General features: G+C 34.9%; 2 protein-coding genes across 7 annotated transcripts; one reads left to right on the top strand and one right to left on the bottom strand.

The window, feature by feature from the left end:
- Positions 1-5526: 5526 nt before the first annotated feature.
- RWDD1 (RWD domain containing 1) lies at positions 5527-28772 on the top strand. Of its 6 annotated transcripts, XM_079146299.1 has the most exons (10): positions 5527-5766; positions 6575-6783; positions 6996-7121; positions 8139-8253; positions 13166-13231; positions 17771-17901; positions 21663-21806; positions 22463-22595; positions 23437-23499; positions 25863-28772. In XM_079146299.1, the coding sequence occupies exons 7-10, from the start codon at positions 21681-21683 to the stop codon at positions 25982-25984; spliced, it is 444 nt and encodes a 147-aa protein (XP_079002425.1). In that variant the 5' UTR covers positions 5527-5766; positions 6575-6783; positions 6996-7121; positions 8139-8253; positions 13166-13231; positions 17771-17901; positions 21663-21680; the 3' UTR covers positions 25985-28772. The 6 variants fall into 6 exon arrangements, with proteins under 6 accessions (XP_079002425.1, XP_079002424.1, XP_079002427.1 ...); XM_079146298.1 differs by lacking the exon at positions 6575-6783; XM_079146301.1 differs by lacking the exon at positions 6996-7121.
- Positions 28773-35666: 6894 nt separating this feature from the next.
- Positions 35667-50983, bottom strand: LOC306666585 (amine sulfotransferase-like). The gene is made up of 7 exons (XM_079148752.1): positions 50836-50983; positions 48813-48964; positions 47112-47320; positions 45375-45501; positions 44482-44576; positions 37807-37993; positions 35667-36228 (listed from the first exon to the last, which is right to left on the bottom strand). Exons 2-7 carry the CDS (start codon positions 48952-48954, stop codon positions 36107-36109), a joined length of 882 nt encoding a protein of 293 aa, XP_079004878.1. The 5' UTR covers positions 48955-48964; positions 50836-50983; the 3' UTR covers positions 35667-36106.
- Between the last annotated feature and the right edge of the window lie 11643 nt (positions 50984-62626).

Genomic DNA, 62626 nt, shown 5'->3' with positions numbered 1-62626 from the left:
CTAGATCTTCCATACCTTAAGGGCAACCCCTGACTCACCGCTTCACTTTTATTACAGGAAGCCAAAGAATTAATTACTTGAATTTTAATTTTTCATTTTAACTCTTAAGTTCATTTTCCTTCTATACATTTTGAGACATTTGCTTTGCATTTTCAGTAGCCCTACCTTCTTCAGTACCTCTTTTGCTCCTTTGATTTTTCCTCCATCCCCACCTAGTCCCTTTTACATCCAAAGTATAAAGAGGGGTGTATGTATAGTAATAATAATACAATGATGGATGATGACAGCAAAGATAAAAATTACCAAAGGGTTCTAGGTGGAATAAAAAGAAAATGTACAAATTTTATTTCTTGTCTGCTCACCTGTTCTTATGTGCAAGGTCACATTGAAAATGTAGTTCACACAAAACTATTGTGGTCCTTGCTTTATTTTTGCCCAGAATTGAGGTCCCCCTCTGTTATATGGTTCAAGAACATTATCACGAGGCTACAAGAAGATTATCAACTCCACCCATAAAATACTACTCCTTTTGGCTGTGAGGCCTTGGGTCAAAGAAATTAACTGCTGACTTTGAAAGTTGGTTCCATACAACTAGCTCCAAAATGAGCAAGATCTTGAGGAATTATAGGTTCTTACCTCTAGATACTTGGTAATCATGTTACACAAAGCCTTCATCTTATAGTTGGGGAAGGTGAGACCCAGTGATGTGGTACCTTACCCAAATTCATCTGTTAGAGTAATTGCAAAGATCCATAACTGGGTTTTATAATCCCTGGTCCAGTGCTTTATACCCTACCATTACCACTCCACTGGGCTTATTCATTCAGAGAGCAAATACTTTTCTGAGTGACTACTCTGCTTTAGGTACTGGTATATGTGCTAAAATATATCAGTAAATAAAGATTTCTGCCTTTGAGGAAAGACTAGAAGTGAGGAGATGACTCGTGTAGTTATAGAAGGAACATTAGTCCAGACAGTGGGAACAGTGAGTACAAATACCTTTGGAGGAGAGACAATCTTGCATGTCTGAGCAACAGCAAAAAGGCTAGTATGGCTGAACAGAAGAGTCTGTAATAGGAGGTTACGGTCAGAGAGGAAAGAAGTGCAGGAGAGGATCAGGGAGCCAAATTCTATAGGATCTACACTGTAAAGACATAGGCCTTTAACCTGAGATGGGGGTGAGGTGCAGTTCTGAACAAAGGAGTGATATGACCTCAGACACTGTAATAGGATCATTCTGGCTGCTGGATTGAGTCAGAGTAGACTGTAAGATAAGGGTGAAAGTGGGAAAATCGGTTGGACTGGAAGTTATTACTGACACTCCCACCTCCAAGGGAGATACGTGCAATCACAATTTTACATGGCTGTTTGTATTTATGACGGCTGAACAGCTTTTGAGACACCTGAGTAAATGAAACATGGGCCACATGAATGGTATGAGAATTAAAAAAGGAATTCTCAATTCTGAACTTCTGAGAGTGGTATGAGATTGAAAACTCATAGGCACAGGAAACCAAAAATAACCACCAAAATAATTTTAAAAGACATAATATTAAGAGATAGTAACCAAGTTTGCTTTACCCACACAAGAAACTAAGATGAATCCAAATGACTAAGGTTAATCTCTTAGGGACATTTTTCTTTAGAAATAATAAAGAACAGAGAACAGAAATGCTTCGAGGGATATTATATTTTTCAAATCACTAATAAATAAGTTGTATTTTCTAGTTTATAATATGCTGCCACACACACTTCACGCTATCCAAATGATCCTACAAAGCTTATAAATGTCTAAGGATGGGCTTCTCACTTATGGCTTCACATACCATGATGGTCATTCTCACTACACCATTTGCTTACCTGCACAGCTTGAAACACACTTGTTCCATATAATCTTTAATTATAAATTAAAAACGAACACTAAAAGGTCAATTTGCCTTCTGAGAATTTGCCATACTTTCAGATAAGGGTTTCCTGTGCTCTGCGAAGTGTCTCTCTCATTGACAAATGAAACGAAGAGATCAACTAAAAAATGTTTAATGATGTCCACAGGTAGGTATGACAAAATATTTGGGGGCATGTTCTTAAGGTTTAGATATGAGGTAACTCCCAAAAGATCATGTGTCAGATAATGCAAGGAAGTTTAGAGGTGAAAGATTGGGTTATGAGAGCCTTAATCCACCTAATCAGTAAATTGATACAGCTGAATGGATTAACTGGTTGGTAATTATAGATAGGTAGGATATGGCTGGAAGGGGTAGTTCACTGGGGGGTGTGTCTTTGAGGTGAGCTCTCTCTCCTTTCTGATTATCATGTTCTGAGCTGTTTTCCTTCTCTATACACTTCTGTCATGTTTTGCCTCAACTCAAGCCCAGAGCAATGGAGTGAGCTGGCCAGCTGTGGACTGTCGCTGGCTCTTTGCGGTTCCAAAATCCATGGATATTTGTCACCGCCTGCAGCAACAACTTGCACGGCTCTTATGGGTGGTGGAGTGGAAACTGAGGCACTTCTATCTTTCTCTTTGGTGCACTGTTTTCTTGCTTGTTTATAGAGGATAGAGGAAATGAGATTTACTTGCTTTGAGAGGAGAGAGAGAGAGACTTTGTTTCTTGCTTGTTACTTGCTTTGAGAGGAGAGACCCCGCTTATCAGAGAGAAAGAAACTTTGCTTAAGAGAGAAACTTTGAAAGAAAGACAGGCTTTTCTTAGAGCTTAGAAGGAGAGAGGCCTGCCACGCCTTAAAGTCCTGCATCCTGTGAACTAAGGGTGTGTCTACCTAAGGTGCCCTAGTGATGCGTCTCAGTTCTCCGTTCCGCAATCTGCCTTCCGCAGCTGCCCCTACTCGCTGCTGTGTTCTTTCTTCTGGCTTTTTTACTAATGGCTGCTGTGGCATGTCTTCTCTGGCTACTGCCGTGCCGCGTGTCCGCTACTGCTTTTCTTCTGCTAATGGCTGCTGTCCGTGTTTTTCCCTCTGGCTGCTTCTAATGGCTGCTGTGTCTCTGTCTCGTTCTGCCTACGCTTATATCACCTCCAGGACGTGGAGAGCAGGGCCACGCCTCTTACGCAAAGATTAGGCAAGACGCCCCCAGCAGGCAATTAGTGCTCGAGAACACATGTGCATACATTGTGTGCGTGGACGAGAAAATCACCTGAGTGTGCTCATGTCTATTAACCTCCTCGCTGCCGATGTGATCAGGCGCCATCCCGGCGCCGCCAACATGGCACAGCCCCCAACAGTGGACTTAGACCTCTGAAACCAGGAGCCCCAAGTAAACTTTTCCTCTTCTAAAATTGTTCTTAGTCGCAGCATCAAAAAAACCTGACTAAAACATTTTGGATTATACTAGGTCTGGAACTGTCTAAGGAAACTATCTCTAGTATTAAAAAATACCACTGTGGGGCATTCTGAAAAATGGAGACTTTACAATGACATGTAAGAGGATTGAAAAGGATGCATTACCAAAAATTGTTAACAAAATAAATCAAATACAAATTGTCATTCTACTTATTAGATTAAAACTTACACACAATAGCACCTTTCTTTTTCTAATAGATAACACTGGCTGCTTTGCTGCATCTCACTTATTTGGTAGTTACTCTGTATTATCAATTAGAAAAAAAATTTTACTTTGCATTCTTCTTTGATCCATGGTTCAACAATGGAATTCTCACATTTCTTTTCAAACGCATGCTGTCTTAGTCACTTGTCATTCTGGTCACCAAAACTTTTTTTTCAGTTCTAGCTAAAAACAATCTTTGACTCTTCTTTTACAAATCATGTCAAATCATAGTTTTATCTTCAAAATATATTCAGAATTGTATCATTACTTCATCACTTTTAATACTGTCACTCTTGTCTAGATGACCATCATCTTCTACTTAGGTTAATACCATAACTACTTAACTGTTCTCTATACTTTCAGACTTAGTCCTCTTTAAGTTCACTTACAACCATAGAAACTACCGTGGTATTTCTAGTCAAATTGTCACTCTTTCATTTAAACATCCAATGATCCTATACAATTTGTAATGACCATCCTCTTCCCCACAGTTCACTGTGCTCTCTCCACACTGGCTTCCAACATGCCATGTGGGTTCCCACCTTCTGACCTTTGCAGTGGCTGTTCCTTCTGCCTAGATGCTTTTTCCTGAAAAGAGATAAATAATTGTAATTCCTCTGAATTAAAGATATCCAGAAAAGAAACACCTTATATTTGGAAAGTTATTCCATGCATTTTATTTGATTCTCAGTATAGTCAGGAGATTGTCCTACCCTCGGAGTTTAAAAGAATATTTAAGACATGGAATTGGTAAAGAGTAGTGTTCTTGAGTATGTCTATTATAAAGTATTCCTGTTATAAGTAAGCAATATTTCCAAATAAAAAATTGAGATGCCTTTCGGTTCATGAGACATCACCATTTTAACAAGAGAAAATGTTAGAGCCTTCATTAGAGCGTTATTTAAAAAGTGCTCCCCCTACTGTAGAAGTGAATCCAGATTTACTACAGAAAAGAAAAAGAAAAAGAAATGTGGGGAAAAAAATCTATTAATATGTCGGGAGTATTTTCTTACATTTTCCACATATTCTACTTCACATAAACATATAATAAAAGAACCTGAGTTCCTTTATTGCAAACATAAATACAAACCTAAATAGTTACTTTATATTCCTCTCATGAAAATATCACGCTTATTTCGCCACCTTCTTAGCTTCTGCCATTATGGTTCTCTTGACAATTTTCTTTGTGATCGCTGCGCACGCTTGGAGTTGGCAGTGTTATTCTCACAAGCAGCGTTACCAAATCAAAGGTTCTGAACATTTTTTACCGTTCGGCAAATTGCACACGGCATATCAAAACTGACACCTACAGCCTCTTCATCAACTCACAGAAATACGTCATCACAGACGTGTTTATCATATGCACGCCGAGTTCTTTCACAAATTAAAAAACGAGGTCTAACAATCTGAACCTAGAGGTCCGATTCCCGGATCCCCGTGGATTTTCCCCCGATCCACCTCTACTTGTTAAGCAGCAGGGCCCAGCGTCCCACGCATTAGCAGAGCTTCTGCCATTCCGCTTCTCCGCCTCTACGTGGGTCCCAGGCTTTTCGCTCAGCTCCTTATGAAGCCCAGCAATTTGAACTTCTAGAAGCGCAGAAATGACCTGAACCTCACCAACAGTACACACTAAGCTGGGCATGCGCCTAGCTTCAGCAGCAGGTAAACCAGAAACCGCAAAAAAGCGCAAGTTCGCGGTTGTCCCCACCGCCCACCACTAGACAGCGTCCCACCAGACGCGCGAAGTGAACTTTCAGCCCAGACACATCGAACGAAGATGCCTCGCTGAGGGCTTCTCAGGCGCAGGCCCGGGAAAGCCCAGCAGCGGCCCTAGGTGTCCTTAGCGAATGCCAGACCGGATGCATCTAGGAGCCCAGCAAATGTTGAGCAGGCGTGGAAGAGGCGGCAAGTCAGTGTCCCGCTGGCCAGGCTGAATGAGTCGAACGCGGCACTAGGGCTCAGGCGGAGAGCGACGCGGGGTTGTGGCTCAGCAGGCCCGGCCTGGCTTTGGTCTGCGGGACTTCCAGCCGGAGACTCTGCGCCTGCGCCCGCCCGACAACCGGCGCGGCCGCGGTTTGAGCGGCAGCGCGCTCCCTGGTATCGGGGCGACCCATGGGTAGCAGCGAGGGCCACGATGACAGATTACGGCGAAGAGCAGCGCAATGAGCTGGAGGCTCTCGAGTCCATCTACCCCGATTCCTTCACAGGTGACTTTCGCGGCCGCGAGCCCGCAGCTGCCTCGAGGATGAGTGGGACGGGGCAGGATCCGCTTCAGGCCTCGGTCTCCGGGTCTGGGGTGGAGAAGGGATCATGGGTCCGCGTGGCCACTTCGCCCGCCACTCACCTCAAGTTTTTCAGCCACTTTGCCAGGAATTTAATGGCTGTTTCCCCTTTTCCGCTTGTTCACTGAGATCTGAAAGTCCGGGTGAGGCTTGTGAGGACCCTGGAGACTGTCAGGCCTGGAATTGGGTCGAGAGCACGTTGCTTTCCATGTAACCTATATCCACCCAAGATTCAGTGAAATACGCCAAAAGATACTCCAAATGAGATTAGTTTTTCCAGAACCACAAAGGTGTGAGTTTTAGTGTATTCACCCCTAACTCGATAGAAGCTGTTTTTCATCGGATGATGTGTGAAAATTTGTGGGATTCCGAGTGCTCTTCTTAGAGTAACGTAGGATCAGTGTTGACAGTAGCATAGTCCCTGGACTTTGTCGACCTTTTTTCTTAAAAAGAGAAAGAAAAAGAAAAAAGAAAAACACACCACCCGCCTCCCCGACATTCTTCAAAATGCCTCGTGAATGATGTGGCCCGAATTTCTGTTCCGCTGTAGTTTCATAGGTTGTTAGACTGGTATGGATACTAGACATTATCTAGTCTGAGACTTTTTTCTTGCTACAAGCAAGATAATGGAGGCTCAGGAAAGGTAAGGACTTGCTTTGGGACCACCCCCGAGTTAGTGGCAGGGCTGGAACTAAGTAATTAGGTCCGGAACTCTTTCCTTTTCCTTTTTCAGGCTTTGGGGCTTGGGATCCAGTTCCAACTGATATGAGGGGGAGCAGATTACTTGTCGGTTGGGCTAAGATAAAATATTAGTGAGAAGTTCATCAGATATATTTTAAAGGAAGAGAATTCTTCGGTATGAGTCATGCTTCAGTTGATTCTGAAAGTGCTATAAGATAATTCAATCAGTATAGCTTCTCTCGGATTTGAAAAGCAGTCAAGGTAAGGCCAGTATGAATGAGGAGGCATTCCCCATCCCTTCCTTTGAGTGCTGCCCATCATCGATTGTCAGATTTTAGAGTGTAAGATATTTTACTTTAAGTCATAAACTCCAACCCCTCTCCCTTTCCTTGTTTAGCTTAGTTTTTTTTCTTGTTTCCACCTTTTGACCACTGCTTGCAATGGTAGCAAATTTTGTTCTGCTTTGCCAACAGGCAGAAGTGTCAGCTACCCCTGTATAGTTCCAGTCCTGTTCATGTTCTCTCTCACCAGCAGTACAACTGTGCTGTGAGGATGTTAAGGGGATGAGTGAAGAGGGGTTTGAGAGTGTCCTTACCTGGGTGAGTGTGTATGGAGTCTGGCTCCCTTCTCTATCCTTGCTTATATGTCAATGCCTAAATATAATAGAACACCAGTGGCAGTTGTTGGGTATATTCTTAATCATAATGTTTGGTCATTTCTAATACTTTGGACATATCATAGACATGAACTCTGCAGGCAGAGGCAAAACAGCATAGGGTGTGCTATTCTTTTTCTTTGGATAGTAAGGTATCTCTCACTAAATATTGTGCATATAAATAGAGAAGTGATATGTTTATAGCCTTAAATTAGTTTTGTAAGTATTTCAATTTGTATTAGGCCCTGACAGCTCTTTTGTAGTTCAGTATGTGGAAATTTCATCAGATGCACAGTGCTTGAGGATTCTGAGCCAGGGTAATAAATGAATCTTTTGATGCATTCAAGTGTTCTACAGGTATCCTTTGAGTCTACCTGTCTCTAATTCCTGTCAGCATCCCTATAAGCTTTGCAATAAATAAATTAAAATATCTTGATTTATAGTTCTTAAGGAACTTTGTCTTATGATTATGTTCTTTATGAAATGTCTTAGGTGAAAGGCAGAGGACTTTGAAATAAAATGATTCCATGTTTGATCTTTTGAAATTTTGAGAATTTGCAAGGTTTGCTGTTTTATAGCCTTGTTTTGTGTTGGTTTCCATACTTTTGTATTATTATGCCAGATTTAAGAAAGAGAGCTTGCTTGTGTCAGTTTGCCAAGGAACTAATACATAGTTTTCTAACTTCATTTTGAATCATATTTAATGTTGGATTTGGTAAATGCTTGTTGACATTGACGAACTCCCCACTACAATGGATGACTGAGAGCTAAAGAAAGCAGCATTTGTTAAGTACACATGAGTTTATGTGGGTGCCAAAGAGACACAGTTCCAATGCATAGACCTAGACTAACCTCAGAGCTAACTGGTTTTCTATTTACAAAGACTTTTTGGTCCGGTGTTGCATTTGTTGTGAATTATAACAAATCATAATACAGTTTCTTCTTTTTGCCTATTCTGTAGCTTGATTGCACATTGATCCAACCCTCCTAACAACTAGTCTTCCAAAATTATAAATGGATTCTCCTGATACCACATTCTCCTTCAGTAGTGCTTCACTTGACAAGGTCCTGCTAAGGTAGTAGAATTTGGTTATTTCCGTTTCTGTATCACAATCTCTGGCTGTGGGGAGTTTTGTTGATAAATTGGTTGACATCTAGTGAACCAAAAACCAGTTCCCTTAATTCTGTTTGCCTTGCCAAGAGGTGTACATAATCCTGTATTTATCATGTCAGTCCTCTAAGTAACAACCATTAGCATTTAACAGTTTTATGTCTTAGAGCAGGAATCTCTTGTAAAAGCAGTTTTTCTGAGACATGCTTTTGAACGATTAGATACTCCCTAAAAACCAAGGGGACTTATTTTATATGGGCTTACTGGTTCTTTGTGAAAATCTAAGGTCATTTGTGTGTTCTGCTAATATATCTTTTAGCTATTACCTGTTATCTGTTTTTGGCAAAATCCGTAATTCTCTCCATCTCACCATCATCTCCCTCTATGTCACCTAACATCTCTTCTACCCTTCCATTATGCCCAACAATCTTTTTTTCTCAAAAGTATTTTGATCTACTCATAGTGGTGGAAGTCTGGCATCTGATACTTACTCCAGCTCACAGTAATGCATTATAATGGTATATTCCATCATCAGAACTCAGGATCTCCATCTCTGTTTTTTGTTTTTAATTGCTGCCATACTTTGGTATATTACCCTCCCCCATTTTTAAAAAATAGGTTCAGCTGTGATGGAAAACCCCAAATAACATTAGTTTTTAAAAGCAGAAGTTTATTGCTCTTGTGCATAAAATACTTATGGCAGCTTTAATCCAAAAGTTCCTCAGGGACAAGGCTTCTTCTGATCCAGCTCTCTGTCATCCCTAAGGTGTGCTTTCACCTTCTTGGCCTAGATGATGGTAGTATTCCCTTTCCAGGTAGTAGGACAGATAAAGGAATTAAGGGAGGGGAAAAAAAATGGTGAGAGCCAGCTGTTTCTAAAGGGAGTTTCCTGGAAACTGTCAAAGGACATGTCTGTTTCCATTTTGTTAGGTAAAACTTAGTCATTTCATGAGAAATGGGAAATGTAACTCTTACTCTGGGACTGGTCAATATGCTCAATTAAAAATGGTATAACTAGAACAAGGGGAGAGTCGATATTAGGGGACTAGCAACAAGGTTTCCCAATATTCCTTTTCTTTGTTGCACCTCGTTCCCATTTTTTTCTTTATAGCAACAGCGTGATGTAGTGTCCTTGGACAAATCACATAATCTCTGCAAACCTGTTTCTTTATCTTTTTAATGGAAAATAATATGTGTAAATACTTTATATCCATTAAACAAATATAAGATACTCTTCTAGAAATTTGCCATCTTAATTGTTGATTCTTTTAGTAATGAGGCTTCATAATTCATTGTCTTTATCAACTAACAGTTTTGATTTTCACCTCCGGCTGCATTTGACCATGGGCATTCCTTAGAAATGCCATCTCTAAAATTTTGGCTTCTTAAATTTCTCCTTTTGTCCATAACCTTTGTAGCTCTGTAGTTCTTTCACTGTAATGCTTTTAGATACTTCTTGTCATGATTTCTCATGGAGTGGTAGTTCATCAGCTTTTTTTCTGGTCCATCTTGCCCATATTCAATCTGGCTCACAAGGTTCAATGATATCCAGTGATACTCAGTTCATCGATATTCTTGCCAATATCCCCGTGACCTTTGACTTCCTCATTCACCAAATATTTATTTATATACATTTTTAAAGAATTCAGTAGACTAGAATTCAGTCTAGTCTACTAAGGAAACAGACATAATATAAATTTAGGGGAGAAGGGATAGCCTGAGTTGTTTTGGAGAACAGAGGGGTAATGAATTAACCAGTGAGTGAGACTGGGGGGAGGGGTATTTTAGCAGTGTGTGCAGAAACAGGATTCAGATTTTACAAAGGACAAATGCTTTGTAATTGTTAGGACAAAAAGTGAGAAAGGAGAACCACAGAAAATGAGACTTGACAAGTAAGCAGAGGCTAATCACAGAAAGCCTTGTCAGGGATTTAGATATGATCTTACATGGCAGTAGTTCATTGTCCATTTTTCCCCCATGTTGCTACAAAACTATATAGTACACATTGTAGACATTGCTGTATCAAACCCAGATCCTTATAGTTGGTGTGGTTTCACAAATAAAACCTATTTCATTTACGCATAGTTTCTAGTGTGTTGGCTGTATGATGCCACCCCTTTATCACAACTGATCCCAATATCACATACTGATAGAGAACTGCTGGTATAGGCAGGTAATGATGTGATAAAATCTGCTTGCTAGAAAACTGAGAGACGGTGGGTAGGGTGGGATGGAAGAATTATCCTCCATTTCTTTTTGAAACTTTCTTCCCTTGATTTGTTTAACATTGTTGTCTCTTGATTTTGTTATTACCTCTTGTGGCACTTCTTATAGTCTTTGTCAGTTTTTCTTCTGCTAGCTTTGTGCTTCAAATTGAGAATTCCTTTCAAAGTGAATGTTGACTTTTATCTATTACATTTTCTCTTCCATGATCTTATTTAGTTTGTCACCTCTATAAATGATTCCAAATTGAATTAATGTCCAGTTCTCTTTAGCTCCTTTTGCCTATTTCTGATTGCCTCTGTGACACCTCCAACTGAAAGTACCTCTGTCTTTAAAATATACCATGTCTGATATTTATTTTGTGTTCCTTGTTTGTGTTAGTGGCATCATATTCTCATCCTGCAAACTCAACATCTCATTACCGTCTTAACTTCCTCGTTTCCTGCCATTCCCATGGCTGACAACCTAGTTCAGAACCTCCCTTATTTTTAACTGATGTATTATAGTAGTGACCTAGTTTCATCTGTCTCTAGTCTTACATAATTGTATTTTATACAATTTTAACTATATCACTACTAAAAACTGTTATTATTCCTGCATAAAAGTTAAACTATACTTTTACCTAGTGCTTTTTGTTTACCATATCACTACTAAAAACTGTTGTTATTCCTGCCTAAACTTTAAATTGTATTTTCACCTAGTGTTCTTTGCTTACATAGATATCCTTCAAACAGAAAATATAATTATTCCCTATATGATCCTTTAGCTTTCTGACCTTTATGCTCTTGCTGCCGTGGTACCTTCAGCTATGTTCCCTTTCTCCATCTCTGCCTGCCACCCATGATTTTTCGCTTAACTTATATGGAATTTCTCAGCTAGAAATATATTTTTTCTCTTTAAATGACACTGTGTACATCTATTCAGTTCTGCCATTTGCTAGTTGTAGAACTTTGGGTAAATTATATAAAATCTCTGTGTCTGCATTTCCACATTTTGAAATTGGAATGATGATATATTTAATATTTTCTGAGACACTTTTTATTACATTTTAACATGAACTGATAAAATTATGTGTCATACTTCAATTGGTAGGTTTTTCTTTCTTAGCGGTATACAAAGTAAAGTGTATCTCATACTTGATAGCATCTTAGATTTGGTGAAATACAGTAACAGGATAAAATCACAGTCCTGGTATTAGAATTAAAATATTTTTATGTAAACACATGGCACAGCCACAAAGCAAAGCTAAATGAATGTTAGCTATTATTACCTGGTATAGGATACCCCTGACCAACAGCCTCATGGAATCCTGGAAAATGGAAACAAGTAAAAGTCATTCAGTTGAACTCTTATTTCTAGAGTTGCAGTGTTTATGTTTCATGACATAAAAATGCTGAAATTGGTTGTGAAAGGAAAGAAAAAATGAATCACGTCAAATGTATTTTATACACATTTGTTAAAAAAAGATAAGACCAATTATTATGTAAACTTTATTATAATGAGCTTTCAGTGGCTTTTTCATCATGGACTGGACTGTTTGAGATCTAATCTAGTACAATATGAATTCAATACATCTTTCATCTTCATGACCAAACACCTTTTTAGTAATCATAGATGTTCACCATTGCTTCAAGTACTTTATATTTCAATTTTAAAAGCAAATGTTTAAAAAATGTATTGATAAAATATATTTATGGTGGCTTTGGGAAGTTCTGGGTACTAAAAGCCAAGTAGTTTTCATAGTGACTTCTTGAGTGATTCCTTGCTCTTTCTTTTCAGAAAGTGTGCAGATCTGCTGCCAACTTTGGCAGATGCCAGTGCTTTCCAGGCATGAAGTAAGGCATAGGCTTTCCTCACAGGCTTAGCCACCCTGCTTGTAGCTTGAAGTTTCCTTGGTTACTTTTCACCTGGTTTTGAATCAGTTTCCTTTGTGTCTCCTCTTTTCTTTCATTAGTTTAGTCCTTTTCATTAAGCCAACATTTATTGATCCTGCCAGGCATTGATCTAGGAGGTCTCTTAGAGTTTTAAAAATATTTTTATGGGGAAACAGATGATAAAAAGAGATATAGTATTAATTAAATATGAGGCTGTAAAATGATTTATAAAGTTTTCTTATGTAAATGTTGACTTACATGTCTTGTTTAATTATAAGCAATTTAATGTTTTGATTCATAGCTAATTCCTTTTATAATTCCATGAAAGATGGTAGAGGCTTAGTATCTGTGAAAGGATTAAGCTTGATTATACTTAACAATATGGAAAATAACAAAAAGTATACAAGTTAGTGACAACATGAATTATCAGTGGGCAGTGTCTGGTGTGAAACATCAAACTCTTTGCCTTTCTATTTGAGCTTTTTAGGAGTGGAATTTTTCAAATGTAGGTAATAAACGTTAAATTACTTAATACTTTAATTCATTTGGTGAAACAGAAACACAGGTTACTAAAGATATTTCTTTGTAGATTAAAGAAACTCAATTTGCATAGAAAATTGATGTAGGTTTTATCATTTCAGTATTCTTTTCAGTCTGTATTTGTGGAAATGAAAATAAAGGCTAGGAAGCAGTTTTGAGCCTGGGTAGTGGTAAAGTGCTAATAAGGAAGAGCATCTGCCATAGTAAGCAGAATAATAATATCTGTGTATTTTCTTGCAGTATTATCAGAAAATCCACCCAGTTTCACCATTACTGTGACATCTGAGGCTGGAGAAAATGATGAAAGTAAGTTTCATAAAAATACTTGTGGTTTTTGTAAGCTTCTTTCTCAGAAATTTCACTCATTCGGCTGCCATTGTGTTAGGCATTGCAGGTGTGAAGGTGCCAAGGTGCTGTAAAGAATCTAACATGAATGTTGTTTGTTTCTAGTTGATATTTCCTGTGTAAACATAATTTCTAGAAAAATAGGAAGTTGATGTAATATAGTCTTGCACGATATGCTTCACTTTACAAATAAAACAGACAAATAAGCAGTATAGCAGATAGAGAAATGGTGGGAGATTTTTGCCTAAAATAAGACTTTGCATACAAATGTTTTTCAGTGGCCATGTGGTATTACATTGAATGATGATTATTTTGCATGACTATTTTTCATACTAAACATTTAGATTGTCAATTGGACATTGCTGTTATAAATGAAACAGGATATGTACCTACCTGTATATTTTCTCTCTTTCTCTTAAAGCAGCTACAAAATCAAAAGTCAAAATTCACTTAAATTTGGTGAATAATCAAGGGAATGGCATCTGAAGTTCATTTCTACCTTTAGAGTAGCTCAGTTAATATAGTGCTTTGACAAAAATGATATGTAAGTTGGCATTAGTCCCAAGACTATTTTTTCCCTGTTAGGCTGGTGAGTAAGAGCCAGTTTTAATGTTCTCACTTGATAACTCTGAATCTGTCCTGTACATTTGAAAATAAGGTGAGCACTAAAATATTTTGAAATCTGAATGAAAAAGATTTGGATATAGTTACTTATTACTAAACTGATAATGAATATACTCTTATAGGTAGGTAAGTTAAAAGTGCCTATGCTATATCAAAATAAGTAAATATTGTGCCCTCTGCTCGTCACTATTTGAAATTTTTCTTTATAAAGAAGTTGGTGAAGGGCTGGGGATATAGCTTAGTTGGTAGAGTACTTGCCTCCCAAGCACAAGGCCCTGGTTTTAATCCTCAGCACTGCAAAAAAAAAAAAAATAAAAGAAGTTGGTGACATTATTTGAGCACCATATGATGCAAATTATGGTGCAACAGAGCTCATTGATAAAAGAACCCAGAAATATAAATTTTCTTTAAGATTATACTTAAATGAAAAATAAAATTGAAAAATTCCTGCGTGTTGTTCCCATATTCTGAGTAATAGTTGTTTGGTTTTTGTTTTTTTCTTTGGTGGGTACTGGGGAAACTCTGGGGACTTGACCACTGAGCCACATCCCTAGACCTATTTTATATTTTATTTAAAGACAGGGTCTCACTGAGTTGCTTAGTGCCTTGCTTTTGCTGAGGCTGACTTTGAACTCAAGATCTTCCTGCCTCAGCCTCCATATTTAGGAGTTAATAATATCTCTATTATAATAGTTCTATACAGTTCATCATTCCTGATTTGAGAAAGACCTTTAAAATTTGTTTGAAACAATACCTAGATTATACCTATTTTTGTTCCAAAACTTCATTTTAATGAACCAACTAGTAGAAAAGCAGGCAAATGGAATGGATGTATAATTTCTAGAGGCACCATTAAAAATAATTGTTTAAAAAATTAAGCTCACTAATAATTGAAAAGGTATATTAAAATTAAAATATTATTCGTGTCATCCAGCACAGTATCAATATTGATAAGGAGATAGCAGTATGCTCTCGGGAGTGAGTATAAATTGATACACATGTTTAGGAAAGCAATTGAATTTTCATTCATTCATTAGTGAAGCATGAGATTTAAAAGTATTTGTATCCTTGGTAAGTATTTACTGATGGAATATTTATTCTAAGTAAAATTTTGTGCACAAATAATATACATATGTTATAATCATAGTTTATATCTTAACCAATAAGTTGTGGCCTTCTTATTATAATAGAAGTATGCTTGTATTTGATATTTAAGGAATTGGAGGAATGCATTTATGATATATGATCATATACATACATATATTGTGTAATGATTAAATCATGCGCAGTATTATGAGTATGACTAATAATAATGTTGTGCTATAATTTTGTTTGAAATGTAAATATGTATATATATAAACATACTTTAAAGTATAGTTTTAGAAATATTTCTGAGTTTTTTTTTTTTTAAATAATTGTACTAAAATGGTTACCTTGAGCTCTTCCCAGTGATAGGATTACTTGTGATTTTATTTTGTCTTATATTCCTAAATCTTCTATAATGAATAATTGGTATTTCTAATAGTACAATCAATAAATATTTTGTTAAAACTTTATTTCTTCAAAACGGTAAATGCATTTTAATACACCTACAGGGTGGAATTCAATTTACCATTATGTAAAATATGTATTAAAGAATATTCTCAGGATAATGATAATGAAACAAATAAATTACAAAACTACACCAACAGTAGAGGAAAGAACTATTATGCCAACAATGGTGAATTTTAGGTGTTTATTTAAAATATTTTTGTGGTGATATCATTTAATATTAATCTTAGCAATTTTTAAGTACATAATACATTATTATTGGACTGGAGAATAATTCAGTGTTAGAGCACTTGCCTAGCATGTGCAAGGCCCTAAGTTCTAGCACCACAAAAACAAAAACAAAAGCATTATTATTAACTAGAATCACCATGATGTATAGTTGATCTACAGAATTTATTCATTCTTTCTGAAACTTTATACCATATAATAAACATCGCCCCACCCCAGTATCATTTGTAAAAGGTCTCAATTTTTCATTTCAGTCTTCCTTTTTTCAATCGTTAAGTTTTACTGATCTTTTCTCATATTTTTCTGACCCATGTTTCATTTATTTCCACTCTGATTTTTATTATTTCTTTCCTACTGCTAATTTTGTGCTTATTTTTTTTTTTTTCTCCTTCATAATTCCTTGATGCGTAAAGTTAGGTTGTTTGAGACTTTTTCCTTTTTGATGGAGGCATTCGTTGTCATGAACTTCCCTGCTTAAAACTGCTTTTGCCATAACCCACAAGTGTTGGTGTGTTGTATTTTCATTTTCATTTGGCTCCAGATATTTTGATTTCCATTTTAATTTTTTCTTTGACAAATTGTGTTTTTAAATGCTGGGGTTGGGGGAATTGGGAGAGATATTGGCCAAAGGGTACCTAGGTTCTCTGCAAGATGAATAAGTTTATGAGCTTAAGTATTCTTACCATACATGAAATAAAAATTATAGCTATGGGAGGTGATGGTGATGGTTATGTTAATTGACTTGACTTGACCATGGTAATCATTTTATAATACATATGTATTTTAAAACATCATGTTGAACACCTTAAATATAAATAATTTTATTTGTCAAGTATATCTCAAGAAACCTGAGGAAAAATAAAAATAAATTCTTAGTTTTGCAATAAAATTAGAAATGTGTTTAAAAAGGAAGAAAGATGAATGTCAGGAGACATTGATATTATATCTTCCTGATGCTTAGCACTCAATCCTTTGTATTGCTTTACTCATAAAATTCTTTATTGACATCATACACAAAGATTAAAATACAATATCAGACCTGCAAATTTTAAGGTTCCTTTTCCTCTCCTTGTATGGAGAGCCATGTGGATTTGAGTTACTTCACCAAAATCAGGTTTTTATGAAAATGTGTGTTACAAGAAAGTTGAACTCTAGGCAAAAGATCAAAAGTAATAAAACTTTTAATAGAAAATGCATAGCAATATTGCTTAACTTAATATTGCCTGGTGGAATAAAGAACTCACTGAGTTAGGCTGCAGAGGGACAGCTTGCACTAATGAGCCCTTAAGAATTTCATTTCTAGTCGGGAGCAGTGGCACACACCTGTAATCCTAGTGGCTCAGGAGGCCAAGACAGGAGGATCTCAAGTTCAAAGCCAGCCCCAGCAAAAGTGAGGTGCTAAGCAACTCAGTGAGAACCTATCTCTGAAGTAAAATATAAAATAGGGCTGGGGATGTGGCTTAGTGGTTGAGTGCCGCTGAGTTCAATCTCCAATACCCCCCAAAAAGAATTTCATTTCTGCACAAGTGTCAGATCTGTAAAATGGCATAAGTCAAAAGATCTAGTAAGAATATATAGCTGAATTAGGTTAAGCATTTACAGATAATTTCTTTAAGTGTCCAGTTCAGAAGTCTAGCAATGTCCTGTTGTTATTGTGCAGATATAAATATAGATTTCAGGGCTGGAACCATATCTGTCTCTGATAGAGGCTAAAATGAGCCTATGACAGTATTTTTTTTTTTTTTTAATGCTCATTGATTTTTGTTAACCTTAGGGAAGATTTAAAAAAAAAAATAGGTTTTGTCCATCTTCTTTTTCAGAAAAGCAGTATAGTAAAATGCCAGTTGGTGGTCAATGTATTTCATGTTTAAGAAGTGATTTTGGGTATTTCTTTAATTTGTTTCACTTATGTTTTTGTTGTATATTTTGTTTATACTAGTGATTTTCTATCTGGTCTCTTAGTAGCCTTAGTTTTCATTGTAGGAAAATCTATTGCTACTTTTCATTGGCACATTGTAAATGAATTACTGATTCAACAAAAATACCAGTCTTTATACTTGTGATGTATTCATATCAAACTCTTATCTTGTGTCTTAGCTGTTCAGACTACTCTCAAGTTTACATACAGTGAAAAATACCCAGATGAAGCTCCCCTTTATGAAATATTCTCCCAGGAAAACCTAGAAGATAATGATGTCTCAGACATTTTAAAATTATTAGCAGTACAGGTAAGGAAATAGTTTTGTTTTACAGTGGTGTTATTATTTCATTGGCCCTAATTATTATACATCAATTTAAGAGTTAGAAAAATGTCATTAAATGTTTAAGTAGTATATTTACCAAACCAAATTCAAGATTCATTCAAAGCATCTTTATTTTTGTTTCCCACTGCCCCTTTAAAGTTTGAGTAATAGAAGGTGTCCTCATGTGTCTGTTTAAAGCTCAGTCAGTTCCATGACTTATCTGTTCTCTTTAAATGATAAAAAAGCCCAACATGTACGTTAAGTTGTAAACACAGTTCTGATTTGGTTCTTGGAGTTTCTAATCACATGTGAGTGTGTGTTACTAGGGATCAGACCACAGGATCTCACACATGCTAGGCAAGTAGTCTACCCCTGAGTGACATCCCCAGCTCTTTTAAAATTTTGTTTTGAGACAAATTCTTGCTAAGTTGCCTAGGCTGGCCTCAAACTTTTAACCCTCTTGCCTCTTGCAGTCTTCCTTCCTCAGCCTCCCAGGTAGCTGGGATTTAGGTGTATGCCACCATGCTCAGCAAAAATTCCAACTTAGAAAAAAAATAAAGCTTCTATCCCCTCTCACCTATTATTATAGGTTAGTAGCCTGCAGTCTGGGAAGACGCCTGTGATTTTTTTTTCCCCTGTATGGCTCTTCCTCACTATGCTTAGAAACACCAATAATGGCTTATAACCCCTCCAAGAGGGAAGACTTGTGTAGAAGAAAAAAATGAATATTGGGAAGTTCTTACTGGATTAGTTCTGTGTAGGGTGGACTCTCCACAATGAGGCTTAGCAGGTAGCTAAAGTTCCCTTATGCTTGTGTAGAAAGTTTTCATGGGTTCTTTAGATACAATAAGGAAGACAAGTGAAAGATTTACTCTACCATCTTAAAATCCAAAGTCCTAATTTTGTTTATTTCTAAGAATTGTTAAAAAACATGTCTTAACTTTAGATGTGACTTATATATTCTAAGGACCAATGGTCCTCTGAATGATGATTTTATAACAAAAGTATAGGGATCAATTAGAGAATGAGGCACGAAAGAAGGTCTGTCAGGAAGAAGTTGTTTATGCTGATTCTGGGCCCTGTTCATACTTTTCTCAGCATGAAATTATAGTAATTCTAATGTAATTTGGCTTAGCATATTTCATTTTAAAACATTGTAGAAGACCTGGGATGATTATGCTGTATTCTGTTAGTCACACATTAATGTTCATTATTCAATCTGAGAGAATTTTTCCATGTGTTTAGTATATCATTTGTACTCCAGCTCTCTTTCAAAAAGATGGTTTTGATTTCTTTGACACTTATCTGAGATCAGATGTGTTGAGGGAATATTTGTACTAAAAAACTCAAAAAAGTCATGAAGAAAATAAAAATGACTCAAACCCACCAATTGGGTAGTTATCTTTTATTTATGATATAGTGCCTGATATTTTTTCCTTATACTTATATCCATAGATTCCTTTCCCACCTCAAGTTGAATCATTCCATCCATAATGGTTCATAACATCTCCTTTGTCACATGATAGTGTATGTGGTCATCTTTCCATTTCAGTGAAACATACACATATATGAACCATTATTTTTGATAGCTGCATAAAATTTCATTGTACGTATATGTAATTACACATATCATTTTTGCTTTATTTAATATACAATTCTTTCACCATTCTTATTTATCACTATTTATAAATCCTTAGAGCAGATGCTCCATTATATCGCTAGTGACCTGGCACGCAGGAGGTACTCAAAGGTTTGTTGAATAAATGAAAAGAATGAATTATTACGAGTCTGGCATTTTCTTGAAGTCAGATTGCTAGATCAAAGGGTTTGCATGTTTAATAATTTCATTCTTACTGCCAAATTGACCTTCAAAATGATTTTGCCAATTTATGACCTCACGGTAGCCTTTCAGGTATGTTTTCCCAGTTTGTAATATTCCAAACTGAAATTTGCTAAACTGGATATTGTCATTTAGAATGTTGACAAGATGAAAATGGTATATAGTTATAATTTACATTTCTCTAAATGCTAGTGATGTGGAACTAGCATGATTTCTGAGTTGCGTAGTATCCATGACTGTTTATTCATTTATTTATTTTTGCTGTTCTATTGAAATACTTAATTTTTATAAAAGATACCTTACTGGAATTTGTTAATGAAATGTGTCAAGCATTAGGTTGAGTGACACCATCCCTGGTCTCACAAATTTTATACTCTGTTGAGGAATTTGGACTGGCAAACTGGAAATCATTATTCTGTGTGAAAAATGCAATGATGGTGAAGTTCAGGATTGTATGGATGGTCATAGACTTGAAACACTAGAGAAGCTTCCAAGAGGAAGTTGAGAACTGAAGGAAGAGCTTTCGAGGACATAAAGGGAATAGAAGAGTTTCAAGATAAAGGATCAAGATTGCTAAAGGAGGGGAGAGAGACAAAGAGATACAGAGAGATTCTTCCCAGAACTTCCAGTTAAATTCAACAGCATCAGTTGAATTTAAAATTCAAAACGGATAGTGACAAGAGATGAAACTAAAGAAGACGCTCCATTCTTTGGAAGGGTTAAACTGTTTAAAAATATGGACTTGGCCCTGATTGGTTTGGGAAGCTGTTGAGGAAAGCAAGAGACTGACGAGATTGTTTTATGGTGCTTTAGCATATAAATTAGATTAGCTGTGTATCTGTGTATGTAGAGTGGTCTAGAGAGGTTATGTCTGGGGCAAGGTCATAGGTTTAAGAAGACCAGTTGAAGTTTCTTGTAGTATTCCAAACTGAAAATGATGGTGTCCTGGGCTAGAGTATTAACAATGTAGATCGAAAACAATGGGCAGAACAACAGAGTAGAAGATGATATGATTTGCTGAGATTGAGAATCAGGAATGGATTTTGTGGAGAATGTGATATTTTAGTATTGAAGTGACTGTTGGATAGTAAGTCACCATCTAGTGGGCAGTTTCAATATGGGTTTGACACTTAGGAGAGACTCTTATAAATTTAGGATGCTTAGCATAGATGCACTGCATTAAGGAGGATTATAGGAGTTGGCTTTGGAGGACCCAGCTGATGAGACACCAACTCATGTTGCCGAGGCCAGCCTTGCGCAAAGATGTACTTAAGGATCTCTGCTTCTGGGAGTAAGATTCTGACTAGTAAGTTTGAAAATGATTTTTTAAAAAAATCTATTTTGTTGTATTCTGCCTTCAAACAACCAGCTTTATAATGGCCTGTCTTTGAGTTATATTCCTTTCATGAGTTGGAGATGCTTTTACATTTAGTTTTAATCCATTTGAAACATAAAGAAAAAAGGTAACAAAAAAAATACAAAAGTACCCAGCCTTGATTATTGTAATAGATTTAAAAATCAAACTGCTCTCAAAATTCTATTCATTTTTTTTTTAGCTTTTAATACTCAAAAGAACAAAAATACTGAGAAATGCTTGAGAAAAGTTGTTACTCATACTGTAGGAAAAGGTACTCTGAATTCTACCTCTGATTATTAAACAGAATTTACTGAAATATATGTTTTATGTTGGGTATGGCAAATTACATGACTTAGTATAAGATCTCATTATTCATATATACAGTCACTTCTTAACATGTTCATTTATCCAAGTGTATGAATATATGGTGTAACTGAATTGTAATCATGTTAGAAACATGTCTATAGTGATTACACTAAAACATTTTTTCCTGGGCTAGTTTCTATTTTTCTGAGAAGTGTGTTTTTTACCCCCTTTTTTGTTACATAGGCTGAAGAAAATCTTGGTATGGTGATGATCTTTACTCTAGTGACAGCTGTGCAAGAAAAATTAAATGAAATAGTAGATCAGATAAAAACTAGAAGAGAAGAAGAAAAAAAACAAAAAGAAAGAGAAGCAGAAGAAGCAGAAAAGGTACATTAAAAGCCTTTTTCTTGTTCATTATTCTTTGTTGTTGGTTGGTTAATTCATTTGGTTTTTCTCTTGGAATTTTCAATTTTTTTGTAATTATAAAAACAAAAAAAATTTATAATTTTTTGTGTAAGAGTAAAAATTTATGTCTCATTTGGTTGGTGGAATAACATGAGTAATGAATTCTAATCAGTTAGATTAGTAAAGCTTATACAAGTAAAACCAAGAAATATGTTATTTCACTTATCACATAGAGTTTAGAATGATAAAGTCCCTCTACAATGATCTGAGAATCTCAAATTCTGAAATGAAGTGGAAAAAACATGTATTCAAAGCATATTAAAACTGACAGCAACATTCTTCTTAATGGTAAATATCTGTGGTAAATATAATAAATACATTGTGTATTTTTTTTTGTTTTTATTTTTGTTTTTTATAATAAGAATAAAACAGTGAGCTTTTCCAGAAGTTGCCAAAACCAATGAAAGTATCCAGGGTAGGCAGAAATCAGATTAAATGTTTCAAAATTTTAAACATCAATTTTTATATATTTCTCTTATAATTTGTTGTACTTATTTATCTAGAAGATATCATCATTAGGCTTTATTTATTAAACTGTCCTGTCAATCTGGTGACTTATGTCATTTTTATTTTCTAAGCAATTATTCCATGGCACTCCTGTTACAATAGAGAATTTCTTAAGTTGGAAGGCCAAGTTTGATGCAGAACTTTTGGAAATTAAAAAGAAACGGATGAAAGAAGAAGAGCAAGCAGGAAAAAATAAATTAAGTGGTATGGTGTTCCCATAATTTTTTTTGTTGCCCTCAAACACTCTGGTGTCTTCTTTATGTAGCAAGAGGATCATTTGAACATATTTTTATAAGAAAATAATATATAGGCATCTAGGACAAAAATAGAAAATATATAAACATGATGGTATTTCTTCACATATAATTTATAATTATTTTTTTCCTCCAGTACTGGGGATTGAATCCAGGGACCTTCTACCACCGAACCATGTCCCCAGCCCTTTTTCATTTTTTATTTTGAGATGGGGTCACACTAAGATGACAAGGCTAGTCTTTTTTGTTTTGTTTTTAATTTTTTTTTAGATGTCGATAGACCTTTATTTTTTCATTTATTTTTATGTGGTGCTGAGAATCAAACCTAGTGCCTCACACATGCTAGGCAAGTGCTGTACCACCGAGCCACAATCCCAGCCCCACAAAGCTCGTCTTAATTGTGATCCTTCTGCTTCAGCCTCCCAACTAGCTAGAATTACAGGCATGTTTCACTGTACCTGGTTATGATGAATTTTTATGTCTGATCTCTGGTACAAACATTATAAATAATAGATCTTGAAATACAGGGATTTTTAAGATAATAAGCCTTAGATAGAGGCAATCTTATTGTTTTTCTAGGATTCTTAAGACAGACGAGGTTTTTCACTTATTCCATTTTAATGTAAATATATTCATATGTCTCCTAGCTACTGATTGAGTTCATAAATTTATTGAAATTTGCAGGAAAATGGATTCTCAGACTTGTTTTCCTGAGTTAATATTTTTTCAGTGTTCATAGGGAAAGTGAAGGAATACTATGCCATTTAAGTTAAATATACTTTGTCTTTTAGGGAAACAGCTGTTTGAAACAGATCATAATCTTGACACATCTGATATCCAGTTCTTGGAGGATGGTAAGATAATATTACAATTCTATATGTATATAATGTTGCCTTTAATTTTAAACCATAAAGATTAAAGTGATAATGTGAATTTTTCTTCCCCCAAAATTCTAATAGTTGGTCAGCTTATACATTTGAACTGAATTTTTTAATTCTACAACAATGTACTATTTAAAAGTTTTATGATAACTTAAGCAATTTCAAGTTAGGAATAGATAGATAATTATGGTCACATTAGTCTCTAATAATTAGTAAACAGGGCCATTGTGACTCATATGACCTGTTTCCCCAACATTTCTAGTATCACAGCTGTATGGAAACTGTATTCCGTAGTCTCTCATGGAGCTGGGAAAAACCTCAGATGTAGAACTCCTAGTATTTCCTCTCTTGCTGCCTTTGGAGTGTCTTGTCCCCCTTGCTTTCTTCTCCTCTTTTTTCTCCTACCCCTTACCCTCTTTTGGTCTTCCAGCTATCCATTATCCATCCACCCACTCACAAATATTTATTGCATATCTTGGACACTGGAGAATATAGCAGAGAATAGTACAAAGCAGTTTCCTGCCCTCCATGGAGTTTGTGGCCTACTTATATTTTTAAACTTTATTCCACACTTAGGTACATCTCTAATAGGACCCTAGGTTTCTGTACTTTGTGAAATTTCTGCAAGGTTGACCTTGCTAGTTGGGGATCTTGTAACTTCTGGACTTTCAATCTAATTCTGCCTTATCTACCATAGAAGGTTAGAATTATTCAAGGTGTTATCTTTATGGAAGGTTAAGAAGCAATGCTGAAGTGGGCCACTGCTAAATCATTCTTTGTAACCTTGTTGGTACTCACCTTTTAAAAAAAATGTATCTTATTACATTCTCTGTAGCAGATTTTAAATTGTCTAAATGAAAAATAGGGGCTGGTATTGTCGCTCAATGGGAGAGCACTTGCCTAGCATGTGTGCAGCGCTCAGTTTGATTCTCAGCACCATATACAAATAAAAAAATTAATGTCCATCAAAAACTAAATGAAAAAACAAAAAAGATTTTTATAGTCTGGGGGGAAAAAAAAGTTAAAAACCCAGAAAGGCTGTTCTTTTTCTTTTCTTTCTTTCTTTTTTTTTTTTTTTTTTTTTTTGAGAAATACTAACTCCAAAGGTTCATCTCATTCTCTCTTACACAAGTTTTAGTGTCACTCATTCTTAATATCTTTCTGTTTGTATGGATAAGGTACCTCTTCATATCCAATAAGTTACCAAAACATACCTATTGATTTTGCCTCTGAAATGTCTTCCCATCACTTTTCTTATTTGAAGGTTTTATAATTTTTACCTGGACTTTTGTGCTATCCTCTTAAATTATTTCCTCAAATCTCTTCCTCCTCCTAATATCCTTATCTGTGTTATAGTTGCTGCCTCTAAGATGGCATTTCTAAAACCTATATTTAATCATGAAACCTGTCTTTTGAAGTCCTTTCATGATTTTACTTGGAAAAAAAGGTTGACTTATGGAATCCTCAGTCAGACCCTTATCCATGTTATCTCTAGGTATTTTTCCTGAAAAAACTTGCCTTCCAATTAGAAGTATTCAAGGTTTTACTCTTATTCCCTGCCTTTGTATATACTTCTACCCAGAATTGCTTTAACCTGACCTTTATTCTTGGTGGATTCAGATTTATCATGAAGATATTTTCATATCTTCATCTGCTTATGAAGCCTTTACTACTTCTTCCAGAGACAGTTATTCTTTGACCTTGGCTTAGCATTTTGTATTTTTATTAGAACTGCCATAGGCATGAAGCAAGACTTTTTCTGTTTATATTCTTATTAAAATGAATGTCAGTAAATAGAGTCTGTGAGGGAAGGAAGGTTACAATGTGGTGATTCAAGATATCTATAATATCCTGTATTTATCTACTTCAGAAAAAGTGAAGAGAGATGTTTAATGTGGAGGCTGGCTATTTTTTATTGTAGAGCTCAGACATGTGGAATCTTGAAAAGTGATTCTATTGGTTACAAGGAGAACTGGGTGAAAGAAAAGGTCGTTACATCTGCCAATTAATTAACAAGTATAAAAGATATTCCTGGTACAAGTCTCATTGATAGTCAACTTTGTGTAACCAGGACAACATATCTTCATTATATAATATACATTCTATAATAAGCCCTTAAAAACAACAGATTTTTAAACTGTGACCTGGAGGAAGAAAATTGCTGTTAAAGTGTTGAGAGTCTACTGACGAATAAAGATGTGATCTGCACTCATAGTGGGATTTCATAACTGATACCTCATATGTACATTGAAAAGTTTCTGTCTGGTACTCCAGTGAGTTATATCTTTTGTTCTTGAGTGTAAGACTGAAAGTGAATTTTGTTTTGCTTCTTGCAGCTGGAAACAATGTGGAGGTAGATGAGTCTTTGTTCCAGGAAATGGATGACTTGGAGCTGGAGGATGATGAAGATGATCCAGACTATAATCCCGCTGACCCAGGGAGTGACTCCGCAGACTAATGGACTGTCCCCATCTACAGAGAAGCTTGACTGCCACAGCATCTGTGGCTATGCCTAGAGGGTTTTGATTTTCCTTTCTTTTTTTCTAAGAAAAAAAAAAATAATTTTCAGGAGAATATTCTTCTGATCACTTTCATCATTGAACTTAATAAACTGACCTTAAAGTTTCAAATATAAAATGTTCACTTCTTCTAATTGATGAGCAGAAGGTAACATATTTAAAGTCATTTAGTGTTGGAGAAAGATCCTGCTTATAACACCAAGACTTGAAGGTAGGCTGAAGGTAGGCTGCTGCATGTACATGTGTGGGTCTACATGAGGAATCAGAATAACTTAGAATTTCTATGCTGGAGATGGTTGTTACTTTTGGATTCTAAGTGTTGTCATACTGTATAAAGTATTAGAAGGCTGAGGTGAATAGAGCATTATTCCTAGATTTTAGCCTTCTGGCACAATAAATTTAAGTCTTATTAAAACCAGAGCCCATATTATAGGCAGAAAAAAAAAAAAAAAATGAACTTTACTATAATAGTGGTATTTAAGTCAGAATTTGTGGTATTTTTAAGATGTTTACTCTTAGGCCACTTCTCAGGTTAGATTTATGTAAGTCCCAATCTGCATTTTAAAATAGTGAAAATTGCATACCAGTTCTATAGGTGATTCTGATGCACACTCTTGATTGAACTACTGTTCTGCAGTTGTGAAGTCTGTATGTTTTAGTGTTTTCCCTATTGCTTTCTAATTAGCCAGTCTGAAGGGGTCTGAATTCTAAGGGTTACACACTGTGTGCAAGAGAAACACACATCAACCTCCATACAAGTGTAAGACTGTCTTTATATTAATTTGAAATGATTGACTTGGGGGTACCATATGGGAGAACCAGGCTTCATGTGAGTTTTCTGGTCTTTTGCAGCTTTGGAGGATAGAACCAACCCCAGTGGAAATCACTTGTACTATTGCAAAGAGCTGCCTTCAGTCAAAAAATACATATGCCACATACCGCAAACAAAACTGTATCAATCCCACATTGATGTTTGAACTTTTATGATTAAAAACCAGATTATCATTGGGAAATTTAATACTTTTTCAAGGAAACTTCTGGTCATTCTTTATTCCAGAGCACTAGAACACAGTAGCAGATAGAGATCCAAAAATTGTTATGTGAGGTTTTGTTTTTCCTAAAAGATCCTGCTGGAAACTGTTTAGTAGTTGCATGAGAACCTGGAAGAAGCTGTCTAATTGAGACTAAAATAGCAGTGAAGAGCAGTGTGGTACTGAGGTCAGTGAAGACTTGACCTCAAGGTCAAGAATAATTTCTGGGACTAGGGTTGTGGCTCAGTAGTAAGGTGCTTGCCTAGCATGTGTGAGGCCCTGAATTCAATCCCCAGCACTGCAAAAAAAAAAAAAAAAAGTTTTGCTTCTCCCCTTCATATTGTTTTTAAGGATCAGTTTTATACATTTCCTCCAGGTATTGAAATGGAATTTCTACTTTAGTCATTTCAGACTATAGGCAAAATATACTGATAAAATGAACATAACCTGGTTAGTTCTAATAACACTTCCAAGTCTTTTCATATAAGTATTAAATTTGCCATTGACTTTATTCTGGAAATTAAACCAAGATTCAGCTTCTCAAACCAGAGCACACAAACTCCCAGGATGTGCAATGGCATGACTAGTGGTATATGAAGCAATAATTAGTGCATCATGGATTATCAGGTTTTTTTTTTTTGGATTTGGGCACAGTTTGTTTTAACTTTTCTACTTGAGCCAAATTGTATAAAATTTTCACTAGGTTAAAAATAAACAACTCTATATTCATTACTGTATACTGTAGTATTGCTGTCACAGAGTAAGCACCTAATATTGCTGAATGAATGAATTATGAAGTAGAATGCAAAATTATGTATTTCAAAAGATAAAACATGAGAATTCAAAGAAATTTTCTTTTTGCCATCTGCATCTTTGGACAATATTAGATTCCACATTACTTCTTGCTCTTTTGCCAGTCGGGCTATCTTAGGGAAAAGGTTGAACAAGTTCTGCTCTAAGACAACACAATGGGTACATGGACATTGCCTGCTTCGGGTAAAACCAAGGGGAGTGATCAGTCACATCTCAATGAAAAGAATGAATTTATTGATAGTACTGTCACAAACTCAAGATATATGTGCTAAGAAGGAAAGAAGCGCATTGTTGGATTCCAGAAAAAAAAAATGATTGCGGGTATTCAGTATTTGTGTGCTAGCCCTTTGTTAGGTGTGTTGAGGTACAAATGAAAAGCAGGCAAACTGCCTCAATAGGTAACAGTATTTGTCTTTTGAAGAATATACATGTCAGACAGTAAAAGTAGGAGACATTGTATGATTTTGTGCCAAAACGAATCACACACTTCAATAACTGTAGGGAGTGATTTTAGAGACCATTGAATGGTAAAGATTTTCAGAAGAGATGACATGTAAAATGTGAATTTGTGTAACTGTAAAGGTGAATGACATCAGTTTGCTATTTTAGGAACTTTGTCAGAGTAACATTTAAAATGCTGCTAAAAAGGTATATTGTTAAGTTTTCAGGTTTCATTTCAAGTGAATTCATGTTACCTTTTGGTTAAGTTATTGTGTCAGAGAGTGGCTAATGGGGTTATTTTACTTGTTGGTCAAACTCATCAAAAGACTTATTAAAAAAAAAAAAAAGCTTGTCATCCAAGAGAAATGCCCCTTGATGATTAAATCTTACATCTAAATTTAGTTTGCATTATCCTATATAAGTAACTGACTCTCAACCCAGTTTGAATTTTTTGATTCAACTTTTTAAAATTTCATTTTCAAAAACACTATGAAAAGCAAGAAAGATACACACAAATTTACTTTGTTTTTGCTGATTAGGAATGTTTACTTTAAAATATCTGTTAAATAAACTTTGTTATTGAGCCAGTAAGGTTAACAGCTGATTCAGTTAACACATGAGTGCTACTGTGTGCCGCTTGTCCTTTGTGGTATTATTAACATCGTTTCCCTCCTCACCATGAAAGGAAGAAAAGTAATGCAGTTCAACCCCATGTTTTCATATCTGACAAGCACCTTATCTACTTGTAGCCATGCCAAAAAAATGGGTTCTGTAATAGACCAAACTTTCAAAGACACTCCCCAATATAACACAAGTGAGCACACCAACACAAATGGTGTCATTTGCAGTCCTGAGCCACCAGTGTTAAGTAGCATTTTGTTGTTTTTCATAATTCTGTGATGCAGCTAAGTTTTTTAGACATACTGAACCGAAGGAGAAGCACTGGGTGGAAAAGGAGATAGAGTAAGAGACAGACTGAGTCATGATGTTGGAAAAGTGCAGTCTCTAAAACAGGCCAATGAGAAAAAGTGTTGCTTTCAAAGAACTAAAAAAGATGATTGTTTGACTTAGTTAACCAAATTTTTTCATTTCCTGATATATTTAAAGTTTTTAAATGATTGTTTAATGAGTTTTTAAATTATTCTTTTGTTTTTCTGCCTGTTGGCCTTTACTATTAGGCATTTGCTTGTGGTAAAACTACTAAAAGAATTTCCTCTTGTAGTTGCCACCTCATCTCTACATTTGCAACAATATTTCCTTGAAAGAACACTCCACTAGTTTTCCTGACTTTATTTCCTTGCACAGAGATGAAGAGTATTTACTTCTGAAACTTCTTTACCTTTGAATATTTAGGTTTCCACATTTTTTATATGAATAATGCACCATGGGATTCATTGACTGAAAATAAGTTGGAAACATAAAATATCCTTAGCTCCCTTTTTTTTTAAAAGGTAAAGGTAAAATATTGACCCCCCAAAAGGGTTGTGTTATGAACTATCTCATGATGCATCTTGTGCCAATACTAACATAAATATAGCAGCAACAAAAAAGTCAGTACTTAGAAAATGGGAAACAACAGCTTTGATGAACTTTGCATTCCAAGCAGTCATATTTGCCACTATTCTCTTTGCCTTGCCATTATTAACTAATTTTATAGGATTTTTGTTTGGGATAGGAAGTCTGCACATTGATTTTTTTATGTGGGAAGATGGGATTCTCCATCTACCATTGGAAATCAGTTAATAATGAACTCTCAGACTTCGAGCCAGTGTTGAGGAGCTTTAGCACAAGAGAAAAAATAGTGAAGATTTAGTATTTAATACTTAATAGTTTAGTTCACCAGTAATGTTGGCACATTTCTTACTATGAAAATGTATGGTACGGTTGTTTAGAATGGTGAGAATTGGAATAGTAGTCATGTACAAGTAATGTGAACTTGAACAAAACTCATTGAACCTGTCATCCTTAATTGTCTCATCTATAAGGTGGGGATGATAATACTTAATGATTTGTTTTTAGAAATGGAAAATTGTTGTTATTTGTCAGTTACAGTAAAGTTTTTCACTGGGCTTTTCCCATATATCTTTCCTAATGCATTTTATTCTACAAGCCCTGCACAATTAAATCACCATGCTGAATACTTCTCCATCTTCCTTTTGCCATTATATCATCAAAACATCTAAATCAAGACAAAGTCAAAAACTTATTTAACAGTGTGCATCTCCTTTATTTTACACAAATCTTACCCTGTATTTACATATGTAGTAGCAAAACTGTCTCAACTTAGAATAATTCTGAATTGCAGAATAGGGAGCTCCTTACCTCCCTGTTTGATCAGCTATGGCCTCTATTGCAACTGAATTTCAGTTCAGCTTCTCCCTTGGCTCAGTCATGCTTTCTCCACTCCTTCACAGATGTGGTTCCTAGGCGTTCGTCCCAGCCTATATTCAAATCCATCTGTTCCCTGGGAGAACTCAACCTAAGACATCATATACAATGATTTTAGTTAAAGAATCATGGTGACCCAATGGCAGATGGTAATAGTTTGGAATTGGCTGAGAGTGGAATTTGGTAGAGAGGGTCTTGAGCTAGTGCCTAAGCTAATTCCCACTGACCCCAAGTTGTGCTAGAAGAGTGGTCCTGGGTAGGCTGTGAAATACGTGCGAGTATTTCTGGGTATTGGAATACACCAAAGTGGGTGGTAGGAGCCAGTGATACTAGACATTTTCTGATATGAACAAAATGCTGTTCCAAATGCTGCACAAATTTCTAATGTTTCTCTAGATTCATGACTGTGAAAAACATGTATAATTGAGTGCAGAACTTAATTCCATTTTACATATATACTCAAAAGTTTGTTTTGTAAAATTTCAGTATCAACAGAATGTTTTAAGAATGCAATTGTCATACAAATTGAGGAAAGATTATACTTTGTTGTGTTCAGAAATTTGTCAGGAGCTTTTCAGCATTTAAAAAAATAGCATTATTGATTAGAAGGCTTAATATACATGTATTGCCAAGACAATGTATATATTTTATACATTTGTAGTTCTTTGATTTATAGTGATTCTACTTTAGGTGTAATAATTTGTTCTTTATTATGTTATAGTTTAGTAGTACTTGCATATTTTATATATAAGTATATGTAATTCTATTTTATTACACTTGTTTCTCCTTTATAGTTACGGTATTGACTTTTTTTTTTTCAAATTGCACATATAGGCCATGCTATCTGGATTTTATCTCAAGAGAGTAAAGAAATTACAAATTTTGAAAAGTGTAAGTGAAATCACAATAAACTACTGCAGACACACTAGAATGATTAAAATTAAAAGGAAAAAACAATCTCAATATGGTGGGAATGTGGAGCAACTGAACTCTCACAATGATGATGGAAGTATAAAATGGTATAATCATTTTGAAAACCTGGAATTTCTTATAAGTAAACCATTCATTTTCTCTATGACTTGGTGATTTTATTCTTAGGTATTTATGCAAGAGACTTAATGTGTGTCCAAAAACAAAATCTTGTTCAAAACTATTCATAGCAATTTTATTCATAGACATCCTAAACTGGAAATAACCTGACTCCATTAACAGGTAAATGAACAATTTGTGCTATTTTTATTAAAAAAAAAAAAAAAAAAAACTACTCAGCAATCACAAAAGAACACATCCTGATATACATTAGAAAACAGATGAGTTTCAATTTTTTTTTTTTTTTTTTAGCAAAAGATGATTGATATCCTTTATATGAAGTTTCAGGAAGCAAAAACTGTTAAGAAAACTGAAATAATGCTTGTCTCAGGTATGGAAAGTGACTGGAAAAGAGTTGATGAATATTGTATATTTTATAAAATCCACAAACTGATTAATATTCATGTATTTTGTAGTATGTATATTGTACTTCAATTAAAACAGTATCATGGGGAAAATGAAAAGGGAAAATACAAGGATGTAAGGATATGATATTGGGAACCATTTTTTTCTAGGATATAAAGAATTTCCACCAAGCTCCTATAAAAGGATGAAGAAGGGCCTGGGGCAGGGGTAAGGAGGTGACTGAGGGAAGACTTTGAGACCTTAGTCAAAGCAAGGTCCACTGTCACCAACTGTAGTTTCCAGTTAGATACCTTTGCTAGATGCCTAGGTAGAAGGAGACACATCTTAATGAAGATCAGCAAATATCAAGGAGACAAAACACAGATCAGACTAGAAGAGCCTCTCTCCATTGAAATGTGTACATGAGCTTTCGCGTCCTAAGCCATTTAGGAAAGGAGAAATAAGAAGGGAAGATTTATTGATGGGAGAAACAGTCTTGACGGGGTGTTTAAATTGCCTGAATATTTACTTGAAGTCACTGTTTAACACTGATGGTGATTTGCGACCTACAGTCTGTAGGTTTAACTTATTTTTTTAAATGATAGTAATGTAGATTAAAGAATAAGATGACTGGGTAGAAAATAACACCCCCTATCTCCCTGCCCTATTGCTGAGTCATAGAGCTACAATCTTTATCAGGTTGTAGGAGAATTAAATGAGAATAATTAAAAGGCCTGGACTTAAATTTGTTTCAGTGCTGGAAGGTGCCCCTTAGAGAGCCAATCACTTAGCTAGTGAGTAAGCTCAGAGAACAGCGCTATTGAAGAGTCCTGTGAACATGGAAATCTTATCCGTCCTGCAGTTGCACTTCAGCAATGTTCATTATCAAATAATAGGACTTGTGTTGAAGCAAATGCAATGAATTTATTTTTTTATTTTTCTATATTTTTTTATGATGAAAAGTAAACAAAAATAAGCACGTCTTAAGTTTATCTGACATGGTTGTAAATGAGAGAAATGAGACTGTTGTGAATTTCATTCTCAATTACTATACGAGGCAAATACATTATCATTAAATAAATCTTTTGTATGTTTTTCTAAGCATAAAGTATACTCATAATAACTGTACTGTGAATATATAAATAATGGTAACTTTAAATGCCTCTTTTAATCATATATTGTCTTGAAAGGGCAATGTTCACAAGCACCACTTAGTGGGTAAAGTATTTGTTGTGTTCTAGCTGCCAGTACTGTTTTATCTGTGGCTGGCTCCAAGGAGCAAAGGGAGAAAAAAAATTTAAAAAGGAAAAGTTACCCACTGACCCAATTCCAGATTCTTCTTTGAGTTCTGTCTCCCCTCTACAGTCTTCCTGCCTTTGCTTACTTTTCTATATCTTCAGGTACTTTTGCTTTTGGTACTTGCCTAGAATTTACAGATGTTTGAAAGATGAGTTCAGAGGGGCTGACGTTGTCATAATGGTATGGAAAATTGAATGATAGAGTTTTGATTCTAAGGTTTTATGAATCTTTGAGTAACCACACTGAACTTTAACCTCCTCTAGACTGGAGTGATTTCAGACAAAATCCTGGTCTCCTAGGTGGGTTTCTCTCCTGGTGTGGGTAATATTTTCCCCCCACAACTGACACCTGTAGTTTTTCCTTGGAACCTGTGCTTTCTTGAGTTCCCTACTTTTCCAGAATTCCTGATTTTTTCAGGTTACAGTTATATTTTATTTAAACTTCATCTTCTTCCCCATTTAGACAATATTTCAGAGATGAGGGATTCCTTATTTTCTCCATCACCTCCATTGAAATGAGTGAGAGACCCTTGACCTTTTTAAGGTGTGACCTGAGAGTTTGAGACTTCCTAGATAAGTGTAAACCAATGGGCATATTTTTGCAATAAAATAAAGTGCATATAAATGAAAATTCATATCCCTTTTCTAGTTCTTACGGGTCCTATGTATTTCATGATCTACAGAGATTTTTGGCTTAAAAAACATTATCTACCCAATTTCCTAAACCAAGTATAGGGAAGATATTATTTAGTCCTTGTTATGACATCCATCAAATTCAGACTGTTGAGGGGACACTTGATCTTTCCATTCTCAAGATTCCCCAGGATAGGAGACTTATGCGCATTTCTGAGGAGGAAACCTTAAAATTAACATTTAAAATGTAATCAGTCCTTGTTTTCAGTGGTTGTCTAAGGGCCCAGTGCTTTGTTCTAATTCTTTATTCTTCTGTGGGACTTTTTGGGACTGGGCACAACATTGAGTATTCCTTAGTTTTTAAACTTTTGCTAACTATGAATTAATGTTTTGCCCATTTAGTAACTGTAAAGTTTTTTTGTGCTCTTTGAAAATATTTTCCTATTTATTTTACAAATCTCATAAAAGTATGATAAAAAATACAGAAAATGTACAAATCTTATGTATACTATCACATGAATATTACCAAAATAAACAGCACTGAGATCAAGAAAAAAAATATTCCTAACACCCCAGAAGTGCTCTCATTTACCTGTTCAGTTTACTACATTATTCCTTGAGGGTAAATTCCTACCTTATGAAACCATAATTAGTTGCACCTGTGTTTGAATCATATAAGAAGTCATGCAATAAGTATCTGTTTTTCTTCACTGAATGTTATGTTTCTGAGACTTATGTATGTTTTCCACATATAGTTCATGCATATTTACAGATAATTTGTTTCATAATGTGAAATGCCACAATTATTTATTTTGATGTACATGGATATTAGTTTGTGCTAGGTTTGGATCAGTGTCTATCAAAAGACCCTTGAGTTGGAAAAGCTCGTCCCTAAAACCTAGTGATATTGGGAGGCAGAGCAACAGGTGGGGTCTAGAAGGATGAAGTTAGGTCATCAGGGGCATTCCATTTCTTCTTTCTTTTTACTTCCCAGATGCCTTGAAGTGAGCAGCTTTTACTCCATTACACACTGCCCATCATGATGTAATGTTTCACTATAGGCCCATATACCACTGAGTCAAGTGACTGTGACTAAAACCTCTAAAACAATCATCCAAATGAACTTTTCCTCCCTATAAGTTTATTAACTCAGGTATTTTGTTATAATAATGGAAATTCAAGTAGCATAGGTTGTTTCCATTTGATGACTTTGGTGCTGCCCATAAATTCTTATAATTATAAATCTAAATTTTATTAAATATTCAACTGTTAAATTTATGTGGCATAATTTTATTGAGTGATACACTGTAATACAACTTTTGTTGTGGTCCTGGTGTTGCAGTACTGGGGAATGAGCCCAGGGGAGTTCTACTTCTTAAATATATCTCCAACCTCCCCTGACTTTTCTAAAACTTTTGATACAGGGTCTCTGTATGTAGTTGAGGCTTGCCTAGAACTTGCTAGCCTCTTGCCTCAGCTTTCTGAGTCCTGGTGTTACAGTCATATGCCGTATAGAACCAGCCAGATAGAACTATTTTCCATCTAGTGCAAACTCTGATCTGTTAAATTAATAAGAAGAAATATGTGTTTATACAGGACTTTTCCATTTATTCTATCACATTTGAATATACACATTGATAAAATTTAAGTACAAGAATAAAATGATTTTTAATGTATAATTGACCCTAAGTTTAATTGTGGGTAAAAAAAAGTACACAGTACAGATAGTCTCTGAAGATATTTGCAAGTCATGCTTTATGCTTTCTGTTTTGCCATTTTCATGCAGGGTACCAAAGTTGCCAACCTGACAAATCAATTTAATTTCTGATTTTTAATTTTAATTATTAAAATTTATTTTTTTTACATTTTAAAGCATTTGTGACAGATAATCTAAGCATAGTTTACTTGTTTTATTAATAAATTTTGTAGTGAATGATTAAATAGGCACAAATTATTATGTATACCTTAACTGTGTCGCCTCTACCTATATTTTATATGATTGTTTTACACTGTGATTAGAATTTTACTCCTCATTTATATCCCAGATGATCGGCAGGGGGAAGTCTTTCATTTCCTTCTGGAATATCTTGTCAAATCTTTCATTCTGCTCCACAGTAAAATGATGTTTCCAGTCACCAGTGATACCTAATGGGATAAGAACATAAATAGCACCTTGGTGAATATGTGACACTATCATGTTAAAGATTACCTCAACCATTTGAACCCATTTGTCCCATTGTTCCAGATGTGGACTACCTATAAAAATTTAAACAAAAAAAAAATGGAGCAACAAATATACCTCTTGTGGTAACTTCAAAATAATATGTGAATATTATTATGTTCACAGAATTGAAAAGTTGGAAAATAATGGGTTAATTTCTTTTCAACCAAGCTAAACGTTTGCTAGTGTCTACAGGATTGGAGACCTCATCTTTTCTTACTCAAGAAATGATTGAATAAAGAATCTTAGGAATACAATAATGTAGTAAATAGATTTAAAGTTCACTTCCCCATATGTTAGCCTTTCCTCTATGTTATCCTTAGGGGGGAAAAAACCTAAAAGATATGAACATATTAGAATTTAAGAAGTATGTTTCAATATACTACAGGCATCATACTAAGTAAACCACATCAACTGCAATCTTACTAAAACCCTACAAGATAAATATTTCTTTAAATTTGAAAAAAAGGAGACTCGAATATTTTCAACTAAAGAAATCAAAGTCAAACCAGAACTGCCATTTTTGCATTTTTATTTTATAAAAGATTAAAAGATCATTATGTCATTATTAAATGAAAAATAATTTTGCATCTCCAGCTATCAGATACGCTTGTGTAGACATTATTATTGGCCTTTGGAAAAGACAACAAGCTGTTATGGGTATGAGAATTGCTTTGTATCTTCTCTAGCTGAGGAATGAAAAGTGAGAATTTATAATAAATGTCACAAAAAGATAATGAGAATATAAAACTATATCAATATCCAGGGTGATGTCCATAAGATGTTTATATAATTGTTTATAAATTAACATCCATCATCCTAATGGTAAATTATGAATCTATTATGAAATAAAATATGAATAAAGTAGAAGCCAGATATTTAGAATATTTATATACTAAATGATTAAGTTAAAAACTAACAATTCGAACTTTCAGGGTATCAGTTACAAGGGAAATAATATTCTTGACAACACCCTCAAGGCATGTTATAAGATCACAGTAAAAACTAGTTTCAATGACTTTTTGAAGTAATTGAATTCATAGCAGATTGCATTAATAAGATCACTCTACTTTTTGTGATGAAGCAATCTAACACATGGAAAAACAGTAGTCCAAACCTCCACCCTGCTCAACAAAACACACATTAAACATAGATTATTCTAGAAGAAAAAAGGGAAAACAAGAATTAGTGTTCCTCTCATTTAATATACCCATTACCTTCAGACAAGACTCCTAACAAATTTTAAAGTACAGGGTCATGCGATTTAGAAAGAAATAAGGCAATACTAATTAAACAAGTTAATTTGTCAGATTGTATACTAAAACACTTTTGTTTCTTGCAAAACTCTTCAGATCTACTCTCAGTTAGATGCTTAATCTTCTCTAGGTTCCAAATATCACTGTTACTTGGAGAGATATATTGGAAGCATCAATTATTTTTCTTAGGTAGCAAGAACTCCAATGACAGCTTACATCTTGCTACTATAAACTATTGAACAGTACCTTTGCGCAGAAAATGTCCTTCATCATTTCTAGATCCAATTTCATTTTTTATAATATCATTATAATTTGCTTGTGGATTAGTCTTCATGTTCTGAAATGTAGCCTGTTGCACAACAGTATCCACAACTTCTTCACTAAGTTCTTTCTTAAGAAATTTACAGATTTTCAGCACTGCACTTCTGAGGTCCTGAAAGAGTCATGAGTATGCATGAGTTATAGCTAAACACACAGCATGATCTAGTAGAATTTATTCCTGGAACGCAAAAATGTTTCACTGTGTGAACCATGCAATTTGTTAGAGAAGAGAATGGGGAAACAAACTGACATGATTATCTCGATTAATGCAGAAAAAGCACTTAACAAAACCCAATATCTTTTTATGATTAAAACTCTCAACAAATCTGCAATGTAAGGAAACTACCTCAACGTGAAAAAGGTCTTTTGTGTAATACCTGCAGCTAACAACATACTCAACTGAGAGAGATAGGAAGATTTTCATCTGAGATCTGGAATAAGTCCAATTTAATTTTTCAACTTCTATTTATCGTGATAATAGAAATACTAGCTAGAGCAATTAAGCAATAAAAAGAAAAAAGGTATTGAAACAGAAAATAAAGAAATATAATGATCTCTGTTAACCAACAAGAGTATCTCATATGTAGAAGATTCTAAGAAAAGCACACAAAAATATTAGAACTAACAAATTTAATTAAGTTGCAGAAAAAAAAATCAAACCAACTTGTAAAAATAAGTTGAATTTCTTACACTAGTAATGAGAAAACCTAAAAGAAAATTTAAAAACAATTACACCAACAATTATGAGAAGAAAGTCTAAAACTCTGAGGAATAAACAAGGAAGTAAGAGAGTTGCCTATTGAAATCTACAAAACACTACTGTAAAATAAAAGCAAACAAATTAATGGAACAATATCCTATATTTATGACTTGTAAGATTGGAATTTTAAATGCTATGTAAAATAATTCATATAGATATAATGCACTCTATCACAATCCCAACAATATTTTTTTGCAAAAAATAGGAAAATCCATCGCAAAATTAATATGAAACTTCAAGGAATCCTGAATAGTTAGTCTTGAAAAAGAATAATAAATTTGCAGTTTTCACACTTCCATATTTCAAACTTACTGCAAAATCATGGTAATCTCAACAGTGTGATAATGCCATAAATTTGGAAATATGAACCTATAAACTTGAACAGAGTTCACAGAAATCAGCTCTCACACATGTGGTCAAATGATTTTTGACATGAATGCCAAGAACGTTTCAAGGAAAAAGGACAGTTTCTTCAACAAAATGTAACAGGAAAGTTGAGTGTCCATATGCAAAACCATGACATTAATCCTTATCCTATGCCACATATAAAAATTAATAAAATTAGTCAGGCATTGATGTAAGAACTGAAACTATGGCACTTTTAGAGAAAGACATAGGGGAAATGCTTCACAATGTTGGATTTGATGGTTTTTTGATATGGCACACAAATCACCAGCAAAAAAAAGAAAAATAAACAATCAAATAAGCTACATAAAAATGTAAATCTTCTAAGTATCAAGGGAATAAGAAAAATATTTGCAAACCATATCACTGATAAGTTTTGCTACCCAGAATTCTTACAAGTCAATAAGGACAACAAAATCAATCCAATTAAAAACTGACAAAGGATTTAAATAGAAGTTTCTCCAAAGTAGATATAAAATATCCAATAAGCTCATGAAAAGATGGTCAACACCACTAATCATTAGGGAAATGCAAATCAACTTCAGAGAGTTCACACCGACTAGAAAGGCTATTATTATTTTAAAATTTTTAATATTTTATTTATTTTTATTTTAATATTTTATTATTAAAAATAACAGAACAGAATAAGTTTCAAGGACACAGAAAAATTGGAACCTTTGTGCAGATTGGTAGAAATATAAAAATGCTACAGATGCAATGGAAATAGTATGGTGGTTACTCAAACCTAAAAATAGCATTACATATGACCCAGCAAATTCACTTCTATGTATGGACTCAAAGAATTGAAAGTAAAGGCTCAGAGACATATTTGTACATCACGCTTGAACATCATTATTCACAATACAAAATGTGAAAGCAAGTGATGTGTATGCATGTATGTATATGAGATACACAAATAAAATATAGTATATATGTACACTGGAATATCTTAGTTGTATTCTTGTAGGGGATCATCAGTGGAATACATTTAATGTTATAGGAAGAATAAAAATAATAGGTCTGTTATGGTTTAGATGTGGTGTCCTCCAAAAACTCACATGTGAGACAATACAAGAAGGTTCAGAGGAGAAATGATTGAATTATAAGAGTCTTAACCCTGTCAGTGAATTAATCATCCTTCAATAAGGATTAACTGAGTGGTAGGGTGTGGCTGATGGAGGTGGGATTTGGGGCATGGTTTTGGGGTATATATTTGTATCTGGTGAGTGGAGGCTCTTTTTCTCTGCTTTCTGATCATTATGTGAGCTGCTTTCTTCTGCCATGCTATTCTGCCTCACTTCAGGCCCTGAGGAATGGAGCTAGCCTTCTATGGACTAAGACCTCTGAAACCAGGAGCCCTAAATAAACCTTTCGTCCTTTACAGTTGTTCTGGTTGGATCCTTTAGTTGCAGCAGTGGAAAAGCTGACTAAACCAAGGTCCATAGTTATTAACTTATTTGTACACCCAACTTTGGTGCAGAAAAACTAATAAAATCAGGATATAAGTGAATATGAAGAGATAAGACAATGTGACCAAGCATTAGCATAAAAAAGATAATAAAAATAGAACTGTTAGATGTTACAAATGCAGAAATTATCATAAAGAATTTCAAAACAGCTATGCTTATTACACACAAGGAAATAAGAGACAAAATTAAGAACTTTCCAAAAGACTAACTACTATTAACCAAAGTATCAGATTTTAAAGTAGACCCCAACTTATTAATTTAAATGTAGACTTTGGTGAATAATTTCAATGAAAGATTAAACACAAATTGTTTTAGTCAACTTTTTCATTTCTGTGACCAAAAGAACTTATAAGAATAAACTTAGAGGAGGCAAAGTTTATTTTGGGGCTCACAGTTTCAGAGGTCTCAGTCCATAGACAGCCAACTCCATTCCCCAAGGCCTGAGGTGAGGCAGAATATCATGGTGGAAGTGTGTGGTGGAGGAAAGCAGTTCAGACATCACACCAGAAGCAGAGAGAGTTCAGCTCAGCTTGTGAAATATATACTTCAAAGGCAGGCTCCCTATGACCTACCTTCTCCAGTCACGCCTACTTGCCCACAGTTACCATTCAATTAATCCTTACCAGGGGATTAATGCACTGATTAGGTCAAGTCTTTATAATCCAATCGCATCATCTCTAAACTTTCTTGCATTGTCTCACATATGACCTTTTGGGGGGTACCTCATATCTAAACCATAATATGGATTCAAAAGATTCTTTCCTAGGCCTCACTAAAGTCTTGCACTTTGGATAGTTCTTCTATATACCAGCTATTTCCTAATTCTACTATCTATCACTGTCCAAAATTCTGAGCCATATTCCACAAAATATTAAATGTTTTTTCATGTAACACCACTGCATTTGTTCAGTCTCCAAAGACAACTGTACCTTGGCATACAGGTATGTATCATTTCTTTACTGGAGGCATCAGACAGTTCCAATATATTGAAGAAAAAATAGCAGAATGGGAACGATTAAATCTCTCATATAATTTCTCTGCAGATAAATTAAAATGTTTCCAGAATTTGTACATTTCAAAATAAAAAACACATACGAAAACGACAAGTATTCCAGAACCTCATCATGATGGTAACCTCCATCCTTATCATATTATAATGATTTGTTTACGTTTTAATTTAACATTTGCCACCTAAATATGACTCTTTAAACATTATAGATATAATTGCTTCTAGTTCAATTATATACTGCTGGACTCTACTTGAGACAGGAAAGAAAAAAAATCCTGCATAATTATTATGGTGCCAGGGCTATCACCTCTAAATCAGTGAGAAATGTGAAAAATCCTGGGCGAAACTACACTGAGTTTGTATGTCTTGATGGGATTATCATTGGGGAAACAGGTATGGACAGTACTTCATGAAACTACCAAGACATTTTTCAGGGAAGCAGCAAACAAGGGAAGACTCCAAAATTTATTCCAACTTTAATGAATACCTAATTTTTGACAATCTTGGGAGCCTTCTCTAGAAAGAGCTCTAAAGCTAAAAAATCAAGTTGACCAAGGTCTACCTTTATTCCTTCCTCTCCTTTAATCCCTTTCTCCATCCTATCCCACTTTGTTTTATCTACGTTCATTCTTCTCATATACATTGGTATTGGAGATTGAATTCAGGCACTTAATCACTGAGTCACATCCCTATCCCTTTCTATATTTTATTTTGTAACAGGGTCTCAAGTTGCTTAGGGCTTCACTAAATTGCTGAGGCTGGCTTTGAACTCTCAGTGCTCCTGCTTCAGCCTCCAAAGCTGCTGCCATTATATTCTTTATACTGATGATGTTCAAATTAATAGCTAAAGGAAGAAATCTTTCTTTTGTTTTATATTTTTCATTTGTTTCTTAGTCTATTCATTTTATTTCTTCTAAATTACCTTAGTCTTCATAGGTCAAAAGCAACATCATAATCAAGCTCCTCTATCTAATCTGATCTTGCCTCAGGGTGCTCTAAACACCTTCATGAATAATACCACTATCTACACAGATACATCAACTAGAAATAAAGGAAGCATCCTTGATTACTCTCTTTGTCATTTTTCCTCTACATAATTCCATTTTTTTTTTTTTTTACATCTTAACAGTGCCTCAAAACTCTATTCTCTTCATACACAAGGACACTACTCCAATCCAAGACACCACTGATGTTCAGTGGATTAACACACTGGTCTCTGTCTGGCCTGGTTTCCTTATATTTGGTAGGTTTGCTTTTCAATTCATGAATGGAAATGATATTCTAAAAATATGAATTATATTCTATGGCTACCCTTCTTAATAACTCTTAAGAGGTTCCTTACACTTTTAATGTTAAAGAAATCACTAATCATTAACATAGCCTACAGATCTTATAAAATCTGAGTCCTACAAAACCCCTTTATGTTAATCTTTCATCTCTCCCACCTTGTTCAAGTTCTTCCCTTAGGTCTTCAAAGGCCTCACATACTTTATTGTGTCAGATAACCTGCACATACTTTTTTTTTATTACTTCATAAGTCTCTTAAGTGTCTTTTCTTTCTGTTAGCTCCTATTTATTAGCTTGCATTTCTCATGCTCTTTATTTCAGAAAAAAATGACCATCACCTTTGATTATACCAGACACCCTTAGTTCATATGCACACTGACATTGTATTTGGACTTTTCCTTAATATTACACTTAATAGTTTTGAACTATATATACTAGCTTGATGAATACCTGTTTTCCCTGATAGATTATGAGTTCTATCATAAAAGTTTCAGTCCTTTTTTACTCATGATTCAGTGCCAGTCACAGAGCAATCATTCACTGATTTTTAAGTGACTGAATAGATGATATATTAATGAATCAACATATCAACCAGAGACCACAGAACAATTTCAACTGTATTGTGTTTGAATTACACAAAGTTTTTTGGCAGTTTTGAATTTGTCACCAGCATATATACATGCATCCTATGACTTCATGTGAGAGCTAGTTTTAAGATTCTCTTTAAAATAGGAAGAATTTGCCTCACAGGGCTCACCCACATCCATGGCAATAATTATCCTATCTTAGTGGTAGATTTTGGCTTCAGTGCCTTGGTTCTCCTTGCTGACCTATATTAAGTATAACTACCATGGAAAACAGGTTGGGGTATCCTCAAAAAAAAAAAAAAAAAACTATACTAAAAATAGAACTACCATATACTCAAACTGTCACACTCCGGGTATATATCAAAAGGAAACAAAACCATCATATAAGGGATAACTCAAACGTACCAATAAACATGCCCATGTTTATTGTGCCACTATTCACAATAGATGAGGATTCAGTCTAGGTGTCTATCAACAGATGAACAGATAAAGAAAATATGGTATACACACACACACACAATGGAGTATTATTCAGCTATAAAAAATGAAATCCTGCAGCAAAATACATGGAACTGGAGAACATTATGTTAAGTAAAATAAGCCAGACACAGAAAGACAAGTAACACAAGCAGCACATATGAGAACAACAACAAATACCGACTGAAAGTAGAAATAGTGAGTACTAGGGCCTGTGAAGGGACCAGGCAGAAGGGGAGGAAAGAGAATGGAAGAATGGAGATTGAATATGATCAGTGCATGTTGTATGTCTATATAGAAATAAGATACCAAAACCCATTAATATGTAATTAATATTAATAAAAATATTTTATAAAGATTGTTATCCTAGATATTTTAGGTTGCCTTTATTGCTTCAGATGGTTACATGATAATCGTGGTGACAGTGTGTAGTGAGAACACAGCATTGAGGACAAGTAATTAATGGATAAGTAGGAAATTAGAACCCCACCTCCTTCCAAAAAGCCCAGGAATTAGGCATGAAAATGACTAGGAGAATTGGTTTTGCTGAAATCAGGAGAAAAAAAAAGTTTAAAAATAAATTTTTAAAAATATTTCATATTTTACCTTTTTCATATCTTCATAGCTTATGAACTGAATATTGAAGTCATGTCTATGTTCATACCAGCCTCTTATGTGATCAAACCAACGACTTCCTAACACTGTGCAAAAAATAATTAGTAAAAAGGTGAAGATTCTGCACTTATTGAACAGCAAACTATTCTTTCTTTTCTTCCTTATAATCACAAAAATAAAACTCAAGATCCCAACCACTGGACATCTATATTACTGTTTTTAAATGATTACTGCTTAGGGGAACAATCATGGTTTTCACAGAGAACTGACAATGAAAAGCTGCTCCATATATGTAGGAAAGCAGCAATTAAGAAATAAGAAAGTCCCAGTTCTAAGTTTAAATCAGATTTCTTTAAAGCAAGTCTCTCCACTTTCCTATATCCACCTGAAGACACACATGTCCATTTTTCTTCTTATTCTCTAAGATCTCTGGATAGCCATGCTAGCTGTCTACAATGAGCCAGAACCTGAATGTAATCTTTAGATGCGTGAGATCCTGATACTTCTCTCTACAAGTCTCACATCAATCAATTCTCCTTAGTAGTGGAGTGGAAAACTCCACTCTGCTCTAGAAGGCTTATTGCAGGTCCTTGAGAGAGCACACAAACACCCTGATCATCAGTGATCTGGAATATATGATTCTAACTACATTCGTAGTTTAAATTGTTAGAATATTTGTAATCCTCTTATGGTCTGGTCAAAATGTTTTCAAAACAACATGCCTTTTCAAACTTGACAATACCCAAATGGTCCTGGCAAGGATAGAAAAGCCGTTGGGTGGCAGACTAAGGTGATGTGTCATAGGACATCTATTATTTACCATTGCCCTTCTCCATCTTTCTGAAATATCTTCCCTAAGTTATTTGATAAATAAATTCAGTTACCTTCTCCATCTAAAAACTTTTCCATAAAATGCTCAATGGTATCTGCAGGTTCTAATCGAGCTACCCAATTTGAAAAATGAAAAAAAGAGACCAAAACATCTTTAGGATTTCTGTAGATGTAAAGAATCTGCGGAGAGAATCAGAAAGAATATTAACTGTTTCTGTTTATTATTGCAAGTTTTTAACAGCTGCATCATGTTTCATTAACTGAATGACTCATGAGTATTTTAATTCATTCTACTAGTCATGGAAAATTAGGTGTTCCCCCAATTTTTTTCTGTCACAAAAAGTGTTGAAATAAATACTTTTATTTATAGGGCAGAAACTGTATAAATCAACAAAGTAAGAAACATTTAATTATGCTTCAAAAAAGAGGCTAGTTCTTTAGAGGTTGAAAACCCAGTAAAATAGAAAACTCTTTATATTCTGAAAACTCTAAAAATAAGAGAACATAAAATTGTCATTATTGCAGAATGAATGAAAATGTATAATGACAAAATTGGAGTAAATTGACAAGATTGTTAAACTGTTATGCTTTTTTCAATATTAAAATATTAAAAGCATCTACACGAAGTGGATAAAAAGCACACTAAGAACAATATAAGGTGCATATTGAAGGCATGAAAGTGAACCTGATAAAACACAGTAATAGAATGAAGCTTGAGGAATGTTGAAATATTGTAATGCTTGTTGTCACAGAACTAATCCCTATTAAATTAAAACCCATATTTAACAACCATTGTGGGACCAAACTCCTTGGAAAAGTATCATGCAATATTCCTGTCTCATGTCATAAGAGGTATGCTATTTAATTTATAATCATAAAAAGGTTAAAAATAATGTTAGCTAGGAAAAAGCTGGAGAGTATTTACATAATCTTTGTTGTTGGTGTTATGTTTTCTTAGTAAAGCATCAGAACCAGAAGTCATGAAAGAAACATTAACAATTGGGTTATCTAAGATTAAGAGTTTTCAACAATTTTTAAGGAAAGTCTGCTTTTTAAAGGGGAAGACTTTGCCCCACATAAATACTTTCACAAAACAATAAATAAGACAACCTAAAAAAATGGGCAAAGAATAAAAAGAATACTTAAAGATCTATAAAAATATAAAAAGATAATCTTACTAAAATAAAAGAGCTAAACTCACTCAAAAATGAGATTTTCTTTTTACTTAGCATATTAGCCATATTTGATAATTCCCACAATTAGTAAGCAGGTGAGGAAAGAAGCATTTGTACATGCTATTTGATGAAGTACGATTCATATATTATAGAAGGCAGGTAGGTAATCCCTGTTAACACTTGAAATATTGGACATTTTAATTTGAAAACTTCATTTTATTAATTGAAACATGGCACAAGAATTAAAGTGCAAACCTTTATAGGAATGTTTATTACAACATAATACGTACATTTGCTGCAACCTACCTGTCCATAAAATACTCATTAAATATTGAAGAGCCATACAATAAAATTCTATGAAACCATGAAAAAAAATGATATTTTATGACCAATGTGAAAGAATTTTTGTTATATGCTATAGAATTCATGGCAAATTATATCTGCAAGTGCTTAATACATGCATAATATTTCAGACTTTCATATATTTTAATGTGGATGGCAATATCCTAAAGATACAATAATTTTGACATTTGAAAGAATGTGGTTTAGTGGGGTTGGGGAATAGCAGGTTATTTTGTCTGTGCAAAAAAAAAATAATTAATCTCTATGACATACTTTAGCTCTTTTATTCTTCAGACCTTTTGGTGCTAAATAATATGGGAGGTGGGAAGCAAAGAAACGAGGGGATGGCATATTGGTAAAGTCCAAATTGTGAGTATTGTATTCAAAAAAGGGAGCTCTATCCATTGTTACAGTGTCTTCAGTTCTGTTTCGATGCCCCTCAAAATAAATCAAGCTTAGTATCTGCTGAGTCCAGATGGTACCTGTAAAAATAAATCATCATTTTCAAACCTGAAGTAGTCATTAAAAATAAAATCAACAATAGTGTCATGCATCATAAAATAATTTGAGCTTTCTTTTCTTTTAAACCCCCCAAGTATGCTAACAAGTTTGTCCAATTTTGTCTTATTAAACATTAAAGTTAATAAAGATAAAATCAAAGACTTTATAAATTCCTTTCTCACTTGAAGAGTTGTGTTTGTTCTGACTCCATGATAGTAATGGTTTGGACTAATTATGCCTCTCCTTCTCTGTTACTGATCCATGTTAGGTCCTTTTTAGTATTTTTAACTTTTTCATTAACTTATAATAATTCTACATATTAATGGAATAGAGTGTTGTATTTCCACACATGCATACAGCCTGCATTGATCACATCAGGGGAATTAGCATTTCCCTTTCTTTGTCATTTCTGTTCGGTCTTCTAGCTTATTTCTTCTATATTTTCAAAAAATATGTTATTGGTTACTGAGTCCCTTTTTACTATATTTTGTGGGTACCTCTTTCTCCTTCCTGATATTCCTTTCTTAGAACTTTACGCCTTAGAAATATAGACAAATTAACAAAATTATGGTGAGTTCACTTTCTCCCCTTTTCTCATTACCACTTAAAGTGGTTTTGTAAACTATTTAAGCATTCAAGGATGTCAGGAAACAGCAGGACTTGGCATGAATAAAGCAATATATATAGAAAACATTTTTATTTACTTATAAGGCCTAACCATTTATGACCCACTTCTTTGTGGTGTTCTGGGAAAATCACATCATAAATAAACAAAATGTTGTCTGTGAAATCTTAATAACTACAGCTTTACCTTCTAGTCTGCATGAGCGACTGTAAAAACTCAAACCAAGCCAAGTATCACACCCTGCTGAAGTAAAAGTCACTATTACATAAGGCTCTTTAGTACCTTATTTTGCACAACAGGACTGTGTTTTACCAATTCCTTGTAATGATGATCTTCACAAATCTCAAAATAATTATTATCTTTTTTTCTAGTAGAACTAACTGGTTGAGAATGTTTTTGAGAATCTTGAGTGGAACCCAGCTCTCATAGACCACTTCTCAAGAAAATGAAGCATCTTGGAACATGAATATTTATGGAAGATAAATCTTCCAACTAATGAAGCATTTTCAAATTGGAGAAAAGATGAGTTTGGACTATCTCAGGTCTATCCAACAGAGCAGGCCAATGGGTCAGCACTCACCAAGTACCTGCTCTTGGCTGAGCATTTGGTTTCTTTATTTTTTAACAGAATTGACAACATAGCCATTGCTGATGGGCTTATATAGTAGAGATTTGAGTTTCATCTTTTTTCTGATCCATTAAGGATATCTAAATGTAGGCTGGGCTGCTGTTGATGTCTGGAAAGGAGCACATTTATACACACACACACACACACACACACACACACACACACACACACACCAAACCAAAGCAAAGGCCACAATCAGGAGGCCACTTCTTACACTTACCAGATTTTGGATATGTGATTATGAAGACATCATCATCTCTAATTTCAAAATTGTCTACATTTTCTACTATATGAATTTTAACCAAAGACCTTTCAAAATTGTAGCCTTTATATTTAAATAATTTTTCCCCTGTATTGTCCATAATTTTTCACCTATAAGTAAAAACATAAAATTCTTCTCAATTTCAAGTTATTATACAAATCAATAATACTTATTGAGTGGTCAATATATGCCAAGCACGATTGCAATGTCTTATGTATATGAACCTACTAACAACACTAAACATAGCACATATATTTAATTTTGTAAAACTTCACAATAAGCCAACATTGCTATATTGCTAGTATTACTATTTTAAAGATGTACTGAAAAGTGACACAACCCTTCTTAAAGGTTCATGAGGGACGGGTATCATGATTCTAAACATAGAGAAGAGAAAATTAACTCAGAGAAGTCAATCAAGTTATTTAAACTTGTCCATTTAGCTGAATTGGAAAGATTTGATAACACATAATTTGGCCACAGAATTCATACTTTATCCAGAATTTCTAAGTATTCTATATTTTTATTGCTTACATTTTTTGATTGTTAGAAATAAATTCTTCAATGGATATGCTTTTACTTCTGATGTTTTTCTAGAGTATGAGTGACCTGTTGTCTCTGGAAGAAACTTCTGAATTAGGGATTTGAGATGCTGTTTAAAGTGAATAATCAAAAATGCTTTGCCTAAGGAAAACCAACTGATTTTACATCAGAAGTGCTGCCCTCACAGTTACAAGTTACTTTCTGAAAAATTATTATAATTTACAATAGGAGATTTAAAAATCTGAAATCATATGAATGTAAATAATAAAACTGAAAATAAAAACAGAAAGCAAACAATCTAAAGACAAAAATTCGAATAAACCAAGCATCTCTATTAGATCTGCCTGAGAAATCTTTACTTGAAGGTTAATTAGTTGAGACAATTCCATAATTCCTAATAAATATTAGATTTAGAAACATACATTTCAGTTATTTATTTATTTTTTAAATTCTGTGCATACAAAGAAACTGAATTTGTTAAAAAGCAGCAAGTATGGCTTTGTGTAAATTGTACATCAAGAAACAACATTCGAGTTCTCTACAAACAGTCCAAGTCACCTGATCAATAGGAGGAAGTCAGAGTTCAGTCTTTTTCAGAGTAACAGCAGAAGATGACTAATGTTAAACTCAACTGGGTGATACCTTCATGATTGGTTACTTGACTACCAAATCAAAGATAAAATTAAGGACCTACTAAGCTGCTAGAGATTTCCCCTCTATAAGTTGACATTCAGGCAGCATGAACTCTGGAGTACCGGGGACTGAAGCATTAGAAAGATTGTTTTCAATACAGGCAGATGGAGAGCTATTTTGAAATTGACATCATGCACTTTCTAGGAAAAAATCTCAGAGAATTCAGTCTTCAGATTGTGGTGGGGGAGAATTTATACTGCATCACATGGATAAATAGAGAAGTCCACAGGAGGAGAGATAAGTTGAGGAGAAAGGAAAAAGTGAGGTGTCCTAACAGCCCCCAACATCATCCACACACAGCCTGAAATGTCACGGTGGGTTCCAGAAACTCTGAGTGGTGAGAAAGAATGTCAGGCAGCCTCTACAAACATTTCAAATGAAAGGTTTCTATTTTGCTTATTTTGCTTATTTATTACCTTTAGTCACTCAACTTTCAGTCTTAGGGCAGAGAGAATTTTAAGAGCTGAGGTGTCATGGAAGCAAAGAGAAAGTAGCATGTGAGGAGGATTCATGTAGGAGTCCCATGTTGGCTGCTCAGTATTGCATGTCTTTGATGCATGTAGGAGAAAGCGATTGTGTAGTAGCAACCTGTCTGTGTCTCTTTCTTATTCCTTCATGGAAGTTCCAAAGAAGGGGGGTGGGTAGAAAATTAGGGAGAAATGGAGGTAAATACAGATTATTTCTCTCTCGTGCAAAAGAGGATGAGAACTGACAGTGGCTCTGAATCCATCCTTTTAGTACTCACTGTTGAGATCAGTTGATGAAGGAAAACCAGCTCTCACAAAATTTTCAGGATGACAGGGACTGCTGTGCATTGAGGGATAAATAGTCCCTGTGGAGTTTGTTTTGGCCAATGAGTTGTGTTCTAGAGTTTGGGTAGCTCAGTTTGGAGAAGTTGGGTAAGATTTTGTTGATTCTGGGAAAACATATCAGGTTATCCCAGGATTTTAAAGGGATCAAATCTTTTGAAGGTACTTAAAAAACTTCAGGAGAACAGAGGTCACATTTATTTAATTACACCAATTATGAAACAAACGCCAGGATGAATTCAAAGCTACAGCCCCTCATTCCCTTCCTTGTACCTAAATAATGGTAGGTCAAACTTTCCATCCTGTCTCAGGGGCTGGTGATCATTCTTCAGGTCCTTTTTTGTACTCTCCTATCTTCTACCTGAATCACACCCAGGTTGTTTCTTCTGTTGTTTACTGGCATGGCTACAGAAGGTTCTAGGGGTTATATAAACTGGAGAAGAACATGAATTCGTTTTCCAGCACACACAGGTTTACCCTTTCTAATTGATGCCCCATCACTTACTTTAATGTTAGATATTACATTTTTGTTTTCCACAATAATTGGAATTTGTCTCAGATCTGTTCTAACATCTCCCATGAAATCTTAAACTCATTCTGCAGTCTTTTGTTGCTCATGTAAGCTGCTCTTAGGTAATGATTCTCAGGTTCCCACTAAATGCAGAATTTGATCCCAGGGGAGATTTTGAATCTTTTCAATGTACAAATCTTCCCTGGTTAGAAAGTAGGGTGTAATCTGAGGCTAATTTCAGTTTGTAAATATTCAACTTGTCTCTTATTTCTCATGATATTTGTCAAATAAGTGTTTCTAAAATAGTCCATTTTGTGAAAATAAACACAGTGTGAAGAGTAGAAATCGATAGAAGTAGACTATTTATTATTATGAATAGCTCAATCAGAATTTCTTTCATTATACAAATTTTATTGAACTATATGTAGTAGGAGTATTTTGAGGTTCTTGGGATCTTTTTTTGCCTTCTTCTCTTCCCTTTTTCTTCCCCTACTCCTCACAGTTATCAGTTGCGAGACACCTAGGCCAGTCAGTAGTGATAACTGAGGGAATAAGACAGCTGCTTCTATGAGCAGAGGCAATGTTTTATTCCTTCTTCCCAACTACACAATGTTATGTGCATCTAGCAAGTAAGAGGGACTGAGAGGGATTCAGAGAAGTCGCTCATCATAGAGGTGGGGCAGGAAAGGACAGATGAGCCTGGGACATCTTGTACCACAAAGATTTACATAAAGAATCTGGGCACAGATCAAAAGGACACTAGAGCCAGCTTGCAGGTATCACATTTAATCACTTCAGGGACAAATAGAATTTTGCAATACATAATCATAGTGTAGGTCATAATCTTTTAAATACATTAAGAAAATATGAGTTTATATCAAATTTAAGACAAACATTGGCTGGGACAGACAGCAAATGTTTTAGGCCTTACAGAATAACTGAAAAGAGCAAAGTAATATTAAGGTATTTTCAACAAGAAAGGGAAAAAGTCCCAAATTTTATTAACAGAATTCAAAGATAATACTAATTTATAACAGTTCTTGTCAATACAGGTCTACTAAAACTAGAGTGGACTCATTCTGGAAGTGGGGTATGATGTTAGGTAAGTTTATTTTCTCTGGGCACATGTCTTCAGCTGCTTTAATCAAAGAATTTAATTGATTCAACAGCAGGAAACAGTCTACCTTGCTTGACTCACAAATGAATACTGACAAATGTGTTTACAGCATCATTTTCCTCTTCTTTCTTATAAAAAGTATGTGTTTAAAAAGTGTTTACTATATCCTCTTTCCAAAAGACTCTACTCTTTAGTAGACCTCACTCATCAAATCTCATTTAAAAATTTTTACCAAAAAAATGAAAATGAAACTATAATCAAAGTCAACATCTTAGTGGTTCATTTGATATCCAAGCAGAGCAGACTATTTCCTGATGTTGAATCCATTAAACCATGTTTAACATTTTGTCCCATCCTATCAGATGTGGAACACCTATAAAAGCTTAAATTGAGCAAAAAACATAACACTTAAAATAATTTTGAAGTAACCTGTGTTGAAATATTTGCAGAACTAAAAATTTGGAACTTCATAGGTTTCAAATTTCTGACTATTTCTAGCCATTTCCTTCTTGTGAGTTGGGAATAATGTGATAACTGCTTACTCTGATAATATTAATATACATTGTGTTCTTTCAGTTTAGCTCTAGGGTGCTTAGTCAATTTCCTGAAAAAGTAATCTGCACTCCATGTTTCCTTAAAAACATTCATAGTACACTTTTCTCTTCTTGTTTTTACACACTGAGTATGTGCTGGTGATTTAAAAAAAAAAAAAATTAAATAACTACCAGGCCACATGAAGAACTGTTGAGTTACAATGACATCACTGTGACTTGTGGTATAGATAGCAGTACAAAGCAATGTTCATGTAGAGGTTCACATGTAGTTTCTGACACATTTGCTCAAACTGACTATGTAATACAAAAGCAATCAGAGACATATGAAAGGATTGACCATAACACTGTGAAAATGAAACTTCATTTATTTACACTGAAATTTGTATTTCATATAATGTTTATGTGTTAAAAAATTCTTCTTAATTATTTTTCATTCATGATGGAAAATCATTCTTCCTTCACAGATTATGCAGAAACAGATGATGGGCTGAATTTGGCTCACATCTGTAGATAAAATACCCCTGGTGGATACTGGTATAAATGAAGGCATGATTAAATAAATGAGAAGGAAAATATCTCTTTGGACTGAAATATCAAGAACTAAATATAGAAGAAATGATGGGGGCAACTACTGAATGAGGAAAAAGTTATTTACATGTTTCAAAGCATATATTGCCAAGTTATTAGTTTCTAAGTAATAAAGTACAGAAGAGTCACTTTACTGTGCAAAACCCGGGGAGACAGCACTTTAACCAGGTTATTAAAAGTAGTGTCACTGATTTTGACACTATGCCAACCTACATTTCTCCTTTTGATCCCTGAGAGCACATTGAATTCAGGGCATTCCCATCAAAAAGTTCAACCTTATTCTATCATGAGTAAAATCAGATAAACTCAAAGTTAACCTCATTAAGGCATATACTATTTTCAAAAATGCCAACAGTAGTGACAGAAAGCAGGATAGAAATTATTTTAGGTTAAAGGAAACTAGCTAGGCATAACAATTAAATACAAAGCATGTTGTACACCTGTAATTCCAGTGACCTGGGAGGCAGAGGCAGGAGGATTGCAAGATTGAGGGCAGTTTAGGAAGGTTAGTTAGACAGTGTCTCAAAATAAAAAATAAAAGAGCCTGGAGGTGTACCTCAGTGTTACTGTGCCCCTGGGTTCCATAGCCAGGACCACAAAGATAAATAAATAAATAAATATGATGCTGCCTTTGATCCTACCACAGAAGAAAATCTATAAAGGACATTGTTGTTACAACTGAACATTTTAAAATATATATTTGTGGTTTATATAATAGTACTATATCAATGTTACATTTCCTGCTTTTGGTAATTGTATGATACTCAGTTTAGTGTCATTATTCTAAGGAAATACACATGTAAGTGAATAGGAATAAAAGGACATGATTTTAGTCTCAAACATTTCTTATATATATGAAAGGAGAAAGAAATAGATAGAATGGTAAAGAAAATGAAAAATATAAAAATTACAAAATACATTTAAAAAACTCATCACAAGTAAAGGGTACACAGGAATTCTTCATTCTAATCCATGACTTTTAAGTTTGAAATCATAGAGAAATAAATTATTTATTTATTTTATTTTTTTAACACTTCGATGTGCTTTTATTAATCACATAAACTCCTGAGAAAATAAGAATCCACTGAATATAAGCATCATCATTTACATCAGTTTAAATTAAGCCCCCCCCCCCCCCCCCACCGCCACCATTTATCAGTAGACAAACTTCAGTATATCCAGAGCTGGGATAACTGCATACTGTTTTGCATTCTAATTGTTTTCTTTTTTATTGATTCTTTTTAGTTATACATGACAATATGATTCATTTTGATGCAATTATAAAAGTATACAATATATTCGGTCCCCAGTACTTCCCCTTCCTCTCTCCTTCTGCCTACCACTCTTCCCTTCCTTCTACTCTACTGATCTTTCCACTAGTTATTTACAGTTTTTAAAGTTAATTTCTTGTGGATGTATATGATGGTAAGATTCCCTATGGCATATTCATATATGTACATAGGAAATTTAGGTTAAATTCATTCCCCTGTCTTTTTCCCTACCCCATCTTTCCTCCCTCCCTTTATTCCCTTTTGTCCACTATCTTTCTTCTATTCTTTTTTTTTAATCCCTCCTTACTTATTTTGGATTGGCTTCTTCATAGAGAAAACATTTGAACTTTGATTTTTTGGGACTGACTTAAAAATAAATAATTTAAACCAAATGCAATGGAACAAAAGTTATAGCTTTTAACCTTTCATATAACTTTGTGTTTGGTAGTAATCACAGAAATACAAATTGAAACTACTTCATAACCATTAGGTTGTTTGAAAATAAGTAAGAAAAGGTAAGTAGGAGAGGAAGTGGAGAAACAGGAAACCTCAGGTATGACTGGTCAGAATAAAAATTAATTTGGAGAGCCATTTGACATGTCAAGTAAAAGGAACACTTCTGTGAAGTGATTTCAGTATTTACTTTTCTCTGTGGGAGTGGCTGGGGGTAGTGATGGGGTGAATGCAATCAGAGGAAGATACTATCAGTAACTAAAGCAGGTTGGTGGGTATGGTGGGTATACGTAACTTCAGTGTGTTCCTGAAGGTATTCTCTGTAGTCTTATCTGTTATTCATATTTCACAATTATGCAAGACAAGACGTTGTGCTGTTCTCTGTATCATCATTATCCAGGCTTCTTTGTATGACTGATAACTGCAGACTGGTGGGTTCCTCCTGTGGGAGCTGATCAAGGTGTGAATGAGAGGCCCAGTGCCTCTTGGGAGTGCAGAATGTGACATTGGTTGTGGAAGGCTGCTTTGTCATCCAGAGTAGTGACGAATGGGACTGACCATCTGGACACATGACCACTGTGTTCCCTTTGCTGGCTGCACTCTTCTGCCCTACTTCTCACTTTTTCCTTAAGTGTTTTACTTTTCTATATTCTTCATCATGAAGAGACCCAGGGTTCATATTTAGGAGTCAGTGGGTTGAAAAGAGGCCATGCCATTCTTCAGTTGTGAAGAGTCTTCATTTTGTAAACTTCCCCTCTGTGGGTTTGGACTAGTATTCCACAGATCAACTACTGTCCCTCCTGGCTCCATTGCACCAGTAATGCAGTTTCTGAATGAAGACACAGGGATTTTGTTAGGAAGAGCACTTTTTTTCCTACTACTTTCTCTTGTCATCCTTATAAAAGACAGAAGATAATGACTAAAAGGATATCTTATTACTCATAGAAAATAATGAACACTTGGCAGTTGTTAAGCTTTGGGCATAAAGTATGATTATGTGGTAGGCATATTATGCTGCCCCTGCAAAGCTCCTATGCTCCATTCCCTATCAATTTGCATGATCTCATTTCGAGAAGACTTGCACATGTAATTAAGGTTACTAATCATCTGATCTTAATATTGGGAGATTATTTTGGATTATCCAGCAGAGCCCAGTGTACTCTTACAAGCCTGCGAGGCAGAAAAGAAGATCAGAAAACCAAGATGGATTCAACAGGGTAATGCTGGCTTGAGGATGAAGGGGACCACATATAAAGGAAAGGCACACCTCAGTTTAACAACCACAGGAAACTGAATTCAAATTCAAACACGTGAATGATCTTGGAAGTTGATTCTTCCACAGTGCCATCAGAAAGGATAAAACCTTGATTTTAGTTTTATGAGGCCTTAAGGTAAGTACCCAGCCAGATCTTGCAGCACATCTAATGTGAACTCAGAGGTCATATGTGGGATAGTTTTTTATTCATTTTTTAATTTGTTCTTTTTTAGCTACACATGACAGTAGAGTGTATTTTTGACATATTATACATACATGGAGTATAACTTATTCTAGTTAGGATCCCACTTTTGTGGTTGTACATGATATGGAATTTACTGGTGGTGTATTCATAGATGCACATAGGAAAGTTATGTCTGATTCATTCTTCTATCTTTCCTATTCCCCTTTGTCTGATCCAATGAACTTCAATCCCTCCACATTGTATGTTAGCATCTACATATCAGACAGAACATTCTGCCTTTGGTTTTGGGAGATTCTTATTTCACATAGCATGATAGTCTCCAGATCCATCCATTTACCATCAAATGCCATAATATCATTTTTCTTTATGACTGAGTAATATTCCATTGTGTGTGTGTGTGTATACATACATATATATATATATATATATATATATATATATATATATATATATATTTCCTCAACAAGACTCCTAAAGCAGGAGAAGTAAAATCAGGGTCAATAAATGGGGTGGTATCAAACTAAAAAGCTTCTTCACAGCAAAGGAAACTATATATATATATATATATATATACACACACATATATATCACATTTTCTTTATCCATTCATCTGTTGAGGGCCACCTAGGTTGGTTCCATAGCTTAGCTATTGTGAATTAAGTGACTATAAACACTGATGTGGTTGCATCACTGTAGTATGCTGATTTTCAGTCCTTTCCTTTGCACATAGCCACCTATGGCCAGCATTACCATAGCAACTGGAGCATCTCAACCTGCACTTTTGCACAGGCAGCTCCCTCATGCAGCTGTGAGGGAATCAGAGACCAGGGTTCAAGTCACCACCCTCCACAGCTGTACCAATTTGCAGTCCCACTAGCAATGTATGAGTGAACCTTTTTCCCCCACATCCTTGCCAACATTTATCGTTACTTGTTTTCTTGATAATTGCCATTCTGATTGAAGTGAGATGGAGTCTCAGTGTAGTTTTGATTTGCATTTTTCTAGTTGCTAGAGATGATGAACATTTTTAAATATATTTGTTGGCCATTCATATTTCTTCTGTGAAGTGCCTGTTCAGTTCATGTTCCCATTTATTAATTGGTTTTTTTTTATGTTTATTGTTTGGGGTTAAGTTTTTTTAATTCTTTGTATATCCTGGAGATTAATACTCTATCAGAAGTGCAGGTGGTAGAGATTTTCTCCCATTCTGTAAGCTCTCTATTCATGGTCTTGATTGTTTCCTTTGCTGTGAAGAAGCTTTTTAGTTTGATACCACCCCATTTATTGATTCCTGATTTTACTCCTCCTGCTTTAGGAGTCTTGTTGAGGAAGTCTAAGCCAACATGATGGAAAGTTGGGCCTCCTTTTTCTTCTAGTAGGTGCAGGGTCTCTGTTCTAATGCCTAGGTCCTTGACCCATTTTGAGTTGAGTTTTGTACAGGGTGAGAGATAGGGGTTAAATTTCATTCTGCTACATATGAATTTCCGGTTTTCCCAGCACCATCTGTTGAAAAGGCTATCTTTTCTCCATTGGGTATATGTTTGTATGTCTTTCTTTCTCTCTACCCTCCCTCCCTCTCTTTGTGTCTTTCATGCTCTCTAATGACAGCCCCTTTTCCACTTCTTCACCATGTTATGACACAGCCACAGGTTCTTGACAGGATTTTGGTGCCATGATGTTTGGATCTTGTAGGTACCAGAATCATGAGCCAAATGAACCTCTTTACTTTATAAAGCATCCAGCCTCAGTTATTTTCTACAGGAACACAAAATGTACTAATACAGTGCTAAAAACCAAAACTCAGGAAACCTATAATAGAAATACATACTCACACACAAAAATAAAAGCAAGATCTAAAACTTAATACTAGGAAAACTCACTTAACCTTGAGTTATCATTTCTAGACTCAAGTTAGTCTACTTTGGATTTCAGTTGATAAACAATAGATGTTTTTATATTTCTATATTTTAAACTATGCATAGTTGACTGTTCCTAGGAGCTAGATTCTTCCTAATGATACTCTTATTTTAATTTAATTTTTCATGCTATGCTTAACTGAACATAATAAAAAAAATTAAAGTTCACCAAGAATCACTTTCCACTTTGATTTAAGATAAAATTAAAGGTCTGTTTTCTGATCCTTCAGGCCAAGGTTTAAAAATACTTCCATTTTATATCCTTATGTAGTAAAGCATAAGCACCTGGCACACAGAAATTGAGAGCCTTAGTATTTCTGCACTGATTTAATCAAGGAATAGAAGATTTGTTAAAAGTTTTTTTTATAACCAATCAGAAGAAATAATTTCATAACAATAGTTAAGTAACCCTAGCTTATTAGGGTACAAAAGGTCATCAATATTTTTTGCAATCTACTCTTACTGACTAATTTAGTGTTTGCACAGAATATTCAAGGTCTCTGGAGAAAATCCCAGCCCTCCTGTTTGTTGTGAAACGACTTGTATCTCCTTTATTACTCCTCTTGGGAGACTTCCAAGCTTGATATAGAGAAGATGTAATCTACTTTTAGCCTCCCTGGGCATGTCCTGAAGCAATTGTTTAATGCTGAGTGTTGAATTGATGGATGGGAATGCTTAGAAGAGTTCTTCCCTTCCCTGTGTGGTGCCTCCTTGCAATTGAAGTAAGAAATTTCCCCAATCAATTCCCATCTTCACCTTCACCCCAACAGTCATTCAGAAACTTATGGTGAGCAGATGTGCCTGAGCAGATAGATCATGGTTAAGTGTGCATCTTTTGTGGCAGTTGCAGTTTTGGTGCACCTTATAGAGTCCACTCAATACAGTAATATTGGTGGTTATATTCTTCCAGTGTTACTGGGGGGAGACTGTGACTCCATGTTCCTATCTGTAATCATGATACCTAAGCTCTTCAAGGTTATTAGTTACCACAAACTTAGTCATGCCATTTTAATTGTTTTGTACATTGTCCCTTTGTTCCTCACTTACTTGGTGTCTTCGTGGTTTGGTAATTTTCTGTAGTGCTAAGACTTCTTTCCTCTTGTTTATTTGTGTGTCTGCTTTACCAGTGAGTTTTATTCTTATGTTTTTCTGATGGCAATTATTTTCCTTTTTCTCTGGCTACAGAATCCTTTAACTTTTTTTTTTTTTTTTTTTTTTTTTTTGTATAACTGATCTAGGTGACCAATTTCCTTAGTTTTACTTGTCTGTGAAAGACTTTCCTTCTCCTACATTTATGATGGATACATTTACTAGGTATACTACTTTTGTTTTTTTCCAGGATTTTGAATATATCATTTCATTCTCTTCTGACCTTTAAGGTTTCTACTGAGAAATCTGCTTTTAGTCTAGTAGGTATTCTTTTATAAATAAGTTCACATTATTATATTGTTGTTATAGCTATTCTTTTTCTCAGATTTTTGAGAATTTGACTACACTTTGCTTCAAAAAGGGTCTTTATTGTGTTTCTGAGTCTATGAGGAGTACTTTGAGATTGCTGGATCTGAAAATCCACACCACTTTTAAAGACTTGAAAAAGTTTCAGCTGTTATTTTTTTAAGCAGGTTTTCAAGGTCTCTTTCCTTCTCCTTTTCATCTGGAAAACTCATGATGCAAATATGCATTTGATTAATGATGTCTCATATGTCTCCTTTGTTTTATGCATTCTTTTGTTCTTTGCCCTTTTTATTTTTTTCTACCTGGTTTATTTAAAAAAAAATCTGTTTTCACTAGGCACAGTTGTGAGAATCCACTCTTATTAGCAGAATCAAACTAGGTTGAGCCCTGGGATGCAGAGGCCTGGCTTCTAGGAACTGCCAGGAGGCATGTGGCTCTGCGTGGGAGTGGTTCCCTGTCTCTGGAATTTTCCCCTTAAGAGAATGGTTCCCCTAACTCTACCCTATCCTGTCCATCACAGAAGAAACTCCTCCTGGTCCTTGCCCCCTTTACCTGTGTCTATAAATAAAAGAGTGTTGGACAAGTAATAAGAGGCCACAGCTGATATGGCCAGACCTGTCATGCCCCCTCTCATTTAAAAAAGAGTATTGACTTTTGTGTGTTTATTGAGCAGATAAGTTTTTTTGGTAATTGAGTGATATATAACCAACAGTCTCCTCCGGCAGTTAACCCTTTTCTCCTCCACATGAGATGTGGCAGATAGGAACCCCACACACAGTGATGCCCACCTACAATCCCAGCTATTCGGTAGACTAAGGAAGAAGTATAGCAAATTCAAGGGCAGCTTGGGAACTTAGCAAAACTCTATCTTGAAATAAAATAAAAAGGGCTGGGATATAGCTCAGTGGTAGAGAACTTGCATTGCATGCATAAGGCCCTGTTCTATAACCAACACCACAGAAAGATTTGGCAATTGTAGATCTGGCGATTGTAATGTATACAGCATGGTATGTGGGGCATACCCACTGTGATTCCTCTTCTTCACTTAACAACTCTGTATAGAAGTGGTATGGGAGTAATAAAGATTGGGATCCCTTGTAGGTGAGGTGTCCACATCCTTTGTGTTAATTCTCTGTTTTTGTTGTAGGAGAGAATGTCCATGACTGGGACCTGAGCTCCCCTCACCCCTACCCATTCTTACTTGGGGCCTGCTTATTAGTTTGGGTTTTTTTCTCTTTTATTCTTTAATTAAAGTGTTGCTGAAATTTGAGCATGTATAATTTGTGTGTGGAGCAAGGTGCACTGTCTTTTGCTTGGTTTTGCTCATTAGCAGTTTATACCTTATAAACTTAGTGTCCCAGTAGATTCCAAGCCCCTCAGAAAGAAGGGAAAACAAACAATAGCAACAACAGAAGCAAACAATATGCAGCATTAAAATAAATACCTGGTGCCTACTATGACATTTACAACACTAATTACCACCCAAACAAAAATCAAAGCCAATAAATAACAGCAAACTAGATCTGGCATTAACATAAACCATGTGTCAACTGTGCCACCCATAGTAATAACTGCAAAAATATGAATTGTAGGGACAGGATATATAAGCCGAATAGTTTTAAAAGGTGGTAAAAATACAGCTAATTAAGGTAGAAGAAAATGTGATAAAAGAAAGTTTAGAATGCTCAAAATCTGAATGGAGAAAAAGCAGAAAAATGTAGCAAGTGATGGCTATAAAGAGGAAGAAAATATAAATAAAAATCAAAGTAAGTAAAGGTATAAAGAAGAGAACAAGAGAATTTGGCTACTACAAGGAGAAGAAAGGAGAAAAAATTTTAAAAATAAAAAAAAAGTAAACAAAACACTCTAACTCTTTAAAAATGAGACAAAATAAAACAAAAATTTTAAAGTGTTCTAAAAATAAGAAAAAAGAAACAAATGTGTATGTATTTTTCTCTTTCTCTACAAATCAATAATCACAGCAAGAACACACACAAACAGGAGGAGGAAAAAAGGTTCTTGATGAAAAATCTAAGAGTTGTCTTCAGTGAGATAGTCAAACTCTTGATGAGGATGAATGATGGCTACCTATGCCTGACTGTCCTTTTTATTTCTTCTTAGGAAATATGAAGAGAGGGGAAAAAGAGAGAGAGAGAGAGAGAGAGAGAGAGAGAGAGAGAGAGAGAGAGAGAGAGAGAGAGAGAGAGAGAGAGAGGTGAATTGAGGGGCTGGAGATTGTTAAACCATTCCCGTTTTTATGTTGCTCACTGAACCACTCTTGCATGGTCTGCAACAAGGGAGGTTGAGCAATTGCACCACACTGGGTACAACCTCAGCAAACAATGGGAAAGAGAACACAAGTCTCTGCACAAAGATCTGAGAAGAAGAGCTTTATTCAGGGG

Source organism: Sciurus vulgaris, assembly GCF_902686455.1.
Source record: "Sciurus vulgaris genome assembly, chromosome: 7".
NCBI lineage: Eukaryota > Metazoa > Chordata > Mammalia > Rodentia > Sciuridae > Sciurus > Sciurus vulgaris.
Note: the sequence above shows the minus strand (reverse complement) of the source record. Positions and strands in the feature narration are given on the sequence as shown.

Bases quoted from the DNA above. Each gene is read 5' to 3' on its own strand.
- RWDD1 (XM_079146297.1), top strand. From the start codon at position 5,694: ATGACAGATTACGGCGAAGAGCAGCGCAATGAGCTGGAGGCTCTCGAG. The intron at 22,596-23,436 runs GTATGGTGTTCC...TTTGTCTTTTAG, and splicing joins AGGAAAAAATAAATTAAGTG to GGAAACAGCTGTTTGAAACA. The intron at 23,500-25,862 runs GTAAGATAATAT...TGCTTCTTGCAG, and splicing joins TATCCAGTTCTTGGAGGATG to CTGGAAACAATGTGGAGGTA.
- LOC306666585 (XM_079148752.1), bottom strand. From the start codon at position 48,954: ATGGACAATACAGGGGAAAAATTATTTAAATATAAAGGCTACAATTTT. The intron at 37,994-44,481 runs GTAAAATATGAA...TGACTCTTTCAG, and splicing joins GCTATGAAGATATGAAAAAG to GACCTCAGAAGTGCAGTGCT. The intron at 36,229-37,806 runs GTACTGTTCAAT...TTATCCCATTAG, and splicing joins AGGACATTTTCTGCGCAAAG to GTATCACTGGTGACTGGAAA.